General features: G+C 36.7%; 1 protein-coding gene across 8 annotated transcripts; it reads right to left on the bottom strand.

The window, feature by feature from the left end:
* Positions 1–13,183: 13,183 nt before the first annotated feature.
* Positions 13,184–68,762, bottom strand: EFEMP1 (EGF-like fibulin extracellular matrix protein 1). 8 transcript variants are annotated; one of them, XM_039887143.1, is made up of 13 exons: positions 68,334–68,455; positions 67,534–67,575; positions 67,358–67,383; positions 67,005–67,092; positions 63,051–63,211; positions 62,476–62,886; positions 29,904–30,026; positions 26,215–26,334; positions 25,112–25,231; positions 23,729–23,848; positions 19,415–19,538; positions 19,138–19,333; positions 13,184–13,819 (listed from the first exon to the last, which is right to left on the bottom strand). In XM_039887143.1, the coding sequence occupies exons 5-13, from the start codon at positions 63,112–63,114 to the stop codon at positions 13,658–13,660; spliced, it is 1,440 nt and encodes a 479-aa protein (XP_039743077.1). In that variant the 5' UTR covers positions 63,115–63,211; positions 67,005–67,092; positions 67,358–67,383; positions 67,534–67,575; positions 68,334–68,455; the 3' UTR covers positions 13,184–13,657. The 8 variants fall into 8 exon arrangements, with proteins under 8 accessions (XP_039743077.1, XP_039743070.1, XP_039743074.1 ...); XM_039887136.1 differs by having other exon boundaries at positions 63,051–63,099; XM_039887140.1 differs by having other exon boundaries at positions 63,051–63,099; positions 67,358–67,371.
* Between the last annotated feature and the right edge of the window lie 3,327 nt (positions 68,763–72,089).

Here is a 72,089-nt window from a genome sequence, read left to right as displayed (position 1 = left end):
TTGTTTTGGCCTTGCCTCATCTCTTGCCACCACTACTCAATTTCTCTGAACTTCAGCCATTTTGAAGTGCACTTGCAGTCCACCAACTCACCAAGTGAGTTTTCATATCTTCAGGACTTAGTGTTCACTGTTCCCTCGCTAGCAGACTCTTTCCCCTTGCTTTTCTTGTGGTCTCAGCTGGGAAATTACTGTTAATACTGTATTCTGATAGTCTGTTTACTTATCTATGTTCTTTTAGGTCAGTCAATACCTCTTATACAGTCTGGAACATTTTAGATATTCAGTAGATTTTTTTTGGATGTATGAGTTAGTGGTAATATACGAGGTATCTTTAAGAAACGACAGATAACCCAACTTAACTGGAATGTAGGATATTTGAAGGATATGAGTGAAAGACATGAAAAAAACATGGTTAGGTGTCTTGGGTTGGGTTCCCTGAACATAAGTTCTGAGATAAAGATTTCAGTGCAGGAAGTTTATTAGAGGACGCTCTTGGGGTTGACTCTAGTGAGGGATTTAGGGAGGTAGGATATGGCAGACCGAGAAGCTGAACTGAAATGAAGTTGCACTGGGGCCCTCAGCTAATTCTACATGGCATACAGAAGCTAGCATAACCTTACAAAGTTGTCCTGAATTGAGACAAGGGGGTTGGGCCTTTGTATATCCATAGCCATGAGTCATTGGATGTGAGCTGCCTCTGGGGAGCAAGCAAAACTTGGGCCAAACAGCAACTTTTGGCCAGAGCAATTTCTGGGGCTGGCGGGCGGGGGTGGGGGGAGTGGCGCGGGCGGGCAGAATTTAACTATGATCTGTCAGAAGCCAACACTGCTGGCATCTGGGGGAATGAATGTCTTGGTACCGAAGGGGAATTTGGGCGGCACATCACAGCATCCGTGACAACGGGCGTACTTTATTTCATACTGAGGAATTTATACTTTATTTGGTAGGTTTTAGGATGCCATTGAAAGTTTTTACATAGAGAAGTACTATGATTCAGAGCTGTATTTAGGAAGATTAATCTGGCTGAGGTGTTTGTATTGGATTGAAGGTAGAGAAACTAGAGTTAGAGAGGAATGTGGGAAACTTTTAAAATAGTCCAGGTAAGGAAATAAAGGCCTGAGCAAGAGTGTTGGCAGTGGAAATGGAAAGGGCAGGTGGTTGGTTGGAAAATGCATGACAGTGCTAGAATTCATAGGCACTGGCAACTGATTAAATATGAGAAATATGGAAGAGGAAGGAGACTCAAAGGTGATTCCAAAGCATTGAACCTGGCTGAAATGTAAGAATGGTGGTGCTGGTAGTAGAAATTTAAGAAGGATATAGTCTTGTCAGTAGATTTGTCAAATTTGCAGGATGGTAGTCACTCAAGTGGAAGTGACCTTCAGAAGGCTGGAAAGTTTTTCAGGAGGGCAAAATACACAGAAATAAGTTATATAATGATATAAAGATGGCCATGCAGCAGTGTAAGTATCAAATGGATATATAAATAGTTAATGCTAAGAGAGGCCAGGGAAGAGAGAGTAACTGTGGCCAAAAAGTCTTCATGGATGAGATAGGTTTTGAGTGGGGTCTGGATGGAGGTGTGGGATCTATACTTGGGAAGGAGAGATAGGGAGGGAGGAATAATGACCTTCTAGGGGTAATGCTTTGAGCAGAGGCAGAGAAGTAGGAATGCACACATGTTGGAAGGACCATGTGAAGATCGATTTGGCTGGAAGAGAGGATTCATTGAAAAAATTTTGTTTTAAAAAGTTGAAAAATTGATGGGGGAGGGACTTGAATAACAGGCTGAATGACAGGAAGGTAGAGGAATTTGGAAAACTTTGCCTTTGTTTCTGAGGTTTGATCCTCTTTATTGCTTGAATGTGGGTCTCCTTTAACCCACAGAATTAGAACTTTTCACTTGAGAGGCACTGCTGGTGATTGGCATTCTTTTTCATGGAGATTATATGAAAACATTAAAAGAAAATCCAGCCCACATGCATTTCTGAGGCTTTTATATTCACAGTCTTTGCTTAGTGGTTTTCATGGGGCATGAAGGATCTGCAGCCTAATTGATCAGCTGGTTTACAGGCTCACCCTAAAAAGTAAATACTGTGTATCTGCAAGTGAAAAGTCAGTATGTGTAATCTAGCTGCCTAGTCACGCCTGCTTCAAACACTGTTGAAAACTTTGACCAAGAGCTATAAAACTGTCAAGAGCTGGGGCCCAAGCAAGCTTCCACATTAAATAGCTCATTATTGAAGCTATTGGGAAGATAACAGTGCATGCATTTAACTTGCTGGGATCCCTTGCTTGCTACAGAAGCATCTGGCAGAGTTAAATATCTTTGTATTACATCATTCTTCATTTCTTGTTTTTCATTTATACTGTACTTTGATTTATTTGACATTGAAACTTGTCCCACCCTCTTCTAAATTTTATACTCATAGGATAGAAAGGGTATCTTGATATCAATGCAACCTCAAAATAAAATCTTCAGATTGGCACTCAGACCATTAAAAAAAAAACCCAAACAGAAATTACTCTGGTGTCTTCAAACAGATGTTTAATTTCCCCTCTTCCAAAGTGATCATGGGCTGCTACAAGACTTCCTCACTGCCATTTTGTGACATTCACAGCATCGGTTACTTTCTATTTTCTTTGCATAATAATTTCATCAGAGAGTTTGAAACATCTCTTGGGAAAAAGATGAGAATTACTGCTGAAGCAACTAACTTTGTTTTTTTTTTTTTCTTCTTTGAACAGGAGGATGTGAATATGTGCTGAAGCTCCATGGTTACTTTTGGAATGGCCTGCTAGATTTAGGACCAATGATGGAGAGTATGAAATTGATGACCTATGAACAGCTAACTTTTGTTAAGGTAGAGTGGCCCAAGCATGTCTGTAGCTTTCCACCCAGCTAATTGCATGAGCTTTCACTCAACAGAAAAAAATCATGTCACTTCTTGAAGTATTTTAAAAAAACACCTGAGCATGTTAAGTTGCAACTAATATTCAACAACTCTACATTAATCTCTATGAAGCAAACAAAAAGTATTTACTCTTTTTATCCATTGTTCAACTTTGCATATCGATTTTATTTTTTCGTCCATAGAAATGCTTATTGCACTATGAAGGTTTTTCTGAACATATATATTATATTTAAAGTGTCCTTTAGATGCTTGGTCTAAAGTGAGTATGTTTCAGTGATCCAAAGAAGAATCACACTGGATTGTGTTTTGTATTTTCAATGTTAATTAATAATCTTAATTGCTTAATGCCTTACTTACTCTGTTTAGATCCTTCCTGAATTTAGTCTAATTTTCACAGCTGCCTTAGATATCCCTAGTATAAACTTTTCATTTTCTCCCTAATTACCTCAACTAGAGATGAAGAGAGTCATCTCCAGACCCCATGGGGTGATGTTAAGGGTGCTGAGAAGATTTCTTTATTTCTCAAATTATCTCTCATAAATAGTTTTTTTTTTTTAAATTGAGATATAATTGACGTGTAACATTACATTAGTTCTAGGTATATGACGTGTTGATTCGATATTTGTATATATTGCAAAATGATCACCACAGTAAGTCTAGTTAACACCCATCACTATACGTAGTTACAAAATTTTCTTTTCTTGTGATGAGAACTTTTAAGATCTCTTCTCTTAGCAACTTTCAAATATATAATAGTCTTTTATTAGTAATATTCCTTTAATAGGCATCAAAGATCTCAGTGCAGTTTCCTTTACCCATAATATCTACTAGCTTCACCCCTGGTAGATGAGGTTTTTGGTTTACTAACATGTTTTTAAAAAGAAGCACAGAAAATATCAACGGCCACATAGAATTAGCCACTGACCAATAATGAGATAGAACTATGAGCTTTGAAGTCAAACTGACCTGGGTTATAGACCTGGTTCCATCATTTCCTATCTATGTGACTTGGGCAGTTTATTTCTCTGAGGCTCAGTCTCTTCATCTTTCAAATGGGATGAAAAAATGCATGTCATAAAGTGAGGTAATCTTGATAAAGTAAGTCAAGTGTTTAGTGCAGTCCACAGTGCGTTGCATATAATAAGTGCTCAGTAAATGCTAGCTCTCATTATTACTATTTAAAATCTAGGCAGCAAAAAGTGCCTTTCTTAGAAAAAGCTACAGAGATTTGCTGGCACTAAGCTATACCTTTAAGATGCTTGAGGGCATACTTTAGATTTTCAATTGAGGCACTAGCCTAAATTCCATTTTAAGAGATTAAAGTGAACTGCCCAACACCTGAATGCTTACTCCTGAAACCTCACTTAACACACCTGAATCCAAACTATTCTTACAGCTTTTGCCTCTTGCATTGACGTGTTTGATGTCTGGCACCTCTTGCCGCTGCTGTCATGGTAGCCAAACTCTGGCTTCTCCCCATGGTTCTCTATCATCAGGAGGTTTGGCTTTGTTACACCACCTCATCTACCCAGTCTTCACCCTCTGGACAGAGTTCTGTGTTTTGACTTTGCCCGACCATGTCAGCAATGATGGACCCATCCCGTGGGCTGTATATAGGACACCAAGATGTTAAAATCCTCAATTAATGGAACTGGTGGAATCTATACCAAAACACTATTATGTAAGTGCCATGTAGAAGATTCTGGTAACCTGCTCCTAGATTTTTGACTCAGTTTCAAATTTTAGTTTAATGCCCATTTTGCTTAGAAAACTTTAATATGCCCTGGCTGTGATTATCTATCATATATCCAAGTCTCCTAAGAATTTCTTGAGTTAGCTTTGAATTAAAAAAATACAAACTTTTTAAGCTGATATGAAAATCATTGTAAAAAAATACATGACAGATATAGGATAGTATAGAGAAGAGAATATACTGTTCTTTTCATCCTATCCCAGAAATAACTACAGTTAACATTTAGAGTACTTTCTTGTTTCTGTGCATATATTTGTGTAATTGAGATAGCACCTCTTATGTTTTCTGCTTAACGCTATATCATAAACATCCTCCATTCCATAATAAAAATCTCTTCGTAAACATATTAATCACTGCATAATATTCCTCCACATAGATGTGTCATAGTTTTAATTATCATCTATTTAAACTGTTTTTGTTTGATTGTTAGAAATGATACTAAAGTAATCATATATGTCCATAAACTTTTTTTTTTATAAAATTAAAACTCAGTTCTAATACCCTTTTTAATTTGAGTAAAAGAATAATTTTCTTCCTTTCTGCCATCCTCGGACAAGAAGTAAACTAGGTGGAAACAATTGTAGACACTTAAATATCTACTGAATGAATAAATAAGTATTTAAAAGATAATTTGCCCTCATTAAAAATGAATAAGTAAGGATTCTACTTACCCTTGAATACAAGAAGTACGTTGAAGAGAAGGGATATAGAGAAAAATAAGTCAAACTAAAAATAAATCTAGGAATTAGAAAACTGTTCTCTACTGCAGTGGAACACTTCCATTCCCAGAATAAAGAATATACTCATTTTCTTGCTTCCTCACTGAGGCAGAGACAGCTGGCTAGTGACCAAACCTGTTTGCTCTTCTTCCTGGACACACAACTAGACTCTATTTTCTAGCTTTCCTCAAATGCGTGGCCAAAGGAAGATGAGCAGAGTGATATAAACCACTTCCAGGCCTGCCCCATAAAAATTGCTCACATTCCATTTGCCATTGATCTACCTACCTCTTGATGTCGATGAGCACAATGACCTTGGAAGCCATCTGTTGAAGATGGTAGAGCCCTTAAATGGAAGAAGCTTGGATTCCTGAATCTCTGCTTGGAAAAAATTGCCTGCCTTTCAGGTGACGGGAACCAGAAACCTAGGCTCATTTTTGAAATGTCTTTCTCCCTCACTTTCCATTTCCAAGCCATCATTGAGTCCTTTATTTTGTCTTCTATATATATTGAATCTTTTCTTCTGTTCATGTTCTCTTTTTTTCAACACTTTTTTTCAAGTTAACATAATCATCTTTCCCTGGGCTGTTGGCATAGCCTTCTAATGTGAATCCATTCTAGTCTATCAAATTTGTTTTTCTTCTACTATCTACTCTGATGTTGGATGCTGTAGGACATCTTATATTGTGATAGGACCCCTGGCCTTGAACCTTTGTGCTTGCTGTCATGTAAGGTCAAGAACAAGGGTGGTAGGAATATTTATAGAAGCGATTTCTATACTAGAGAGGAAATAAATTAACCATACATAGAAGTGCCTGAGAATTGCATAGATATATCATACTACTCCCAACCTAAATGTACCTTCCTAACTCAACTTCTCCAAAAATGCTTGTGGCCACCTAAGATGAGAAATGTGATGTGACAAGTGGGCAGGGCTATGGGAGGCTAAGGGGAAAGAGCAATTCTAACCAATTCAGCTAAAATGTATTACTTTTGCAAATTTTACAAAGATAATATAACCATGTGACACATTGCTAGGGTCCCTCTAGGGCCTTAGAAGCAGCTGGTGCAAGAGAAGGAGCCTAAAACTTTAGCTTCATTAGTTTCTCTGAAAATTCATCTTTAGAGGGCAGCCACTTTTGTGCAATACACTGTAGTTGGGCTTGTGATATGCTCTGGAACCATATAGGCTCATGGTGCTAGCTATAAGATACTACTTTACATAATATCTAGTGTGTATTTGCTTGTAATTCAGAACCATGTGTCTTAGACATAGTTGGTGCTTGATTTACCTAGTGAGTGATACTCAGAGGAGAAAAAAACTATACTAGAAGAAGAGAAAGATAGAGGAAGAGAGAAAAAAGATAGAGAACCGACAGGAAAAAGGTCAAGGAAGGGGTTTGTGTGGCATGAAGCCTTCACGCAAGTTTCTCCTGCTTCAGTGTCAGACTCATCAAACAGCACGCTGACCTTGATCAGCAGATGTTGATGCCTGCCCCACATCCCCTCAGCCACATGAGTTTACTGGGGGCTGCAGTAGAAATTTCTAGCTCACTAATAGCATCCCACATCAAACCTTTGTTTCTCTTACCCTCTGCTTGAGGGCTTTCCTCAGTGCCATGGAGGTCACCCCTGTAGGCAATTATAAAGGCATGTGGCATTAGTGTCCCTATGACAACCCTCATCACAGGAATGGAAGTTGATAGATAAATGCACCAGCCTAAGCAGCTTCTGGTGAGATGTTTTTAAGGTGAATTCCACACAATTTCCCAGAGAATTCCCAGAGAAACTGAGTGCCAGTTGCCCACAAAGGCGACCCATTCTTTACCTCATTTATTGGCATCTCTCTCTTCCCTGACTCATTTTTCCCACTTTCTCTCCTGTGCTTCCTGAGTTAACCTCTCAAACTATCACACTCAGGGTCTGCTTTTGGGGCAACACAACCAAGACACATGGTTTAAATAAGTAATTTGCCATTTAAAGAAACAATATAAATATTAAAATACAAAAACATGAAATATAGTTTTTAAAGGAAATAAATAATTTGAAGATACTAAGAAAACTACAGAATTATCTATTTATGTTATATGTATCTTTTTAAAAATAATGCTGAGATTCTGCAGAAAGTAATTTAGTTTCTATGAGAAGATAAAAAAGAACCGAATTATTGGATTCAGGGCTTTAAAATTCTCTTGCGTTTATATTCCAACTTTGGCTTATTAAAGGGCTCTGTGCTCCGTTAACATACACATGCACTTATAATATAAACAGCTTAACTAGACATCTGTGTTGACTACATATAAGAGGCAGTTAACTTTTTGCCTTGTTTCTGTTCAATGATCCTGATATTTTAGTCTGTTGGCCAGATGAAACAAGATTGGTTTGTTGGTACCAGATGTGTCACAGTTTGGGTTTGCATTTTGCAGGTGCTCCCCCCAGCTGGGAAGATGGAAACTTGCCATCTTTTTGAGATGATGATTCAGGATAGAAATATAAGTGTGTTAAAAATAATTCAACATATTAATGAAGGGCTTTGTCCCTTGTGGGCATCTTATGCATAACACATGAACAGACTAACAGCTGTTCTATATTTTGAAAGAAGACTTAGAAAGTTGGAAGTATTTGTGGCTATTTAAAACATAAGCAACTGCTTGGAGCCATGGAAACAAGATTCAACAATAAACTTGTATTTGTGAGGGTTCCCCCAAAATAATAATCCCACAGGGCTGTATTCAGGGAGTCTTAGGGTATTGAACAATCCTTCTATTCCATCATTTGGATTCACTAAAGCAGGGGCTCCCAACCCCCAGGCCATGGACCAGTACTGGTCCTGTCAGGAGCCTGTCCATACAGCAGGAGGTGAGTGGTGGGCCAGCGAGTGAAGCTTCATCTGTATTTGCAGCCACTCCCCCGCACTAGCATCACTGCCTCAGCTCCACCTCAGATCATCAGGCATTAGATTCTCATAGGAGCACTGGTCCCTGGTGCCAAAAAGTTGGCACTGCTGCATTAAAGCGTCTTTTTTTGTAGGGGCAGATGCCTCTACAAAATGTAGAGATAACTACATTTATTAGATATGTGGATTGCTTTCTAGCTGATTTCTACCCTCCAATATTTATATATTAAAATCACACTTAAAAAAGTCCCCATTTATTTTTGCCATTTTCATTTAAATGTATTGTAAAAGAACTAAAAGCCCATTGAAAACTGAGGTATTAATAAAATGTATCTTATCTTATTCCAGGCCTTTAAAGCAAGAATCTTTTAGGCAATGATGTTCATTGTTTGTCCCTTCAAAAATTACTTAATAGATATTAACCAATGTCAAGGAATGGCAGTAATCTTTACATTAACCTCTTACCTTACATTAATTCTGTGGAAGGAGGAACTTTGTAAGCCTTTTGATTCAGCTTCTAAACGAGGAGAGTGTTAATCCCACTCTATTTTTGCTACTATGGCCCTCAAAGCTACCCCATGCCAACAGCTCCATTTGGATACTTAGCGATAGGCTTTTCCTTTTTCTTTTTTCTTTTGGAAATTGCTGTCCTCTCAAGTGTGGTAAGGTCTACATGACTGGCTCTTGAGTTTCAGTTTCTGGACTTCAGGAGTACTTTGTGTAACACAATTACTTTGTATCTTTGGAGTTTTTAAAGAGAACAAATCAGCTTAATTTTAAGAGAGTAAGTCAGAATCAGGTTGGCATCTGTGTTATTTTAGCCTCACTGCATGTAGCAGCAGCGATGACAACTGGTCATGGCAATCAGCAAGGCTGGGCTGTGATTTTGGTGAAGGAAAGGGATGGTTTATTGGTGTTGAAATTTCGAATATGGCCAATGAAAAGAGACCTAATCTAAGTCCTAAGACATGCATTCTAGGCACAGTGCTCTTGCTCAACAAACTGTGCCCATGAGCAAGTCTTAAAGATAAGATGGTTTAAGAGGAGGAGTTTAAGTTTAGAAACCTATTATTATTAAAAAGAAGTATATGCAATAGATTTTGTGTTTGGAGGGGACGGAGGTTGCAAGTTGTCAAACTAGTTAAGAGAGAAATTTGGCAGTGGAAGGGAAGTTATTCTTATTTTGAGAAGTCTTGACAACCAAAAAGGGCCTTCGTAACCACTGTCAAAAAAATAGCTATCCAGTCAGAGAGCATGGAAGACTCAGAGCCCAGGTATGGGCATTAGAATGGTGAAGTGATGGTAATGGCTAGTTCAGTTCTCATTAATGAGTAAGAACAAATGAATTACCCTAGAAGCATGTTTGAAGTGTGGGAACCCATAACTGGAATTTTTTCACTGGTGAAACAAGGTAAAATGACTTTCAGTTTAACATGAGTACTCATATTTCAGTTAGTATCAGTGGAAAGGAGCAAGAACACGAATGATCTAACAGAAGGAATACTAAAAAAATTAATTTGAATTGTAATTTAAAACATTTATAGCTAAATTGGGTTACTTCTAATGTCCTTGGCCGCAATAATGAAACCAAATTGTGAAGACCTGTTTTTGGGAGTGAAGTATTTGTTTTCTCTTCCACCAGTGTCCAATGCTTCCCAACAGCCTCTGCATACAAAGAATTCTCAGATGCTTTTTAAAAAATTGGCAATAGAGCTATCTTTTTTCAACCCTAGGGTAGGGATTAGTTATACTTTTAAAAGCTGGAAAAACACCTTATTTAAATAGTTCAGTTTTATGGAGAAAAAAAACAAGTTCCAAGAAGCTAAGTCTCATAACTGATTAACGTTAGAACTGAGACTAGAACCTTGGTTCTTAGATACGACATCACGTTGTTAGATGTTGGAAGGGATTGCCATAGAAGTTGCTCAATAAATGTTTGCTGCTGAGTAATAACAACTCTGATGATGAATTATTCTCATGATTCCCATCTCTGGGAGCTGGTTTAAATCAGTGATTCTCATGGAGGAAGGGAGGAGAAAGTTGTGTGTAGTTTGAAAACAAAGCGGGGCTTTGTCTTACTGCTTTGGTTTGTTTTCAATAATGGTATTTATTTTGAATTTCAAATTACATTAAAAGAGAGCATGATATTTTTGTGTTTACTGAGAATGGTTGTACCTGTAAGGGAACCCATGTGTTAGCTTTTCAAAGTTCTTTCCAGGATTTTGCTTCTGTGAATAAAAAAATCACTTGCTATCCTTTTTAGTTAAAAATGAAACTAAAAATGGATGAGACTGTGAAATGAATGGATGAATAGTCTAGGAGTCAGTTTCCTTTTTGACGCTCAAGATAAACAGAAATTGCAGGTGTAAACAACCTATCAACTGATGTTCATCAACTGATGAATGGATAAATAAAATGTGATATAGCTACACAATGGAATATTTTCAGTCATAAAAAGGAATGAAGTAATGATGCATGCTGCAACATGGATGAACCTTGAAAATATTATGCTAAGTAAAAGAAGCCAGACACAAAAGGCTACCTATTATATGATTCTATTTACATGAAATGCCCTTAATAGGCAAATCCATAGAGACAGAAAGTAAATTAATGGTAACTCCCACCAGGGCTTATGAGAGAGAGGAATGGGGAGTAACTGCTAATGGAAATGGGTTTATTTTTAAGTGATAAAAATGTTAGGGAAATAGATGGTGGTATTTGCATAACACTGTAGTGTACTAAATGCCACTGAGCATTACACTTTAAAATGAATTTTATGTATATTTTACAATTAAAAAAAAGGAATTGCATCAGTGACACTTTAGTACATCAACTCTTTTCATGTGTCTATATTTATGAATAGGATTAGATTTTGGGATTAAGGGGCAACCATCTTGTCTGCAGTTAATGGCTTCTGTAGATCCAGGAAAAAATATGTATATGGTACATATGTGTAGTTTTATAATTGCATGTAATTATACTATATATAATAACATAATTATATTATTTTTATATATATATATATATATATATATATATATATATATATATATGTTTAGCAGTCAAGGCTTATGTATAATTATTTCAGAGAAATTCCTGTTTCTTCTACAATCTTCTGTAGAGTTAGGGATAAGACCCTGCCTTCTTGTTTAAGAGTGAAAAATCTGTGGAAAGCAGGTCTTAGGCTTTTTTTAAAAAAACTCTTACCTTTTTCTTAGCTCTGACTTGAGAATTGTGTCTATATGTAGAAAAATCACTAGACTGATTAAAAATGGAAGAGTTTAGATTAAGCCTTAATTTATCTGGACTGTAAGTAATCATGTAGACAGGGTAACAGGATTACCCTTAACAGTACTGCTGCGTTGTGGCTAGTTGTTTCCTCTGCTTCCTAGTCTGGCCCTTGTTTAGACTTATTCTCTCATCACAGTTTCTATGCCCCTTTGACTTTTATTTTTATTATTTATTTATTTATTTTTTTGCATTTTATTTTATGATTCCTTTCAAGTGTACAGTACATTGCTTAGACATTTATATAGTTTATGAGACGATCTCCCTGATCTTCTCTCTGGCCCCTTTAATTTTTAAAAGCCCATCCCCTGCTCTATTCACATAAGAAGTTTGTGTTTTGTTCCTTGGTCTCTTGCTGAACTTTCTTTTTGACAATTAGTGCACATTTAGTCCACTCTTGAGAAACATTTGTTTCAGTGTCAAGGGTACCTGATATCAGAGGTTATTCATGTGTATTTTGAAACCAGACATAAGAGGAAATTGGCTACACACCTTCTTGTGGCAAGATTTTAACAGTCTTTCTGTTTGCTCATCTCCGAGATTATTTATTTTAAAAAAATCTAATGGTCGTTCTTGCTCTGGCAGCTATAACTAATTTTTTTCCCCAGAGACAAAAATTATATTGGCTGTTATTGCCTACATTAAAAAACTCCTCCAAAGACTGAGTGATCCTCTAAAAAAATATATTTTTAAAATTTTAAAATATGATACATCAAAGTAAAGCAAATAAGAAGACAAAAAACTTTTCCACAGAATCGGGAGGGTAATTTGTTTTAGGTCACTGTCACTCTGGATGGCAAGTATAAGAACTATCACCATTTTCTTCCTCTGTGAGCATCAAATATAAAGATGAGAAATTTTAGCTATAAGTTAGTGAAGTTTTAGGGTTTTAATTTTATTCAGTAATCAAGATTTCCTAAATAATATACATTTTCTTCACTTAGTTCTACATCTTATGAAACTTCTGAATTCAGGAATATTATTATATTTACTGAGTTTTATAGATTGAATGTTTGTGGCCTCCTAAAATTCATATATTGAAATCCTAACTCCCAAAGTGATGGTATTAGGAGGTGGGGCATTTGGGAGGCCATTAGGTTTCACTCTTACGAATGGGATTAGTGCTTTTATAAAAGTGACCCCAGAGAGCTCTCTAGCTCTCTTTCTACCATGTAAGGATATCAGTCTGCAACCCAGAAGAGGGTTTTCACCAGAACCTAACCACGCTGGCATCCTGATCTTGGACTTCTAGTCTCCAGACCGTGAGAAATAAATTCTGTTGTTTATAAGCCATCCAGTTTATAGTATTTTGTTCTAGCAGCTCGAACTAAGTTACTGGTTTTGCTTCTTCAGGTCAACTCCAATGTGGTTTGGGAACAATTCATTTTCTTATCTTCTCCCCATAGATTTTCTCAATATAATAATTTTCTAGGGGATGCTTTATTCATTTTGGGAATTTTGCTTATTGTATTTTTATATTCATAATCAAAAGTTTCTGACAAAATTTTAAATATCCTACAGAACCAGAATTTAACACAATAATGATTTATTACTATGTAATAAACAACCATGTTAAGACTGACCATGAAAATAAAAACCAACACAAATATGGTAGGTAGATCTTCATTTTCTAAAGAAATATATCTTTATTGACTTTTCTCATTTTCTTACAAAGCAATTAAAAAACTCATTCTTGAACTTGCTATTCAATGTTTGATGGCTGTCTCCTTATAAGACTGTCAGTGGAGCTATAGTAAGTTTCCTTAAGCACCACAGAAGATAATCATCGCTTGGTCCCACTTTTACAGAAAATAATCCAAGTTTCACCAGATAGAGTATGATTAGCTCTCTTGAAGAAGACCAGTTTAGTGGATTAATGTCTAATTTACATATAGTATATAAGACAAACTTTGAATCTTTACAGATTAAATGCCCACTTTATACCATGGTGTAATTGTTTGAATTATTGGTGAGTGTACAGTATATAGATGTAGATGTTCTACATATATCTATAAATAAAATAGTGCTTTAAGGTAACGATATTCTTTGGCTGATTTAAATGGCTGCAGTGGACTCTTTTAAATGACTAAAATGAAAATGGCCCCACTATTATTGTCAATCTTAACACTGAGCTTGTGCGGAAGGTTCCTATACTGTTGACTGTCAGCATCTCCAAGTCCACGATATATTCTCTTGGTCCTGATAGAGACTTCACCAGCACAAGCATTGCACTTACAGGACTTGTTTGCTAAAATAAAAGACACAAGAGAAAGGGAGAGAATAATTTTTCTTGGATTGGAGTTTCTATTTTTTGTGAGTATGTCTCTTACTAGAATGAGGGGAAGAATTTTGAGGGTGGGATAAAAGTCACTACTTAGTCCCTTCTTGGTTCCAATCCTTCTATGGTCTTATCCCTTGTCGATACATAATCATTAGTTCCAGGTTACAGGGGTCTGCTTTTTAATATGTTTTCTATTTGCCCTTCTCTGTTGATGTTCTCTTCACCTTTATTGAGTTTTTCCAGCCTTTACAGAGACTGGAGTTTAGGTGAGAATCTGATAATTTTTGACCTGGTAACATCATCTTTGCCATCTTTCATTTTTCAACATTATGGATCTGTTTATTGTGTTCTAGTAGTTGAAGACACATGTATGTAAATAGTTAATTTCAATAGGATGTGGCAAATGCTGATATATGGACATATGAAAGGTATACGTGAGGATATATAAAGGTATATATATATATATATATATATATATATATATATATATACATACACACACACACACACACATACATACATACATACATACAAAGATACATGGAAAGATAGGAGGGACTCTCAAGAATTGCGGGAAGGCTTTTGAATGCCTGATAAGAGTCACTCAGGGTACATGGAAATTTTGTAAAGAAGTATGTTCAGAAAAACTGGATGCAATTTCATTTCGATGAAGATAGCAATGTGTTCTGAAGAGCAGAGGTAGATGAGGTTGGAGGGGCAGGTAAATAGATGTGTGATAATCATCTGAATGACAAGAGGAGGGTAGGGATAGAGCCAGTGAATTAAGATTTAGCAGTCACTTCAATGGCAGGACATTAAACTAAGGGAGAGAATGTACATGTGATAAAAGTGGGTCTGGCAGAGAACAACATTTAAGGAGTGGACAGGGGAGAAGCATTGAAGGAAGTGAGAAGCAATAGATGATTAAGTGGAAAAGAAATGAGTGGCCAGCAGTGCCCAATAAAGCAGGAGAGACTGAGGGAGACTGGAACTGAAAAACATCCCCTGGATTTAGCAGCATGAATGTTGTTGTTGGCCTTTTTCCAGAGTGATTTCAATAAGGTAGTGGGAACAGACAATAAAGATGTGAGGATACAAAGTGAGAAAGGAGAGACTGTGATTATAAAGTATGCTTTAAGAACCCTGGCCAGGAAGGGAGAGGAGAGAGGGGCCAGCATCTAGAGGAAGAAGCAAGTTAAATACGAAGGATGTAGATTGGAGTTTGACAGAACAAGGTTTTAGAGGAGATGGAATGAGGAATACAGGTGGTAGGTTGGCCTTGACTGACAGAAGTGAAACCTTGTCTTTGGAAAACTGGAGGGAGAATGTAAAAAGGGAGGTGCATGGACTTAAGTTTGTAGGGGATGGAATGCAAAGTTCAAGTAATTCATGCTTCAGTGGTTTCAGAAAAGTAGAAAGTGAGGCCATTTACTGAAAATGATAGGTGCAAGGACTTAATGAGTGTGGGGACATTTGAGATCAGGGGCTGAAGAGAAGAAATAAAAGATTGTTGAGCATACTAGGGACTCATCTGAAGTTGGAAACATAGTATTATTAATCTGTGCTGACCTGATGGGTATGAAAATAGATATGGATTATGAGATTGATCCAGGGGTGATGGATGGGAAGTTGGGTAGTTGAGGTGTTGGTGACAGAGTAGTTCAAGGGTCCCCCAAGAAGTTGATAGACTGGAAGAAAGGTGGGGGTGAGAGGCCATGGGACTAGCATCATTTTGAGGGTGAAGAGCAGATAGAGTGGGAGTGAGGGCATGAGAGAGAGGAAGATTGAGTGGATCATTGGAGACTAAGAGTCTTATATGGAACTGTTCAGAATGATAACAAAGTCAAGTGTGTGGCAACTGGGTTGGTGGCAGAGTGGCATGAAGCTGAATGTCATGCGAGACGAGATGGCCAGGGAATTGTAGGCTAAGATACTGGACAATTATGATAGTGCCCATATCAGATTACAGAACGGAAGATTCTTCATAATCTAGCTCCTCCTTATCCCAGGTCCTTTTCTCTTCTGAATGATTTCACCCACTCCTTACACACACTCCCTGAATTATCTCATCCATGGCCATGGCTTCAGTTATCACATATTTGCCAGTGACTTAAAAGTGTGTACTTTGAATTCCAAGCCCACATATCCAACACTCTGTTCATCTTTACTTGGATATCTCATGGGGACCAGGACTCACTATGTCCAAACTGAAGTCCTCACCTTCCACCTACACTGGCTCCTTCTTCCCTACCTTAGTAAATGGCATCACCATTGACTGTTGCTCAAGACAGAAACTTGGAGGTTATCCTTGATGCTTCCTTCTCCTCCACCTCCCCATAGCAAATGGGTTAACAAATTATATAGTTCTTCCTATTATTTCATAAATCTGTTCACTTCTTTGGACTCACTGGTGCCACCCTACCCACCCCCTTGGCCCCCCCATCTCTTGAACTATTTACTGGTCTCTCCATTTCCATTCTTGATCCACTCCAGTTCAGATTCTACAGTGTAGCAGTGCATCTTTTTAACATGAAAATCTGATAGCGACTCTTCTACTTGAAACCCTTAACATGGTCTCTAAGGCATTGTGTGATCTAGGCCTTGCTCATCTCTCCAGGCTCCTTTCAAGCCATTCCACCTATTGCACTTATTCCTTCCATTTGCTACTCTCCAATTTCTAGTTTTCAGCTTAAATCAACTTCTTCCAAGAGGCTCACAGACCACTCCTATCTGGCTTAGGGGTCGACTTGTTATGCCCTCATGAACAACTTGCGATGCTCAGTTACAATATTCAGCACATTTGTGAGTGCTTGTTCAATGTCTTGACTATAAGCTCTACCGGGGCAGGAATCAGCTTAGTTTTGTCTCTAGGACCTAATATGGTGCTTGTCCCTTGTAGGTAACAGTAATACTGAAGGTACAGATTGAATTAAATTTATTTAAAAAGTACCTGTTATGTGCCAGGTACCATTCTATGTGCTGTGCATAGAAGAGCAGATAGACAGCTAAAGTCTCTGCTCTCATTACACTCACACTCTAGTGGGTGACATAGACAAATGAAGACCATGCAAGGTGTCGGTAAGGGCTATGAAGAAAAAATAAGGCTCAGTAAGAGAGGACAGATATTGGGTGGGATGGGAGGAGGATGGTATTCTACCTTCAATTTCATGTAGTACTTCTTTACAATATGTCCCCTTTTCTAGGGAAGAAAGTTTTCTCAGTATTCTCCCCAAGGGAATATAAATAAAATCCTATATCCCAAAGATCCTTTCAAGGATCAAGTCCAGTCTCATGACTATTAAGAAACATTCTTTGGCTATTCTGGCCCATGTTAATTTTTGATGTCTTGGACCATGGCTTAAAACACAAACTTTCCCCATTCTGTTTTTGATAGATGTTAACTTTTGCCACATAGTAATGTTTAAAGCTCTTTGAAATAAGGAACTGTGTATTACATGTATCTAGCATGGAGCTGAGCATACAGCAGATAATAATAATTAAGGCCTGCTAATTGATCCTTATGCATTAAATGCCCTATACACAAGTGGAATTTCACTGGAGAAATTTTGTAAGATTTGATCCAAATACTTTTTGAATTATGTGATAAGAGATAATCTTGAAATGTTTTTATGATTTTAAATAGTTTTCATTTCAAATAATTTAATATTATTTAACTCTAGGATTATCAAAATGAGCAACGTTTTAGATCATTCATGAGAAAAAGGATTTTACTTGAGCAAAACACCGTATTTTTGAAAACATCAAGTTGATAAATGCACTGATAGGAATCATAAAACTTTAAAATGCCATGTTTATGGCAAGGAAAAAACATGCTGGGACTTTGCTTAACTGTTTGTTGATTCTGCTAGGAAATTTTATTTTCTTAAATTATGGCTAAGAGTTCGAAATGGAAAATTATTTTTAAAGAAGATTTTTAGATAAACCTATTTTATTGCCATGAGTTACAAGTAATGTTATTTGTTTGGGCTAGCATTATTAAACTGATATTATCTGAACTATGTGAAATTCATTTAGAGTAAACTTCTTACAAATATCTAGTATATGTCAAATTTAAAGCATCAAATGTTATAGAAGTTTATTTTTAGCTGTTAGAAAACAGAATAGTAATAGATTGTAGTTTGGGTTCGTTTTTTCTCTTCAGAAGTTGGTCATGAGAAATTAATCATTTCTAATTTACTGGCAAAGAAACAGAATCACATAATTCTGGAGCTGGAAGGGAACTTAATATATCAAAGAACAGCATAAACGTGTAAACATTAAAAATCTGTAAACTTTACCACAAGGATGAATTTCCCAAATTACTTTTCATATTCTCAAAATGAAATATTGACTTTAAAATCTGATTAAAAATGAAGAGTGCCCAAAGGAGTTTTGAAAAAATTGTAACTGGATGAATAACATCCTTAGCGTGAAACAGTTACTGTAACCCTGCAAACTGCTTGGTGGGATGCCATCATTTTCACATGAAGTGGTGAGCCATATTTAAAATATGTCAGAAGTTTAACCTAAAATGAACTTGCCGAGATTTTGCAGGGGGGACTGGAAGGTTGAGGCACTTGAGTCAGGGAGATCTGCTCGGAATCTCTTAGAGGGATTGGGGAGGTGCTAAGAACCAGTTTAAAGGAAGAGAGGCAGGGGCATGGGGGAACAAAATTAACCCAGGGGACACTATGAAGAAAGAAATGGCAGAATTCAGAGAAGGATTTCATACAGGCAGTGGAAGAAAGGGAAACACAAAGGTGACCTCACATTGTGTGTCTGGGGGTTGACAAGTGTGTAACAACTATTAATACATATGGTTCAGGGAATTAGTTTTGGTGCAAATGTAAACAATCTTGTGAATGTAACAATAAGGAATTCATGGTTTTTGAAAAGCTCTCCAGAAATTAATTTTTCTATGTACAGTTAAATAATCATCACTAATCTGTGATATCTATTTGGGGCGTGTGTGTATGTGTGTACATGTGAGTATGTAGACTTGTGTTTTGATGGCCAAATACAACTCTATTAGAGTCTGCAAATGGTCTGAGTGACTTTAGAGAAGCTACTTAATCTCTCTGAGTCTCACCTTTCTCTTCTGTAAAAAATGGAGATAAATATTAATATCTGACAGTGTTCCTAGAGGATTAAATGAGATCATGCATATATGCAATGCCTGCACATAAACATTCTTTAAATGTTAGCTTTCTTTCCACGTGAATATTATCAAACAACAACAAACTTGAACCTTTCTCAACAGCTAAGGCTGCCCTCAGGATACTTACTCTTAGGTAGAACTCTCCATTTTCATTTCCAGATTTAATCTGAAAAGTATTAATAGTGTTGGCATAAATAGTTGTGGCCTGTATCTGGAAGATGTCTGATGGCACAGACCTGTCAGATCGGATGCTCATGTATTTGTAGACTATGGACTGGGGAAGTTCTCGGCACACTGCATTTGAGACTGGGCAAACACATCGACTGCAAAGGCAAACAAAAATATTCAACAGTTTGGCTTGGTAAGACTAGAAGATCGTCACTTTCAAAAGTGATTTTTCTTACTTCTCTGATGTTAGAACATAAGGATCTTGACAAGGATTTCGTGGGTAACAACGGAAGCCACCATGATAATTCCAACACATTTCATCTTCCCGACATTCATTTGTGGTCTCACACTCATTTATATCTGTAGAGACACAGGGTGAAAGAGTTTACTGATCTAAGTAAATTGCATAAGTGGAAGATTCAGGTTTGCAAAGAACGAGGTATTTGGGAATCTGGACTGTGTTTATTTGGCTTTTGGACCCGAGACTGGGTGGGACCTAAGTTCACTGCATTTAATTTAGGATAGATGTAGCTGATCCATTCAAGACAGATTGATATGTGTCATTTCATGATATTTTATCAAGCACCTATTATTCATTTGTTGAATGCAAAGCCAAATGCTAGCCACTGACTCTACTTACATAAAAGTGAAAGACACCACTTCTTGCCCTCAGGGAGATTACAATTTAGTTAGGAATATAGATATGGCAACAATTATAAAATATAATGGAAGTATAAGAGATTAATAAGTGCACTGGGAGATTAGAAGCAGAATTGATTAATTCTGCTGCCCGGGGAATTAGGGAAGGCAAAGGAAGGAGGAAGGATCTAAACTTGGCCTTGACGTGTGGTAGTTAGATGTGGTAGTTAGATGGTAGTTAGATGGTTGGCATGAGGAGGACCTTCCAGGCTGAGAAAGCAGCACGCAATAACTAAGGAGAGAGCAGTGTATCATCTGGCTCAGGATCTTCAGGGAAATGTAAAGGCTAGAGATATGGTTTCCATAAGCAATAGCTTGCTGGTAGATAGTGATGCTCTAGGTGTGGATTATACTGTCCAAAGGAAGCACAGCACAAGAATGAAGCTATGAAGTGTTCCACCTTGTAGAGCATAGCTATTCAAAGACAATGTGGAATAAGAGGATTTAAGGAAGGGAGTTATCAGCTGTGAGAGGCAACCCAGGGAAAAGGCAGTGCAAGGAAGTCAGGAAGGAGAAAGTCCTGGGAAGGAGGGTTGTGAATAAGTGAATAAGGTTGGGCAAAGACTGATTTTAGATTTAGGAATTAGGAGCTCCCAGACAACATCTGAGAGAATAGTTTCACTTGAGAGCCATTACACTAATGACGACGACAACAACAACAACGATAACAACAATGACATTATATTAATAGCCACATCCCTATCTATGTCTATTTCCTTTCGCACTTGAATAATGATTTGGATTTATTCAATATAAGCCTTTTCTGAATCATTCTTTCTCCACAATTGGATATTTTCATTCGTTGATGTACTCATTCCATAAATAATTTACTGAATCCTTGCTGCAAGTCAGGCATGGGCTAATTGCTGGGATATGCTCTCTTTCTCCTCTCTGAATTCTCATACCTCGAATTCTTCTTTTTGGACCTTTATTGCTTTCTACTTTGCATTATTGAAATATACATGTTTGCCTCACCCTTCTGTTACCTTGTAAACTCCATAACGGCAAGAACTATCTCATACATCTTTATATCCCTTCATTACCTAGCATTAATGCGCTGAGGGCACCTGACTTTTTAAGAAATATTAAATTGAACTAAGTTGCTCTTCACACAAAACACATGGAGATAGTGAGAAAGATATTATCTCTATTTGACATGGAGGAAAAAAAATAAGGGTTAAGTAGCTGACCTGGAGTCCATATAGTTAGTGACAGGGAACTTTCCATTGCAAGGTATTGCATCCTCTAAATTAGAATAATTCCATGCTTGTCTTTTGGAGAGAAAAATAATAACAACAACAACCACAACAACAACTTTCTTTTAGTTTTCAAACTGGCTAAAGTTATCTGGAAACTGAAAGAAGACTGGAAAAGCTTTGAGGTTTCCAAGAGTCAAGTGCAGGAGGTGTCTTTTTTTTGGACTGGCTATGGCTAAAGAAAGAACTTAAATTTCTCAGAAGAAATCACAATTGACTTATCTTTTCAATATTTTTCACCTTTTTTGAAAAATAAAGATGCTGTTTAGTTATAGAGAAAACTAAGACTCATTTATTATAGAGTCCAGCAGCAAAAGGAAATTGTATATAATAATTTCATTTAATACATACAGTAATTTAATTTAGAGCCTACCATAATCAAAACTTTAATCATTCAGGAAGTTTTTCTGGAAGTTATTAATAGTATTACAATATTTGGTGAGTGTGTTTATGTGTATGTGTATTCTCTCTTTGTCTGTTTTCATGTCTCTCCCTTTCCTGCTGTCCCCCACCCAGTTTTTATTTTTGTAAGGCTATGGAAATGAGAAAAGTTATCTCATCCCCCAAATAAGCTTTTAGAAGAATATAAGAATCCATACTCTTTCAGTTTTACTTTAGTCCGTGGACGAGGTTGGAAAGGGATGGTTTCAGTGGTAGAAACCAATTGCTTTGTACCTTAAAAGAAAGTAAGTCTCTTTCACACAAAAGAAAAATGTTTTGGCTTGACCAAATATTCTGAAGTTGTATATCTTCAAGATACAACATTCATGAATCCCCTACTTGGAATTCTAAAGCATTTTCACCTTTAATTATAACAGATAAAATGTTTCTAGATATACAGACTAGGTAGATAAGATTCCACTGCACATTAATTTTGCTGAATATCAAATCCATTTATTATGAGAAACACATAGACATGTACTTGAAGGACTCCAGGGAAATTGTAAGATATGCCACTGGCTAACATTTTCCTGCATGTAATATTCATGTTAAGTCTCAATTAGGGTTCAGAAAATAAACCATTGGAATGCAATATTTTTCCACAATTAACATTACAGAGTCTCTAGTAACCTGCAAAGGGGTGTAAAGATGTTCATTGTGCAATGAATGACATTCTGATTGTGCTCATATTTGGTGGTTGGAGTCAAGCTGAATAATCATATGCATACTAATAAATCCCAGGCCATGGATATTCCTCTGAGTTAACATTTTTCTGTAAAATCATGATATAGGCTGAGAATCTCATGTTTCTTTTCCTTTCTTAACGAGATTTTACTGCCTCGTGTGCCCTCTCTCAATTCTGATTAGAAAGGACTCTCTAGAGAAGATTTACTACTAGTCATTTACATTGTTAAGTAAATTTCATAAAGCATCTTGAACTATACAGGCTGTATACTTTGCAAATATTTTTTACACATATCATTCCATTTTCCTCCCTCAACTCCCTTTTCCAAATGAGAAAGCTGAGAAGTTTGATAATTTGTTCAAGACTGTACAGATAGAATGCAGTACAGCTAGGACTCAAACAGATTTTCTGGCTTCAAGTTCAGTTATTTTTTTCATTTTCTCATTGCTTTATGTAAATGCAAGTGTTTGTACTAGCTTTTCCAGGATTATCTATGTTTTTAATTTTATCTGAGCAGTCTCTTCCCTGTTTAAGAAATTTCAATGCAGCATGGATGGTAGGGAGAAGAGAGTGCATATTTTCAGATCTTCCAGAGAGTCTCTGAAATCATATTAAGCAGAGAGCTGCTTCTTCCACCTGTGTGTACATGTGGAGATCACCTGAATGTTTATTTTAAAACTGGACCCAAGGACATTAGCTATTTTTGAATCAATAGTTGTTTTCCAAAGAATTCAAGCACATTTTAATACACATGAGGCTGATTTTCTCGGCATCTAAACTACTACCCAATTTATCATCTTGTGTGTTTTAGAGAAGTAGTCCTCAACCTTTTTGGCACCAGGGACTGGTGCTCCTATGAGAATCTAATGCCTGATGTTATGAGGTGGAACTGAGGTGGTGATGCACCTGGGGAATGACTGCAAACATAGATGAAGCTTCGCTCGCTGGCCTGCCACTCACCTCTTGCTGTGTGGCCTGGTTCCTAATAGGCCACCAACTGGTGCCAGTCTGTAGCCCGGGGACTGGGGAACTCTGTGTTAGAGAACTGAGTCTAATTTAAAGTATGCCTAACCCACATATTAACCTTATGCTCTAGACTCAAACTCATGGCCAAAAATTTTAATAATTGAATCTTTTCTGGTGGATGATTAGAAGATGTATATCATGGAGATTATGTAGGCTATATAGAAAGGATATCAATATTTTATTAAAATTATTTATATTTTAAAAAAGAAAAACAATTACTTTCAGTTTCAAGGAAAACAGGTACTAATATTGAATACTCTCTTTTTTGTGAATACCTTCTTTATGAGATGTGCATATCTCATAATGAGCAGGGGGAAAAAAAGAGTTCAGATTGTATATTCAAGTTGGAAAACATAAAAGTCTGTGGTAGAGAATCCTATAACTTCCTCTGTGCTCTTCTTGGTAAAAACTAAACATAGCAGATACGAAAACAATAAACTTACCCTGACATGTTCTTCCTCTCACCACTTGGTATCCCTGGGGGCACATACATGAGAATTTCCCAGGTTCATTGACACACTGATATTGACACAGGTAGCTTGAGGTTCTGCATTCATCAATGTCTGTTGAATCAGAGAAGAACAAGGTCACGGAGTTGAAAAACTACGTTGGTAATTTTTTTGATGAGATAATAGAGTAAAAACCCTGCAAACTCTATAATGGAAATAAAATATAAGAAGCTTAAGGGCAAATTCTAACAATATCAGCTCATTCTCCCTAGAACTTCATAGCACAAAGACTTTGTCTTACCATCAGTTTTACTCAAATCATTGTTGATAGTTTGGCAAATCCTGGACCAAACCATATGAGCTGAGGAGAGTGAATGAATTGGTTTATCATCGATGCTTTTCCGTTTGGGCTCTGCAGACCCACCCATGATGCAGATTTGCATTTGCTTTCTCAGAAATTGGGTGGCTTTGCTGCCAAGCTCATCTGAGCTTTGAACTTCAAGTCCTATCACTGTGCTAGCTTCTAGAGGTGACATCCTGGCAAGATCTGGCCTTCAGGGGGCAGAATGCTTTGCATTTCTCAACAGTGATGTCCTTATAATTTGCTTAGAAGAGTAGAGAGAGGCAACTGTCCAGAGCCGGAGCCTTTTGTTTTTGAGCATAGTAGTATGATGTGAGGCCTCTCTGGGTAAAGTATGACCTTTGTAGCCCCAAGTAAAGCTGGTAGGGTCCATGAAGAAGTCAGGAACATCAAGTATCAGTGGCACCCCTCCAGGATGTCTTATGCCTTTTAATTATACAGTGGAACATGCATGTGCGATGAACTCTAAAGGTCATTTCTTCAGTTCAATGGCCCTCTTTTCCCACATGTGGAAAGTGAAACTCAAGCAACTTAAGAAATGTGTCCAAGTCACACAATGGCAAGAATACAACTAGGGGCTAGGTCTCTTGGTTTATATCCTAATGTTTCTGACATGCAATCAGCATTTTTTGAACTTAAATGTGCACACCAGTCACCTGGATTTAGATGAAGAATCTGACTCAGTAAGCCTGGTCTAGGGCCTGAGATTCTGCATTTCTCATAAGCTCCCAGGAGGTGCCAATGTTGCTATCTATTGGATCACACTTTGAGAAACAAAACACTAGAGCACCCTTTCTAATTATTAGACTCACTCTGCATCTTAATATTTCAGTGATTTTTTCTTCTCCTTTCTCTTGATAACATACAAAAAAGTCAATATTACAACTGAATTAACTAAATTTGAGAATAGAATTTCTATGGATAAAATTTGTTTTCATAAACAGGTACATAATCAGAAAAATGAACAGCAATCAAAGGGTTTGGAGTCTTATTAAAATTATTTGGAAAATATTTACCTTCACAGTTGAGTCTGTCACTACTTAGCTCATATCCTTGATTACACTGACAGATGAATGAACCAAGAATGTTGTAGCATTGCTGAGCACATTGATTGCTGGCATCACATTCATTTATATCTGAAAAGAAAGGTTATATACACTTATATATCTATGTCTTTAAACATATCTTTGCTCTTTTGTACCTATGTCATCTGATGATAAGTGAGTAATTCCCTAGCTGGATTCTTTGCCCTGCAGAAGCTCACTGGAGAACATCCATTCAGGTTTCATATTTGTTGGAACAGCTTCAAATATCTGTCACATACTTCTTTTAGAAGTACCAGAATATTTTTTTTTCTGGGAATGACAGATATTTTGGGGTATGATGAATCTTCTCAAAAGAATTTAATGATTCTAATAAGTATACATTCCAGTATCTATTTTCTTTTATTGTTGTTCAGATGCAAAATACCAGGTCTATAAATAATTGATATAAGACACTCATACTGATACAGTCTCTCAGCATGTGTAGGGAAGATTTATCTGTGCTATTTATTACTTTTTAAATGGGTCCTGTTAAATTCCATTACAATTATAACATAAGCATTTGAGACCCATACAGAGTTTTGCAATGCTCTAGGCACTGAAAAAATATTGTAAAAAGCCATTTTCCTGCACTAGATTCTTTCCATGTCATGCCAATCTTAAAACTGTATGCCGTGACATTGCATTTTGAAAGGGGAGAAGAAGCATGTAAAAATCAAATGCGCTTTCAGTGGAAAGTTTATGTAGTTGAACTTGCAATAACCTCTTTGGCACCTTCAGCATTTATATCACCCACTGTTGACTAATTGGTGTGTGCATATCAATGGATCTGTATTTTTTCATTTTTTGATACACCCACAGAAAAAAAGTAAAACCAAGGTTAACAAAGTTTTCCATTCACATCTTGATGTGTCATAAGGAACATATTGGTTATTGTATTTTTAGCTTTATACAGGGAAGTTAATGGAAACCAGTTCACTCAAGAGCACAGAAAACTGGAGTACTGCAATGTGGCATGGGGTTTGCTTTTTTAGAAGACAGTAATCAGTCAGGATGGCAGTTCCCAAAAGGCTTACCTACGCAGGTATAGTTGTTTGCCGCCAACTGAAACCCAGGACTGCACTGGCAATAAAATGATCCTGGTGTGTTCACACATCTTTGGTGGCAATAGGGAGGCATGGCACATTCATCTATATCTAGGTTATCAGGCATACACACACAAAGAGAACTGCATTATTGATTATCCATAGCTGTTTGCTCTCAAGTTCTCAGCAGAACATTATCTAGAGAAGACCTTTATTTTAAAAGTAATTCTTTTCCTTTTCCTTTTCTTTTTTTTTTAATTAGGGTACACGTGTTTTAAATATACTTTTCTCTACATTCTGCAGTTAAGTGAGATGTTAAGAAGAAAGACTTCATAAACCTGGCTAGGTGGGTTGAGATTTAAAAGAGAGAAAAGTAATTAAGACTGTTTCACATATATATAAGAATGTCAGTTTGAGGCTCTAAAAGCTTATACATAATGACAGAAGTAAAAAAAGAACTATCAAAGAATTGAGTGATATAGCCTAAAACAAAGAGAAAGAAGGTATAGGCTGCTGCTTAGTTGGTGAATTTGGCAAAGTCACTTAAACATTCAGTAACCTGGTTTTTTCTTTTGTAAAATATGGATAGTAATGCTTGTTATATGTACCTTATGAAGTTTCTGTGAAACTCAAATGAAAGAACACTGTGTAAGGAATAGGATGCTAAACAAAAGTGCCCTTCTGACACATTGATGAAGCATTCCAGCCCCTATCTTTCTCATATAAATACTTCCACCTATAAAACTCTCAATTGAGAACTTGCAGAGTAGGATTAACATCTTAGAAGCATAATAAAATTTCATTAATTTATGACTCTACACTTTGTGACAATTCCAACATGGCATGTGTAATTTAAAATAACAATTATGCATGTATAATGTAAGACTATGTAGTGACACTATCTTACCGTAAAAAATGAAAACTAAACTTTATGCTGAGCTCTTCTGATATTTAAATAACTAAAAGTGTAGGAGGCAGTGTGACCAAGTGGCCTCAGGGTAATCTGAGTTTAAATCTTCTGGCAGTTATAGGTTAGTGTTAACCTCTTGGAGCTTCCATTTCTTCCTCTGTAAGTAATAGTATGACAATGTGGTAGAATTGTTGAAAGGATTATATGAGATAATGTAGGCAAATTTCCTCACACAAAACAGGAAAAAAACAAATGGGAGCTACTATTAATAAGTTGCAAAATCTATTTGATATAACTTGAATATTGAAACAAATGATAACGATATTCACATGACTTCCCCCCTCATTTATTTAGGTATCTGCTCAAATGTCACCTCAGGAAGGCCATCTCTGACTGTCCATATAAAATAGCTTCTCCTGCATGATCTATCCTTTTGCCCTGTTTTGTATTTCTTTGTAGCCATTAACACTTCTTGACATTGTGTTATGAGTTTATTTGCCTCTTGTTTGTCTCCTTCACTATAATGCATGGCAAATAAAACAGAGCCTGGCATAGCAGGTGCTCAATAAATATTAGTTGAATGACTAGAAACATTGTACTAAGAACAATTTTAGCATAGTTCCTCCTAATACCTAGTATTATAGCCAAGTGCAGTCTCGATAGCTAACTTATATAAATAGTACTTTCTAATAGCTCCACGAGGGCTATGATTCTATAAAATCTGTTTGTTCACTATGATGGTCCAACACCATGATGGAACAGTACCTGGCACACAGTCAGCCCTCAATAAATATTTGATGAATAAATGATGTGTGACTTTGCAACCAGTAAACATTCATCTAACCATTGCTATTTGCTAGCATTGTGTTTAGCACTGCAGGTTTATAATGATGGTAAATATACATACATTCTACCCTTATCTAGTGTGGAAGATGGGCATGAAAACAGATTACTGCATGAAATGATAAGATCATAGAAGAAGGGTATATAAGGTCTAGAGGGAGCATTGTGCTACTCCGAGTGTGGCCTGTTGACCATGGCTGGTCCATGGACTATTTGGACCACTCTGCCACAAATAAGTACGGAAAATAATAGTACTTATTTAGGAATAGCAATTTGGTGCTACCACAACATTTTTATTATCAAAATTTGAGATGTACTGGCAGAGAGGAGAGGTGACTAATTATATTGGGGTAGACCATGGACAGCTTCCCAGAGGGAATGACCCTGAGCTGTGATTTGAAAGGTGAATAGGAGCTTGCCAGGAGTGCCTGTTCCTGTGCTCAAAGAGCTTATGTAGAAGCACCAAAGTATGATACTATATGATGTATGTGGGATAAAGCTGGAGTATAAATATATATTTTTTGGTGATAGAGGGGTATTCAGAGCTGGGCAAGGATCAGATTAGCGAAGACCTTACATACTATGGTGAGAAATGTAGAGTTCGTTCTATGGGTGAGGGGAATACCACATGATTAGATCCGAGTGTAAGAACATCTCCTACCATATCGTAAAGGCTACAACCATATCTTTCATTCTCTTTGATTCTCCCCAGAGTAGTTTGGATTAGTTCTTTTTCTGTACTTCTATGCTCTCAATTGTTTATTTTCCTAATACAGTGGGTAAAGCTTTGGTGTCAGTGGAGTTTTCCACACAATCTTCTAAATTACGGCTTCAGTCCCTGCAAACTGGGCCTTCCTTGGAGGCTGGGCACTAACCTAAGCCTCGAGGCATAGCCCTGTGGCAGGCAGAGCTCTGCAGAGCTCAGTGTTGATATCCTGACATCAACAGCTCACATTCTCAAGTGAAAATGGTGCTGGTTGTCTGTCCCCATATCCTGATCTGTTCCTAAGAAGAAATAAGGACTCTTCATTGATCTATGGTAAGAGGTGGTATGTAAATCAATCGACAGAGGGAATCGGTTAGAGTTTCATGCCCAGTGCTAGGCTTCACAACTGAGCTCGGAACACTTTAGTTTACCTCTTATTTGTCAGTCGGCCTCTCCATACGTGTCATTTAAAAAACATGCCTAGAGTATCCATATGGTGGGTACTCTTCAGGGACTAAGTAGACAGCAGTGACACAAACCAGACCTGGCCCTGGCCTTCAGGGAGCTCGAGTAGAGCTCTCAAGTTGAGGCACATGTTGCACTTGGCTTTGCATTCCTAGCACTGCACCTACTTGCAGCATAAAGAATGTTTAGTATGTTAACTCATTATACAATGATAGCACACAACTATTCAGCCCAGGACCAAGCATTCTTCTTAGCAGTTCCATACATGAGCTCCTGAGGTAGGTACTAGTATTATCTCCATAGTACACAGGAAAAAAGTAAGACAGAGAATCTCAGTAACTCATCCAGGTCTCAAAGTGAGTTAGGGGTGGAACTGAGATTTGAACTTCACCATTTGCCCTATAAACTGTGCTATGCTAAAATGAGAGAATGAAGTCTGTATCATCAGTGTTTAAGTGCTATGATCCCCAAATAGCTAACTGAAAATTATTTTCTCAGTTGCTTCTGTGGTCCCATTCGTACCCCAAATTTCTGCTTTTATTTAGTTTAACATGTAACCAAACTTTGCTATCCAGAATATGCTGAACTTTTATTAGTTCTTTCTCGTAAATGTGAAAAATGAATTGGCAGTCAATGAAAAGATAAGCAGTTGTTAGTTATCATTCTCAAAATAAATATGCTTTGTTTTGAATGCCTGAAGTTTAAACAATTAAGATGCTCAAGACGGGTCTTTGCTTACTGCACTGTGGCACTTACCTACACACTGCTCTCCTCGCTTCTGATACCCGGGAAGGCACTGACAGGCAAAGGAGCCTCGTAAATTGATGCATACTTGGTCGGCTCTGCAGTTGTGCGTCCCTGCAGCACACTCATCTATGTCTGTTAAAGACATGCAACATAAAAAGGGTTTAAGTTGTTTGTGAAGATGTTGATATTTCCTCCGTATTGTCATAATAGTTTTCTTAAGGAAACCGAGTTTTTACTTCATTCTTAAAATGTCGTTTTGCAATATTGTTTCATTGGAAATGTTTAAAATGATAAATTATTTTGAGTATTCAGAAAATAATTTCATAGATGCCAGTGTGTACCACTCAGATTTAACTAATGCTAACATTGTGCCCTGCTTGCCTCCGGTAACTTTATTTCGTTAAGAAATGAAACATTTCAGAAATAGCTAAAGCCTTACTCCATCTTCAACCCTTTACCCTGCCACGTACCACTATCCTGGTCAATGTGCATCCTTCCCTGAGATGTTTTTATACTTTTAGTATACAAATATGTACCCATTAGAATATATGGTATTATTTTGTATGTTTTAAAATGTAAATAAATTGTATGATAGTTTTTTCTCCACTCAATATATTACATTTGAGATAATTTCTATTGACAATTTCTAAAACTCTGCACAATAATGAGGTATAAATCAATAATATTATGCATTCCCTGTTGTTGTTGTTGTGTGTGTGCGTGTTCAAACTTTAGGGTAACATGACTTTATAAACTTTTTATTGCAAATTTAAAAATGTGAAGGATTTCATTTGGTCATATTCCTCTAGGAGAGATAGCTGGTGTAGTGTGAAATATATATTTTCCCAAAGCATTTCAATTCCAGAAATAATATACAAAAGATGCTTTAAAGAATTGGTAGATTATAATTCTAGAAAAGTAAAAAATGCTCAGTCATAATATAATGAACCTGTTATAATAAATTTCTTTGGGATCAAAATGTGATGTGAATCTGTGAGTATACATTTATATTACACATTAATTTATAAGTGAAATTTAATTTTGCCTTATCTACATCACCTTGGCATTCATTCATATCTCTCACATTATGAAGTTACACAGCACAAATGAAAGGCTTATGGAATTTTGGCATTCTTCACCTAATAATAAAATCTCTAAGTGTCATTAAAAAATACAGCCTTGTAATTCCCTGATGGCATATTTAGCATAAAAACTGTGACAAGTTTAGGAGGTCTTAGAAAATCACTATGGTAGACCCAGGGTGGTGCTTTGGAAGAAATGGGCCAGGAATCAATAATAAAAAAATGAGCCATCAGTTAGTTAGAATTTATTCCTCAATTCCTGCCCTTCCCTTTAAAAAGCTCAGAGAGTTGCCATTCATCTTTCATACATTTCTAAGGAGAATTACTGCACTTACACTACCCATTGTAATAATGTAGGAAGTTCAGATTATAAGAGGGTTGTTCTCAGATATGGGCTTTGAGTAGCTGGGTGTGGAAATGAGAAGAGAGATTCTTTCCAAAAGAAAGAAGGAGGGGAAATGAAAAATACTCGAGGGATGTATAGCTGTTTATTGGATAATAACCTATTAAAGTACCTACTTACATAATTCTTTGAACCCAGTTTTTGCGTTTTGGTAAATTTATTTTTGTTATTTTTTTATTTTTGTTTTAAAATTTATTATTATTTTTTATTTTCAAATCAGTGATTACAACTCTGTCCTTTTTAGATACTATGCAAAGGTTCAGCAATCTTGCTTTGAAATTATGTACTTTTTTGTGTCTTTTATTATTTTCTCATATGCACTTGATGAAAACATTTCTACTGATGTTTCTTCAGAGCTTTATGACTTGCTAATGCAGAAATGACAGCAGAATTCCTATTGTTTTATGTCAAGAACATCTGCCAACATTTGCAGTGATAACAGCCCTGAGAAATACTGCAATGTGAGATTCAGATGTGGCAAGTTTCCTCAGTACATGCTGGCTGAAGATCAAGGACTCTGATTGGCTGCTGCATTTTCTAAAGGAGGCCTTACCAGTGACTGAGGTTTCTTTCAGAGACATCTCTCTGCAAACTGCCTCCACCCCATCACATTCCTGATGTCCTACAATTTCCTCCCTATTTCCTTGTCGTTCAGTTCTCAGTCTCTTTGATAAATAGGCTAACATTTCCAGTGAAATTAATATATTATTAAAGAGGTTTCAATAATAAAAACTGTGTTCCCTGGACCTTCTCCTTCTTAAGAAAGGGTCCATTTACCTTCTGAGAAGGATTGTTTAATAAAAAGATTAGGTAAGTTAAAATAATAAAAACAAACAAACAAGTAAAATACCATTGTCTCCACTACCACTACATTCTTTTCCTTTCTCTATTAAAAAATAAAACTTCAATAGGACTCACTGCACCTAGGATTGACTATTGATACCTTAAATACATTTTCTATTTACCTGGACTCACTTTTATTTTTGATTTTTTCAGAGGGGAAAACTTCTGAAATTCAATAATACTCAATTGCATGAAACTCCCTTCGAGAAATTATTCCAAAGGAATTGAGTGCATGCTTCATTGTACACCTTGAGCTGGATCTGCTAGTACATGAACTGACTACATTTTCATTTATGCTTCTCTGACTCGGGTTTAGAATATTTATCCTTTGCTTTGCTCTTAGCAGGTTATCTAATGTTGAAGGATGTAATATATATATATATATATATATATATATATATATATATATATATATATGTATATACACACACTGGATTTCTTTGAACTATCTTCAATTATACTGTCAATTTATTAGTTTAAATAACACAATTTTATTATTTTGAAAATTGTACTTTGAGATCCTGTTATCGCTTATTCATGAAGCATAGAAGTCATACGAAAGTCATATAAGAATATACAAAGTCATATAAGAATTGTTATATCTTGTTAAATTCTTTTATGCTTCTCTTTTCTACTTGTATGCATTTCTTTTGCCTTAAATATCAGAAAGTTCATTGTGATAAGTAAATCACTAAAATATACATCTGTGTCAGAAACTCAAAGCAGAATATCCATCCCTGTGCAGATGTACCAGAAGACCTAACTCTCCCAGCTGTGTTTATGAAAGCCCTCTGTGGTGAGAATATTTGTAGTGGAAAAAGCAATGCTTTATTCATAAGGGAAACTATTCTAGTCAGCCATGATTTTCCTGATAATCTAAGAAAAAGTCCTCTGGGAAGAAGAGTTTTTGTTTTATTTTTTAAACAATAATTAACCCGTGACATTTAAGTTCACTAGGTGCTTAGGCCATCAGTTAACACAGAGGTCCCTATCCCCTAGACCTGAATTGGTACTCATCTGTGGCCTGTTAGGAACTGGGCTACACAGCAGGAGGTGAGCGGCAGGCTCCAGCAAAGCTTCATCTGCCCCAACACTAGCATCACTGCCTCAGCTCTACCTCAGATCATCAGACATTAGATTCTCAGAGGAGCACCCGTCCCTGGTGTCAAAAAGGTTGAGGACCGCTGAGTTAACACATTCCCTGCGTCCTGGACCCATGTTCTTTGAGGATGGGTCTATGTCTTACTTTTTTTTTCTTTATTCCTAGCGCCTAGTAAAATGCATGAAACGTGGTAGGTTTTCAATAAATATTTGCTCAATAAATGGATGAATGAATCATAGTTGCCAAGAACTGATGTCTAGAGTTTAAGGAAAGTAGAATCAATGTTTTATCTCATGGAACTAAATATTTACAAGGCAAGTTAACAGGCAAGATGTGAGAAAAACTGTAAAATCAGCAATATGTAGGCAAATGGAAATGGATATAAAACAAGGGTGTTGAGAAGTGCAGAAGCTATGATGAATGAGGCAACATCAGAGGTTGGTGGCTATGGAAGATTTGCCGGAGGAGGTGATTTTGAGTGGCATTTTGAAGAAGGTGAGGTATGTGGACTGACAAATAGGAGGCTATTTCTAGGCAGAAGGCAGGTTGGATGCATTAGAAAACACTGACAAGAGTGGTTTGCATGAGAATGGCAGATGGTTGGAGTCAGCATGGCTGGAGGGACTGTGTGGGAAGAGCCTGGTGCAGTGCCTGGTTAAAGGCACTCATAAAATGGTAGTTCATATCTTGAGCAAAATTCAGGACCTTAAAGGTGGAATTAGAGTTTGGACTGAACACCACAGGGAGCAGCTCTGAACTACGTAGACATAGCCTAATGTGAACATTCCCAAAGAACAAAATAATAGTGTGCTTCCTAAAATATCTCAACATGTAAATCAAATCACATTCCATGATTCTAATGCATTAAGAATAGCTAATGGCAATATTTGGTGATTCCCTCATTTTTCAAAAATGTGCCCATGTTCTCCCTTCTAGTGATTTATACTATTGCAGGTTCCTTTCTTGCTGACTTTGGCACCATCATTGCTTTAATTAGTTCAGTCTGATCTTTGCTCAGCTCATACTCCTGCCTCTTTACCACGCTGACCCCCAAGTCTATGGAACTGCATATTTAGTTTTCTCTCAAAGTTAATGAAGGCAACTGTGTCCACATCTTTGTGGTGTCCATTAAGTCCCTACTTAGGCCCTTATTCTCTTATGTTTTTGGCTCCTTCCCTTCAGAATGACTCATATTTCCCAAACCCCTGACTCATGCTGCTTTCTCTCTCTTATGCAACATTTTAATCTTAGCAATGTTCTTTCCATAATTTGATAACTTACCACGACATGGAGTCACTTCAGTGTGTTTTCATAGGCAACAATTTTCTGTATCTTAAATGCTGTAGATTACCACTTAGACTTTTCTAATTTGTGCTCCTTTAGGTTTAAGGAACAACTTAGAATACTTTGGAATAAACCACCATTGACCAGTAATGAGAATGCACTTAAACAGGAGGAAGGGGATTGAAGTTATTTTGATTCTGTCACTGCCTATATGATCTAGGGCCATGGTATCAATTTTTTTTCTCTCTGCTTCTCCATTGGTAAAATGGACTGTCTATCCCTAATGGTAGTGCACAGATTAAAAAAAAATGTTCAGAATCTTTAAAATATACCTTTTTATTTCTAGGCTGTAAACTCTTATAGTAAAATAACAATATCTTTACTAGTTCTATGTGGGATACTGCATGCTTTGTAAATATTTGATGGTGCTGTCCCCTGAACTCCTATGGTTAAAGAAAAGGTAATGGTTGAATTCAAAATCTGGTATTTCTTGATCTGTGTGGACTTAAAACTTTGTTATATTTTCTCCAACTATGCTAATTTAATCTCATAAGTGGAGTAAAGGAGAGGAAAAAAACAGTCAAGCACTCACACTTGCTAAAAGGAGGAGTTACTTTACTCCTGGCCTCTTTCTTTCCTCTGCTTTCTATTTTCTTTGCTTTTTTGTTCCCCTTTGCATCCTTAATGATTTAGATAGATATTCATCTGATCAGAGTGATTGGTCTTGATCTTTTCTAGTGACACAACAATAAATTAGTTTTTAGCAAAATACTCTTTCTACTTACTCTATGAAAATAAAAGAGATTCATTGGGTAAAGATCTTATAATTATTTGGAGTATACCTCCTAGTTTTCAGTATATTCCTAGAAGGTAGAAACTATCTCAACAAGATTTGAGAGCATTGCTGTTTTACTGCTGCTTCATCAATTAAAGGCTATAGATAATGATAACCTGAGTAGTAAAGACATTGTATTACATTGATTGAAGTCTGATTAAGAAGGTGTATAATAATTTGTATGACTTTCTATACAAATCTGTTAAAATTCTATTATTAATTGGTGTGAAAATAGGTAAAAGCTGAGCAATATCTAAACACCTATTATTTGATTAGAAAATCAGATCTACAGGCCTCTAATTTAATCCTAATAACAGTCCTGTGAAATAAGTGATCACATCATCCACAATTTATGAGTGAGGCAGGAGGATGTCACTGAAATGTAGGTTGGTGAGGTAACCTGCCCAAGGTCACACAGAGCAGAAATTCAAATCCAAAATCTCCATTTTGCCTCTGCATTTTAGGTCTCTAGAAAGACTTATTTCCCAAGAGTTCTGGATAGCAGAACTGTCGTTGTAGTTATACATATGTATATGTATTTTAAATTTTTCTTAGAATTAAAGAGGGGGTTGTTAATCTGTAGTGATTTGCTTCCTCCCCTGCGTCTTTGTTCTATGTTAAAATAACATTCATAGCTCTCCAAGTCTTCTGTTTCCCTCCCCAGTCCTTAGACAATTATCAACAATTTTTGTCAAAGACTTTCTATTTCCCTTGCTGCTTCTTTCATAGTACTGGAATCAGATTTATCTGGGCCAAGTGCCCAGTTCTAGTTAGCTTTCCACCCTTCTGAAATTATCAACCAGAATTCACCCAAGCTAAGCAGTTCTAGTGGAGAAAATAAATACTGATATTAAGTAACAAAAGAGGACTGTCTTCATCCATGGCCAGCAGTAGATTTATAGTTCTAGATTCTTATCTGTTCTGGCAAAACAGATTGTTAATAATTTGGTGTGCTTTAAATGATAAACAAAAACATCACCAAAATCAACAAATATCAGCCTCGCTGATAGCTCATATTTTTGTTTTAGAAAATGAAGTGGCGAATCAAATATCCTGGATGTCCTTGGCATTGCACTGTGTTCTATCAGAACCTTGAAATATGCTGTTCCCATATGGAAAAAAAAAATGCTACATGTGCTTGGAGTACAGCAATGATGGATTTTTTCAGCAATGATGATAGATTTGCACTGTAAATCAACCCTCTCTTACCTAGTCTCCTCTGTGGCTAGTGGTGTTCATTTGCAAGATGATTGGATGAGGTTAGACAAAGGGTTCATGAACATGGGGGAGACAAACAACTAATGCATGTGAACCATCACCTCATGACTCGTCTGTACTATGCACAAACCAAAAGAATCAATCAGTCATAGGCTAAAACAGGAGAACAAGCAAGGAAACAAAGGGCTTAATTCTCATTCTTTGGGTCTTTTTGTACTCTGGCAAAGTGAAACTTATTGCTTTCAGAATCTTAAAGAAGAAACATTTTCTACTGATAAGTAATTGTTAATTGTCAGGGATGTTCTCTGGCATCTCTGTGAATGTCATATCCAGCTAACCTTTTTTCTTCTTAAAGATTATTATCCATTAAACAAATGTCTGGGAAAAGATGAGCCTAGTATCTGGAATGATATTACAGCCAATCATCAATGTACCACTTCATAGAGATAAAACTGTATTTTGAAACAAGAAGGACCATCCATTGGTCTTTGTTCTAGGGTGTCTCAGTACCAGGAATTAAAGACTCGCTGTGTGAAAATTCAAGCCCATCCCCTAAAAGCTAGGGATCTACTTCAAAATGGATGGCCTTTGAAAGAATTATGATTTCACCTTATTAGGGGATGCTCATGCACTGACATTTCAATTGTGTTTTCCTGGTGCTGTACCATTTCACCTGCCCCTCCTTCTCCCTCTCATCCCCAGCTCTAGATCAAACCCCTGGAAAGTGATGAACTGAATAGAGACTGACTACATTCAACTTAGTCCACCATGTCCTGCTTGAGTGCTGTGATTTGATTCCTGGCCCCTTTTCCTGAGTCCTCACAGCCAGATTCGTCAGTCTCTCTAGCCCAGAGCACACACATTCCTGGCTTTACTCCCTCAGGCCAATCATCACTTGAGGTCACATAAGCCCCTGGCTATGACAATGCCAATTATAACAAGCATGGCTTGGTGACCTCCTATGAGATCAATTACATTACACTTGTTATTCATTCAACAATAAACAGTTTCTGTACTCACTAAATTAAGGCATACTACTTAATTTGCTTAGTGTAACTTGGCAATACTTCTCCAAATCATTAACTGCTTTTGAAATAAAGTATATTTTTGCGCCCCTTGCCTTTAGAGCATGTTACTTTCTTGTGTGTATTTTCCTATCCATTTCATTACATTTTACTTATGGTGTTTCTGTAAAATGTTATTCCATATGCTTCAGGGCTCTTATGTTTTTCTGAATTCCAAGTGGAGCAGAGAGGTAGGATGAAGGGTGTGTGTGTGTGTGTGTGTGTGATCCAATTTGCATTAAATATCTTTTTCTTTTCTCTTTTTGATTCAAAATTCCAGCACAATGAAAAGCAATGAAAGCATAAATATGTAGGTAGATCTAAATAAATACTGAATGTATAAAACAATTATAGTAAGGCCTTTTGGGATTTATAAAATATTTAGAATGAAACACATGAGAATAGCAGCATATAGATTGGGAGGAGGGTAAATGAAGTTTAAGTAGTTTAAGGTCTTTGCATTGTCTGGGAAGGAGTAAAACTACTAATTTATTTTATACTTCAATAGGTCAAGGATATACCTTAAAGTAATCCCTAGAGAAACGCTTAAAGGAATAGTAAAAGAGTATAAAACTACAAAGCTAATATAGGGGAAAAGAGAATAATACAAAATATTCCATCATTTTAGAGAGAAGGCAAGAAAGAAAAGGAAACTAAAACATGCTGAACAGATAGAAAGCAATTACTAAAATGGTAATTTAAACCTAAACATATCACTAATTACATTAAATGTAAATGGATTGAATGGTCTTACTAAAACTCCTGAATTCTCAGGTTAATTAAAAAACAGAACCCACATGTGCTGTTTCAAGAGAATTTAAATCTAAGGACACAGAAAGATTAAAGAAAAAAGATCAGGAGTATACCGTGCAAACACTAACCAAAGGACAGTTGGTTTTGCACTATTAATATCAGACAAAGTTGAGTTTAAGGGAAAAAACATTACTAGAGAATAAAAAGTAATACTATGTCATGATAAAAGTTTTAGTTCACCAGGAAAATATAGAAATTATAGATTTAACTATAGTCAAACACCTGGCTTTAAAATAGATAAAGCAAAACTAAAGGGAATAATGAATAAACATAATTACAGTAAGAGATGTAACATACTTCTCTCAGTAACTAAAAGAATAAGCATATATTTTCAGAAATGATTAGAAAAAATGAATAACATGATTAAAAACTTTGAACTAATTAGCATTTATAGAACACTGTACAGAATACATAACCTTTTCAAGTATTGAGGGAACATAAAACGAAAATGACTATATGCTGGCCTGAAAGCAAGTTTAAATTTCAGAAATTGCAATATACAGATTTTATTCTCTAACTACAATGTAAATAAGATAGAAACAAGAACCATGACAACTAGAAAAATCCCTTTATTTTGGAAAAGAAGACGTATACTTCCAAACATATTCACCTGGCTTGAAGAAGGTAATAAAATTGAAATTTGAGACTTCTTCAAACTGAATAAAAATGCAAATATTAATATCAAAACTTGTGGGAAAAAATGCCAGCCCATAAGGCCCATAGCCCCTCCTCTTTCCTTACATCATTTTTAACTTTTCCCCCACGACACTCAATTTACAAGAGAATTTAATTTGCTGATAAATTATGTTTGATATACATAGGCTGTAGGATTCTCCCTGCCCCCTTCTGTGTTAAAACACTTTTAGTGTTGTGAAACAATTGCATTCGAATAACACCTCGGTATTAGTTCAAAGAGTACCTAAAGGCAATAGGGAACAAAAGAAAATACTGTTCAATAAAACTATGGACTCTGTGAAGGTTTCATTTCTGAAGACTTCTCAAAGCTAGCATATGAAAAAATCTTTGGACTTTTGAATGAGTTTGTGGGCATTTTACCTTACATTTCTATTGGGGGAAAAATAAATTTGGACTATGTAGTCTCTAAGATCTCTTTTAGTTTTAAGAATCTGAAATTAAGCTTACTTTGCTGAATTCCTGAATGCTGTTGTAAAAAGTATTCATTTTCCAGCTCTTATCTCTTTTGCCCTAATTTGAAATGTTGAATCCTGGGAAACCTGAATAATAACACGCTCTTGCTTTTGGGGGAGGGGGGGATGCGCGGGCATGATTATGGGTCTCTATATCTTCTTCCCTTTTTCATTTTTCAGTAGTGACTTCCTTCTCTTTCTAATCTGTAGACTCAGAGGAGAGTCTAAAATGGACTCATCTTTCTGGACAGGATTAAATAGCTCTGTTAGCAGAGTGAGATGAATAGAAAGTTCTCTTCAATGTTTAAATGCACTATGTATACCTGTAAAGTTACATACTTGTCGAGAATTGAGAGTAGCTTAATGCCTGCTTGGCAGCTTAAACTCTGAAAAAAATATCGTGGGGAAACTTGCCCTGTACACAGTTTCTATGCCTATAGAGGACAAAGGGAGATGGACCCGTGCCAGTCATGCAGTTGATATGTTAAAGGCAGATGCCAAACTGAGGCAGTCTTTAAGTGAATTTCTTGGCATGAATAAACACAGATGAAAAAAAAATCTACATTCTTAGATATGTTATATATACTTAAAATGGTTACTGCATGAAGCACATCCGTGGAGTCTATCATATTCCAATTTTTCATTTTAGAAGAAAATGGAAAAATTGAGCAATTCATTTTGTTAATTAAAATTAGCCAAGAATTATTTTTCCTTAGAAATACAATAATTTGTGGAAATCTTTAAATGAAAACCTTTGGCTTCAGGCATATATGTGGTTGATATGGATGACTGTGAGGCTGCCTAATAGGTGTTAGGAGGTCCTGTCAGTGACCTTCGCTACGCATCACTTTCTATGGCTTTCAGAATTAGAACAATCATAATATTTTCTCACTGCATAGTCATTTTAAGTTCTAAATTATTTTATTTGAGATTGTATCTTTCTTTAGTTGCTTATGCTAGCTTTTTTCCCCCTAGCTTTATTATACCAAGAATTTATTATACCAAGAATTAATGTTTACAGGAGAAATTGTTGATCTTTTGAGAAAGTCTGAGAACTAGAGAATAAAATTTTTTCTTATGCAACTCAGTGACAGGAAGATATAAATATGAATGAGACAGAAGAGTGGGTAAGATCACAGGTTTTAGAGTCAAATAGGTCTCAGTTCAAATTCAGGCAATATCACATCTTAGTTATGTGTCTGGGGAAAATTATTTAACCTTTCCAAGTCTTGCCACCACATTTGTCAAGCAGGGATAATACCCATTTCATAATGTTATTGTGAGGACTATCTGAAATAATACACACCCCAAATAGTATCTGGTTGACACTAAGTGCTCAGTAAATTATATTTAACATTGTGAAATGGCTACAGTTGGTGCACATCAGGTTCGTACTTCTGTTGTATACAGATGGAAGGAAGCAAGAAAACTACAGAAAGTCATTGCTTTTAATAAAATTTTCTATGTATTTGAATATAATTACATATACATCCTATCTTCATTTCCTTGCTCAGTATCAGATTTTGAATGTGGTCCATCATGATTGAAATCTAGTCAGGAGGAACACCATAGCATTGAATGATTTCTCTTTCTTTGACAGATTCCAGATGAATGAATTTAAAAATAGGCAAATCGGCTTTTCTTTCTTACAGTTACTTCTCATTAGAGAAACTGCAAATATTCAAACAAAAGGGATCTGGCAAAACAAAAGGGTTAACATCTTTTGCTTTTTATAATATGTTATGATATGAAAGGACAGTTAATGGCTACAGGGCCCCCTCATGGGCTACAGGACCTCTTCATAGTAATGAGGTATTGGCAATTTCACCCCCAGTTTATAAGTAGTACTTAGCAAACATAGTTTTAACTAGAGCTTTAATTAGAACCTACATGTAATTCTGAGACAGAACTTTGTGTGAACAAATTCTAGCTACAAAAAAGCTATGCAAATGTAAATTTCAGCAGCAATTTTTATGTATTGACTAGGTCAAGGACAGTATGGTCATAATCTTTCAAGCAGTGATGTTTCCACAAAACATAATGGTAATCTATTTATTTGTAGTTAATGAAGCATTCATTCACTCTTATAGGAGAGTTTGATTTGGAGGCAATTTTTGTTTTTAAAATGCTCTGCTAGTGATATGTGAAAAACATGGCATATCAGAAAAATATTCTTTTGGAAAATTAATTTTAGTTTCTTTGAACACCAAATGACTTGATCCAAATGCTTCACTTATAGCTTTACTTACAGGTAATTTATACATGTGTATATAACAGTCTCTTTTTCCCATGTTGAGGGTATAACAGAATTAACAAGAAATTAAATAATTTAAAGCCTCAGGGAAAAAAAACAACAATATGCTTATGGTTAACAGTATGACAAATCAGCAGAGGCTTAGGCTAGCTTCCTTCTCTGTTGTCTTCTTATCCTACCTGTCTCCATCCTACATTTCTGACTCCTTCCTATTTCAATATTTGATTTTCCATTTGCCCTTTCTCAGTTTCACCCTAACTAAACAGACCATTCTTTTAACTTGAGAGCTCTCTGACTGCTGCCACATTCAAGGTAGTATAGGGACCATCTCCTACTAGTCTGTAGGCCTTGGGCACTGCTACTTCAGCCGTGGTTTATGAGTACTATTCCTCTGGCTTAGCTCTCCAGTGCATCCCTCCCACCACCCCACTCCTGGGAGCTCAACAGGGTTGCCCCTGCCATCTTCATCTCTTCAGTGAAGCTGGGCTGCTATCCATGCCCTCAGGACTCCAACACCTGCCAGCTAATCTTGTGACTATGCACGTAGATGTCAATAAAATGCAGGAGGTCCTGTATGATTGGTTTGAACCTCGCTGCAACATAACAGGTGGTTTCTTATAAAAGCTAGTCTTTTTCTTAGATTCCAAATTATCAGTACCATCTTATATGACCCTAAATATCAGCTGGGCTACATACTGCCATGTGCAATACACATGTTGCCACTTGTCTGCCTTTGCCTGTGATCGCCTCTCCAACACTTATACCTTAATAGAATAGACTCCCCTTAAAAGTCCAGCTCAGGCCCACCTTCTTTATGCTTCTGTTTCCAGGTTCCTTTGGCCAATGTGAGATCATTATAGAAAGCAGATTGTCCAACTGATCTCTCGGACAGTTGCATCCACAAATTATCTTTGTTATGAAAGAGTAGCAGCAAACCTGCTATCTCTGGAAAGTCAGCTGCCTTGGGGAGGTCTTGGATGGCTGCTCCCCACTTCACCCTAACTAGAGCTGCCTTAAGGATGAAGTGGTGCCTCTAGCACTTTGCCTGGCTTAGGGTCCTAAACAAGTTTTGTTCTGAGTACTAAATTCTGGCATTCTCCATTAGGAAACCAGCAGCTGGATAACCTTAGGCATACATCAATGGCCCGTATAATTTTATAGCCTGTTTGTTGAAGGTACCAATTGAGCTCACTGTTATATTTGATGTATAATTCTCTCTTATAAAGTTGCAAAACACTTAAGATAAATGCCAGTCAATACTTCCATAGTATTTATATAATTATATTGTCACTACGACAAATTTTTTACAAGACTATAGGATGCTGTGCCAAATAAAGTGAATGTGTAAAACCTCTTGTAGCTTCTGCAAAAGCTGAGTTACAATTTTAATTTCAATAAAGTCTCCCAATAAGTTTTAGTATATGTAGTCTCCCAATAAGTTTTAGTAGAAACTTTAAGTTGGAACAAACCTCAACTAGTAAAAATCCTTTAAGAGTTACAGTTATATTCGATGTGGATAAAATACTAATGGCCTGGAACAATGCACTAAATGCTGAGTGGATTTTTAAGGCCGGATTTGACTTTTATTTTTTTAGTTTTTCCTGAGGTAAGGTATTTTCCCCACTGCATTATATTTGATAAAAATCTAAGCTCACAAACAGAGCTGTGCTATTTTTAGGATGAAATCCGTACTTAATATGTCTTTGAAGCATGGTTATTAATGGAGACTAAAACCAGTCCTAATTAGTTATGAATAAAATTATCTAACTGGGTTAACAAATTTAGAATTCGGAAAAGAATTTTAAAAGCAAATGATGAGTTTATCTCTTCTGTGAACAAAGAGGGTGGACTTCATTTGGATTTGCATATGTAAGTTTCAAATTGGTATAGGGCATCTTTCACTTAGTGCAGAAGAAATATAATTGTCATTTTCAGCATCTTCAGGATGAAATTGAAACTTTTTAACATGACATGCAAGGCCCTTCATGATTTGAGTTTTGCCTAACCTCTAATGCTGCACACTGAATCATATAGAACACTTGTCCTCTTCTTCTGTCTTCTACTTTTTACCTTAGCAAGTGCTGTTCCTTCTGCATGGAACAGTCTTTTGCCTTCCCTCCTTCTCTTCCCTCATTTTGTTAAAGGCTAATTCCACAACTTCCTAAGACTGAGGCCTAGTGTCACTTTCTCTGGGAATTCTCTAAAAAGGGACTCAAAATGCCACATTGTAGTTATTGTCCACTTTCTTATAGACTGTGAGCTCTCTGAGGGCAAGTACGATAAGCTTTTATCTTTCTATTCTCAGCACCGACTGATTTGCACACAGTAGTTACTCAACTCAGGTTTGTTGAATAAATCTCACATTTTGAAATCATGTTTAGGAATCCAGCTCCAGGATACCTAGTCTGTGGTCTTGTGCCAACTCCCAAACAATAAATAACAAAGTAAATGTTAAAGTTTTCTTTCTCCATCTTATTATTCCCAAATCCAATGTAGAATTAAAAAGTCAATCCAGACAACTGACACATTATCTTCAGCAGACCCCACCCTTAAGAAGGAAAAGTACAGGCATGACTACTGTTAAGTGTTCCAGAATGGAAGCTTAAATAGATCAATAAATGGACAAATCTTTGCAAAATTCTAGCTATGGGCAGGTCTTTGAAAACAAACAAACAAACAAACATAAAACAAAAACCAGTATCATGACTTAGTGAAGTGAGATCTAAAACTAAAAGTTAAAATTCTTTTGGATTATTCTATAAACTAAACTATATATTCTTATGTTCTTGTATTCTTGCTTTATTAGCTTAGCTGCCCAGCTTTGCCCCCACTCCCAATCTGCCATTCCTTTTTTTGTACTCCATTTAAATTCTTTTGGTTAAATGAAGATAATTTTTAACTGGAAAATTCATTTCCCCTAAACACATTAGAAGAACTTGTTGCTCTCCTTTATTTATAACCAGATTATTTCTTAGTTCATGCTTAAGTGCAAATTAGATGGCAGGAGACTCATAGGGGAGAGTGGGCCTATGATAATTGCCTCTTACCTTAATTTCCTATAATTGCAAAACCTTGTTTTAACCAGGGCATGACTCTGCTTAGGTTGAGTTCATTGCATTTTGCAGTGTCACAGCCTTAAACATGTTAAAATAAGAGTAACTGCTGTTAAAGGTCTATGTCTAGACATTAAGGTTAGAGACTTGCTCCATATTCTTTCAGCCATGTATTATGACTAATGAACATTCTATAGTTTAATGGGTGTAGGCATGAGGCAGAAAGGCTGATTGTTCATAAGATCATTTAAGTGCTTATTTTTATCCTAATTGGCTATTTCATGGGGTTCAGGAGCTGAAATTACACCAAAATCTTATTAATTTAGAATTCGATATTTACCTTTGTAACATCTATGAATAAATATATTGCTAAACAACATTATAAATAATATTATTACCCTACTCAAAGTGAAACTTGTTTAGAATTATCATTTGACTCAGGAGAAGCACTTGCATGCAAAAATAATGAATGTGTCTGTTAGACATAGTCTTAAACAAATTATTATAATCCAGAGCATAGTCCTTGTGGATCAATCTCTCCTTTTATGCCTCTTATTAGCATTGTTACTATATGTACAATACTTTAAAGTTAATGAAATTCTTTCTTGAGAAATCATTAAATCATACTGACATATGCCCTCTCCATCCCTGTTCCCCACCCCAGTCTTATGAGGGTGATTTCATACATTTAACCATATGTGTATATTTATTTTTCTTCCTCATCCTATAACTATCTGGAGGTAGTGTTTTCATTATGTCACTCCCTGCCCCAAACCTTTCACTAGTTACAACAGTACTAAATCTGAAAGGCTTAACCACAAATCCAGGATTCTACATGACTGTTTTCCAAGGCTTTTTCCTATCTTCTTTACTGCTGTGTCACAGTAGGTCCCCTTTCTCTCACCCCAATGACACAATACTGTCACCATTGTTTTGCCAGCAGGGCGACCACCCAGCAAAGCCTGTTCTTGTTCTTCTCAGCATTATTCACATCCAGTTCATCCTTCATGACCAAGATCGTATTCGCTCTCTCCACAAAGTCCCGACTGGCCCTGGTTGCAGCACCCAATCCCACTCTGGCCTCCTCCAGTGCTTTTCGGTAAGCACCATTACCATTAATGACACAGGGCCTCAGGCTCTCAACTAGCAGTTTGTTGACTTAAATTGTTGAGCTGAATTATCTGTATCACTTAATTTTTAAAAATCTGACCTTAACTAACCTCTTCAGATAGTCAGAAAAGTCCTTGCATGAAAGATGGTGTGTAGGCATATAGTTTGAACACAAATTAATCAATGCTTTAGTTGATGAATTAAGTGACTAAAAATTGAACAACCAAATGAATGAATGATGTAGATTTCAGGGCATACATGAAAAAATATATCATATTTTAAATTTACACTAACAATTTTGGGGTCTAGTGAGGAAAACATAGGCAGAGTTCTTAAAAGCCAAGACTCTCAATATTTAAATTATCTTTTAATGCCTATAGGGCAAAAAGCAGTAGGTCCAGCAAGAATGGCTAGAAACAGGCTCTTTCGGTTTCATAATCCCTCAGTTGAGCCCTATGTGTTTGGGAATTTAAGATCAGCATGAAGTTATGGTGATAACCTGACCATACAATGTTTCCCTTTCTTTCTACCCAAGAAATGATCATGACCTCATTCTTTGGGGAATGGACTCTCCTCCAAGGCATTTGAAGACTGCCTTTCTGAAAGATTAAATGAAATGCAAAATGGGAGCAGGACAGGCCCCATCTTACTCAGAGAGCATGTACCAGTTCTGGGGGAAAGCCATTGCCGAGTTTTACGTATATTTTTTTTCATCTGAACTTTTTAAGAGATCAACTCTGGTTTCAGTTTACTTTTTTTTTTTTCAAAAGCAACCTACATGGCCACTTCTTCAAATTTGTTCCAGATGGATTTAGTTATAGAATGATTGATTATCCGCTCAGTTGTGAGCTATGTGGTTAAGCTCAGAAACCTACAACAAACTGGTTTAGAGCCGTGTTTCATGGTAAGTGGCAGAAAGGATAATCCTTAAACTGTCATTGTAGAGTTAGTGATGAGGAAAGAGGAATTTAGTGGGGCTACTTATGTCAAGAGAACGTATTAGCAAATGGATGGCTGGATATGAGGAAATCTTATGAGCATAATGCTTTTTTTTCCCCTCTGGACTTCACAGTAAAGGGAACCAGATATAACTGGGAGCCCCACTGAGGGCTGCTCCAGCTCTCACTGCCTGCTTCACGGACCCGACCAGCCTCCCTAGATGCTCCAGGCTGCCGAGCCACCCGTTTATCCTACTACTCACTCAACAGGCCTAGAGAGGTTTTTATTATTGGCATCAGAGACACCTGGGCAAATCTGGAAAATAATTCTTGGGGAGAATGAACCAAGGAGAAAATGTACTACACTCCATACCGAGATGTATTATGCACTTTAAAAAGCAATTTAAGAACATTTGGGCCATTTCCATGTGCTTTAAGAAAAAAAAGCCTTTCTTTGGATTCAACTTACTCTTTTTAATAGCTGCATTACCTTTTTCTCTATTCTTTCCAATTTCCCTCTTGTTAATTAACAATCTGGCTACTATAATATTCTTCTAGGGGAAATTGGATGTGCCTGGTGGTCTTCTCTACATGTCACCATTTTATAAGTCCTCCTATATATGGTTCAATTTCTTGGTTTCTACCTTTACTAATTTTTCTGTTTTTGTTCATTTATACTTTCCTTTCTCTTAGAGTGCTATTCTACTTCCTTATTGCCTTCTTGTTGAAAAACAAGTCACTATTCTGCTGCTTATCAAGATACCTATTCTTTAGAATCCCAAGAAAGTTGGTGTTGGATTTAATGGCTCCTGAATTTTTAACTATTATACAACGTATTTTTTATAAGCTTAGGTTGTGTTCAGCACCTGTCTTCTAGTAGATTTCTGAGGCAAAATTTGTAAACATACTTAAGCATAAAAATGATGATTTCAGGAATGTATTTTGAATACACTATAGGAAGAAAAATGTGACTGAAACAGAACAGAGATTTCTGTGAGAGAGATGGAGAACATTTTCCATGATTCCCTAACAAACACAAATATCGCAGATGTCTAGGACAAAAGTTAACATGAAGCAAGTACAGTTTAAATTTCTTTTATATAATAGGCATGTGAGTACATGTTAATCTGCAAAAATAAAGGTAGTTTTTATGTTTCCTCATAAAGTTTTTGTTTCATGGATATTGTTTATTGGTAGAGTGGAATAAAAGAGGATTTTAATAAAAAGAAGTTTTAAAATTAAAGGATATAGTTATAATTATTTAGGAGTGGTTTTGGAAAGGATTGATAGAATTTTGAAATTCCAAGTCCATGAAGAAGAAAAGGGTATTTTCAAACAAAAGGAGCTGTTACTTCTTTTGGACAGTACACTGCCTATTTCCACCATACCCGTTAGGCCTTCCAGTCCCCTACACTACTGGGGAGGTGGGTGCATTTTGCTTCTTAACTTACAGTTTGCTTTTTGAAACTATTTAAAATTCCAAATTTAACTCTAAAGGTTTGGTTGGAATCAATTCGGGTGGAATTTTAATTATAGAATGTGGTAGGCAGCTTCTATCATGGCTCCCGATGATCCCATACTCCTGGCATTCATGTCCTTGAATGTGGGCTGGATTTAGTGACTTGTATCTAATGGGTAGAATGTGGCAAAAGTGATGTTATCACTTCAGTGATTACATTACAAAAGACTGTGGCTTCAGTGTTATTAGCACTTTCTCTTGTGCTGGTACCTTCTTTTGTTCTGCACTTGCTTGCTCTAATGAAAAAGGTTGTAAGATACTCTTTGGAGGGGTGTATGTGGCAAGGTTTTGAAGGAGGAAGAATTCATGAGGAAAAGAGGTATGAAGTGAATCTTGCCAACAACCATTAGTGAGTGAGCTAGGAAGTAGATCCTTCCCAGTCAGGTCTGGAAACAAATACAGGCTTGGGAAAGACCCAAAGCCTGAGGATCTAGTTCAACCACACCTTGATTCCTGACCTAGAGAAACTGTGAGATGATAAATGTTTGTTGTTTTAAGCTCTTAAGTTTTAGAGTAATTTGTTACATGGCAAGAGATAAGTGGTTCATAGACTTCCTTATGGTTTCTGTGATGGATAATATGCATGAGCTTAAGAAGGATTGATTGCTTTGGTTGTTAGCATGGTTTGAGTCTGAGATTGAAAAAAATCTCAAAATGTGAAATGAACAAACTTATAGACTTTAAACAGATTGTCCTTTGCTGAAAGGTACTTATGTCCCCCAATGAAGATAGGAAATCAATTCAAAATCAAAAAAATAATAAAGAGCCTATAACATGTAATGTTGGTACCTTTACATTTTAAAGACGTTTACATTAATACGTGCAAAAAGTATTATTTATTGTGCACCAAAATAAAATAACTCCATTCTAAAGCTAGGATTGAAATGGAGTCTTGGGCAGTGGCATGATCCATAATAATTACCCACGTCATTGCCTGGGGAAAAGACTGCAGTGATCTAGCTTTTAAAGTTTTGGTGATTTGGTCCAGACTTTTAGCAAACAACCAGTACTAAGTGTGAACGTTTTTTGTCAATAAAGATTTAGTCATTAGAACTGTCTGTTTTTTTTTTTGTTTCTGAGTCATTGATGCCATTATAATCACAGAATGCACCTGCATTCTTCCCAGGGCAGATTTTAACTTGCTCTGGTATGTTTTTCCTGATAAAAATGCCATTTGAAAGGCAAAGGCAAAGAAGAACTTCTATCAATAAAACAGTTTACATTCCAGGCATGTATCAATCAAGAACCATATAGTTACTGCACTTCCAAGGCTTGTAACCTAGACAAAGTGTGCTCTCTCTACTCTCTCTTTTCTCCTCTTGTTCTTTTAAAATTATGTTGAATAAGAGCTAGAAAGGACAACTCCTAATTTTAAAAGCTGAGAAAACTAAACTGAGGTCCAGAGAGGTTAACTGGTTTAATACAGTCAGAGTAACTTAGGGGAAGACCCAGATGGGCACCTTTGTCTCTTGCTGAGTTTCATGGGATCTCTGCCACTATTTGTTGCTGAAGACTACTTCCTTGGATCTTCCTGAGCATTCAGGCATTAAAAACATTTCACTACAGGAGAAAATTCTATTATTAGTAAGGAAGAGCTGTATCTATGTATTACAGCTGTAGCTTTTGCAATGTAATTTATATCAGAGAAACTGAGTATGTAACTATAGGAGAAAATACCTTTTTGAAAAAAAAACATGCAAAATGGATTCTATCCAAATTATTCCACATTTTGCTAACTGCAGAAAATGGAGAATAAAGAATCATTAGCACAAATTGTTAGCTACTGGAAGGTAGGCTCTGTATATATCAACAAAATCTGGGAGCTTGTTAGAAATGTGAAATTTTGGGCTTCACTCCAGACCTACAGAATCAGAATCTTCATTTTAATAGGATCCCCAGGTAATCTGTATGTTCATTAAAGTCTGAGAAGCACTGGTCTATGAAATATAGTATATAGGAGGTTTTCCAAAACATTAGACAATTGAATCCCAAATATAAAGATTCCCATAGCCAATTTTATAAAAACAGCAAAACTGAATTATTCAGGTGTCACCTTTTTTACTTCATCAATCTTTTGAGGGGGAAAAAATGCATTTTTATATATATATATATATATTTATATATATATATATATATATATCTATATATATATACATACACACACACACACACACACACTTAGGTGGAAAGTGTAATTATACTATTTAATTGTTATACTATTTAAAAGTGTAATTATACTATTTCATGAGATACTACAGTAGAACTTATTTCCGTTTAGCAGTGTTATGCTTGCTCATTGTCTTCTATTCCCCTATCTTGCTCTCTTTTTTTCTTTTTTGGTTCCATTGTACATCTTTTTCTTTTTTCTTTTTTTCTGCATCTCATTTCTCTTACAGCTAGCTGCTGCTGTCTCCCAGGGTAAGAGTTGTTTCTTGGAAGAGAAAGATATGGCTCACCTGTTTGCTCTATTTTGTCTTTTTCTCTACAGATGTGTAAAAACAATCTTGGCTTCTACTCTAACAGGTGTTCACTCCATTTTTGCTTTTTCCTTTGATGACTGATCATACTGAGTGGTGATGGTAGGTGGTGTTGCGGGGAGAGTGTCACTGTTACTTGAGTCACTCAGCAGAGGAGCCAGGGAAGTCCCCAAACTGGCTTCACCATTTCATCCTAATAATACGTGGTATATATCTTTAAAAGCAATCAATGGACAAGCAACACTTAAGTCATGAATTTTCAGTGACTGCAGTTACCCAGTTGTGATCTTTGTGGTTAACAGATTTACCTAACTGTAACAGAGAAGAGGGAAAGTGGTATTTTCTTTGTTGAATAATATAGTTAATATAACAGTGATGTGTCACATATAAGAATAATTTTTAAATGTAGCTCTTCAAATCAACTGCAAAGGCTCAGTCTGAATTTGAGTCTGCACTTATTCTTGTTTTTCTAATTCAAGATCTACACTGAGGAATAGGCAGGCCCATTGCTTGCAGTTCGTTTTGTCCACTTCTTAGATAGGACCTTTACTTGATTTTTAACCTCTTGAGAAAATTCAAAACACCGTTTATATTTAATCAAATAATTCATGCAATCTTCCTTATTGAGGTCTTCTTTATTTTTTCTTGTTACTATAAACTGTTTACTTAAGATGAGACCAGGAACTGTATTTTACCAAGAAAAATATACAGTTAAAATCATTTCATAATAGAGTCATAATACTTTTGGTAGTGTGTAATTCTGCCTACTCCTGACTTTGATATTATAATCATATTCTCTAATAATTATTTAAAACTATCAGAACCCTAATACTATTTGTGGCCAGGTTTTTACAATGACAATTAAATAGCCCAAACTCTTTTTCTAGTAGAGTGATATTCTGAAAGTCTATTTGGGATATTGACCATCTTTGATAGCTTGGTTTATTGGAAACTACTGTTCTGAGATGTTTACACAATCTAGTTTTCTGCCTAAAATTGAAAAATCAATGAGAAGATTCTTTAGTTTACTTAAACTCTAATTTACAATGGTTTTTCTATTTAACAGTTTTTTGAATGAGCTATTCACCAAAAAATTTCTTCTTGTTTTTCAGAACAATCATTAGCTGCTTAAATTGCATCACAATTAAATTTCTTTCTTTTATTTAGCTTCTTTTTATCATTAGTTCATTTTTTTTTTTTCCATTCACTAAAGAAGGGAGGTTATGCAATTCAAGTTCAGAACAAAGCTCTGACTCTTTACCAGATTGTGTGGGAGGACTTTTCTCTCTGGCTACTTCCCTGGAAATAAGGTTCTTCTACCAGGTTGTGAACTATTTTTACAAAAAAAGTCCACAGATTTTATTGGGAGGTTTAATTAACCATGAGTGACTGAAATTTTCTGCTTTCTTGTTCAGTGGAGTTTTATTCTGGGCTATCTCCTGACTATATGATTTACTGAAGTCTGAAAGAGCTTGGGGATTCAGTGTCAATCCCAGATAAATTATTTTCTAATCCGCTCTATAATGGTCTATCTAAAAAGTTTGTTAAAAATTTAGTTGTTCATTATAGATTACAGGGTGGGTCAGGATGGAATCCAGGTAAATCTCTAAGAAAGGTTAGAAAAGAAATGGTCAGGATGCTGCAGAAGTGTAAGACAACAGAGCCTTAGAGGTGAAGCCTTAACACTTTTACTTCTATTTTGTTGACTATTTCTACATTCCATCTAACAAAATTCTTTGTTGATTAAATAATAGCTGTCTAAGGTGCCCTATTCTCTTGTGATAGGTATAAACGTGAATTTAGAAAATTCATGTTTTGATTTAATGAGAATAATGAGAGTGGAAGTGCATTCTGAATCATTTTAAAAGCATTATCATCTTTGATCAATTTAATTTAGGTACATGTTACTTTTCTACTAAAAATAATGGTGCATTATATGTTTGTATACCTGTTAGTATATGGGCAGGAACTTGAGTGGGTATATGTATGTATGAGTGTAAATAGCTGGAATAAACTAAATCTTGGCAAGAAAGGGGGCATTTAGCCTACATAGACAGGTTTCTAAGGTATCTTTTAACAACTTCTTTTGGAATGTCCTTTTTTATTTTAAATGAGGTATCATCTGATATCACAAACTGCTCAGGAAAGAATATGGATAAGAAAACTATCTTATACAAGAGTCTCTTTAAGTCTCAAATTACAAAAATCAGTGATTTGAAAAGAAGTTTATTGGTGGGTTTTGCAAAGTTGAATGGTGCTGGATATCTAAATTGCTCGCATATTTTAAGAGAATGATTAAAGTTGAACTAATTCTCTAAGAGGCCTCTTCAAATCGAGAACAATTTGATGGATTCAACAGCAGTCTCTGAAAACAGATTTATCCTGCTCTTTACAATTTTGGTTTATTAAAAATATTTAGATATTTAGGTTTTTCATTGAATAGTAAAAGTGTCAATGACAATTTAATGGCATACTCATTTTGTGAATGAATATATGTATGAAAGAAGTCTTGGCTGCAAAATATTTCACAAGTGAAATCTAACTAATAACCATGGAACAAAAATTCCTCTCTAATCCAGATTGTTATAGACCTGGTCTCCAGGGTGAACACTGAATAGGACTCCTTGAGTTGTTTCCTGTTTTGAATTGTGTTCCACACCTGTACTCAAGGGAGTAGGATTAGATTCCTTGTAGCACACACAACTCTTTAAGAGTGCAAAAAAGTTATTTCACTAGAGTCCCTGGAGCTTTTTGAGATTTAACTATATGCAGAAAGGCAGTTCCAATTCTCATCATGATTCTCACTTTAGCTGGTCACACATAAAGCTATATACATAGCTTTTATGGTTGTCTCTAGTTCCATTCCCTATTTCATGCTCTTATTTTGCCTACAGTTCAAGTATAAGCTAGTTTATCAACTCACAAGTATAAGCTAGTCCTCAGTAATCTTGGCTCTTTCTTCCTGTGTCCCTGGGATCCATGAATTTCCTTCTCACTTCTCTAGCAATTTAGCTTTTCCTACTTTGGGACCAGATCAGCACTGAGCTTCTTTAAGTCAGCTACACTCAAGTAAGTGACTTTCCTGGATTCTACCCTTTAGCATTTAAACAAAGTAGATTTTAAAAAGGATAATTTTTGGCTTGCAGTAGAGGGAAATGACCAAGATGAACTGTGTGATCCTTTCATTCTTACTCTTATTGTATAGAAAGCTCCATTAAGTGCCTCGAGTTTCTTCACAATATCAGACAGCTCACATAAATATTTATCAACTTTATGATTTTTTCACTTCAAATATCAGAAATATTAACATTTTCCCAATTCAACTTTATTATCATTATCACCATTAGATTTCTAGGAAGAATATATTTGACACAGAGATGCATTCATTGATTAAATGGCTTGCCAGAAAGTAAAAAGATTTTAAGTATTTCCAATTACTAGTCTTGCTCTAGAAATAACAGCAATCTATTTATTCATCAGTGTTTATTAAAAACCTGACTATCCAGGATATAAGTAATAGATTTTAGGGCTTCTTTCAAGTGGCTTAAACATAAAATGGGAACAAAATATTTAAGACCTCCAAAATTAATGAGAAATTTGATAACATGTAATTGGGAAATACACCTTAGATACAGACAGTACTCAATAGCTCATTTTCAAGGATAGTTTTAGAACTCAGAGTAAACTTTAAGCCTGAGTTCTCTGATGATTAAAAACCACTTATTTATTCAAACATACACACACATATACATATACACACCAAACATTTGCTTAGTGCCTATTCATTAAAATTAAGTAAAATGAGACACAGTTCAAGAAGATATTTAGACAGAGCTGGAGGAACACATTTGTATTTCATTGGAGAGAGTTACTGAGGATGGAACCAGTAATGTTTGCTGTGCAGTGGTTCACCATCATGTGTACTTTCTGATTTGGTCTCTCTTCACGTACCCCCACACTTGCCTTGTCAACATTCCTATCAGCAGCACACTGCTTCTGGGGGACCTTCCTGGGAAACCACTCTAAGACATAGGGACATGGAGGCATTGCTTCTTTGTGCTTGTTTGGCTTGGCTACAGGATGATTACTTTCTCTACTGTTTGGATCTTAATTTCCTCATCAGATCTCTCCATTTCCCCTCATCATTCTCTCCTAAATTGTCCATTCCAGGAAGAAACTAGACTTTTGTCCTTTTGTCCTTGACCACATTTCTGGGGGCATGTTTTCTTTTTCTGTCCAAATAAAAATTTTAGTAAATTGTAAGGCTACCTGTGTCATACGTTACTTTTACTTCTACTTTTGGCAATTTGTCATGTACTTCTTGTGATATACAATGTGTTTACTGAACTGTTTGTTTCTTTTATTATTATTTGATAACTCATGAGTCGATGATGTCAAGTTCTCTAAGCATTATGACCGCTCCTTCCTTCTACTTTGATTCTATCAAAGTGCCTTGCAACATAAACTGGTTCTCAAACTTAAATTGAATTTATTGAACACTAACTGAATGGTTTTGTGTTCTGTTTGATCAATCTCACTTGCAGTCTTGCCTGTTCATCCTTGACTGGTATATATGTACAATTAATTATTTGAAAGGTAGTTCAAATTTTAGAATTTGAGTTAGCCCAAATCTCAGACTTTTAAGTCTGTTTAGTACACATTTACATAACATTGATTCTGTCTCCCTCCTTTTAATTTGTGGTCATATAAAATTGATGGCAATAAGCTATCCATGCTGCTGCCAGTATCCTGGAACTCAGCCTTCTTTTCATGCTATTTCTTCATTTCTTTATTAAATCATTTAGGTTCAAGCTACAAGCCTGAAATTGTGGCTAAATCCTTGCAATGACAGCTATTTTCTTCTGCCAATATTTGGATGCAGTTTTCTTGACCGGTTTTATTTTTTGAGTGTGTAATTTGCAGTTACCTCCTGGAAAAAGAAGCATGCTAATGAATTTCAGATGTGGCATGAATTACTTATTTGTGTATTCATGCAAAATCAAACACATTTGGGGCAAATTTTGTTTACTCTTTGGTTTCAAACAATAAAACTGCGCCAGTAATTCAACAAGTGCAAAGGCAATCCTTATAAATGGAGCAACTTGTTGATTTCAGAGAATAGTCTGAGATTTTCTGCTGGAGAAAGAAATACATTCCTGAAGTTACCCAGGCTTGCAATTCTACTCTAATCTGCTTCTTTTTGTTTCCATGGGGAGAGGGAAATTCATTCCACAGATTAGTGTTAACTAGTTATAACAAGAACATTCTTATCTTTGATGGGAAGTAAATCTTTGATCAAGTTTAAATTGAACAGAAGATACTTATGTGACTATTCTGCTAATATCTGATGATATTCAGAGAGTCTAGATAGAATGAAATGTCAGCTATTTATCTGTATTTGGTAACTGAAAGACGCTTAAAGGCCAAAGTCAGAGTCAACCTCCTTTTTAGTGACTCTACATAAACTGAACCTACAAACAGCATTGCCTCATCTCACAAATGTATGCCATTAAGTGTAATGGAAATGCCTATAGAAGGTACAGGTATCTCTTAGCACCAATCATAATACCATACCCATAACATAACTTAGCGATTTACCTACTGACAATTTAAGGACAGTTAGTGTTTTACATTTGCAGGTTTTATAGAGAGATGTAAGGTCTCTTGTTTTCTTACTAAGATGACTCCTTTTCCTCTAGATTGCACGCATAATGCCCTTAGTTCAGGGATATAGTTGTAACGAGGACTCATAACTAATCATATTTAGGGTTCAGAGACTGGTGATGACAGTAGGTGAGAAAAGTAAAATAGAAATATTATTCTATCCTAGAAGCAGAATGTATACTTTTTATGTTTTCTCTTTACTACTTACCATATCCCATGTGAAATATTCTGACTCTGCTCTCTGAATTTTGTAGCTGAATGCAGCTTCATGAAATTAAGTTAGAACATTGGCTCTCAAACTTTAGCAGAGATCCAAATCATAGGATTGTTAAAACATAGATTGCTAAGCCCCACCCCCTGAGTTTCTGATTCAGTAGGTCTAATAGGGCATAGGATTTTGCACTGCTAATATGTTACTGAATTATGCTAATGAGTCTGGTCTGGGGAACCACACTTTGGGAATCATTGAGTTAGGCATTTATATAGCATAGTGTTTGGTTGCTGAAAAGTGATCATACTGATCTCAACTATTCTCAAATATTTGTCATTCAGTTTTTATAAAGAAATTTTAAGGACACTTTCTGATTGTGCGCAAATCAGATACATATACATACTATTCACATGTTTAAATGTATATTAAAACTGAGTTTTAAATTAACTAGAAATTCAATGACTACAGTATTTGGAAAAGTGAATTATGAAACAATACTAGATTTTTCAGGAAGAAATCATTCATTTCTATTATGTCGCATCGACTTATTTAAAAAGTAATTAAAACTTCCCTATAAACTCAACTCCTATCCATTCATGTAGCTTTAGAGAATTTTCAGATACTCAAAGGTAAATTAACAAGTAAAAACAATGAAGAACAGTAAGCAGGCTAAATACCCATTTTACTTTCTCTCTGAAGTATTTCTTTTCTGTTAATATTTAATTTACTCAATTATAGTCTTCCTTTTGCAAAATATCTATTTTCTGAGATCAAAGCTCTTTAGGGGGGCTGTATAATTATATGAAACAAAAAATAGACATTACCTCTCAAAACTAACCAAAGCAACCAGAGACCCTAATGACATTAGTGAGGATGAACAAAAGGGTATTGTTTGAAAGTTGTTTGGTAATGACAGTGCCACGTGTGCTAAGCTACTCGATTACACTATAATTTATAAATCCTTTTTTGATATGAGATCCTTTAAGTTTCAAATGAAAGACGTCAGAGAAAGATGTCCTTAGCATTTGAAAATCTCTACATGTTAGTTCAAGTTTCTCTTTTTTAAAGTTGATGTATAGATAATGGCTCTTTTTCAAAATAGAATTTTAGTTATCCTTGTTTATAAAGAAATGTGCGGAAGATAATAGAAAGTCTCCAGGAACACAGAGCTTTTTAACCTTGAGTATATATTTTTTGTTTCTTTAGGCTTTGTAAAAGGCATTTTTTTTTTCTACTTAGCTGTTTAGTTGCTCCTGTGTTACAGGTACTAACAATAAAAATCAAACTGAATTAAAAATTAAAAAAAAAATTTGGCAAGCAAAACTTTATAGATGAAACATGGTATTAAATTTGGCTGTGTGATAAAATTTTTCTCCACGAAAATGTGGAAAGATGACCTAAGAACAGTATGACATATATCTAAGTATGTAGGTGCTAATGTCTAGGTTTCCTACACGTGCAATCCAGAACCATGTAGAAATCAGCTCAGTGACAAACTGACAAGTGGGATGCTGACAACTAAAAAAGAAAGGCTCTGTCCATGTACATAAAAATCAATAAGATGTGGTTTCTGAAAGTTCAAAACAAATAGGAAAAACAGTCATAATGGACAAACAATACCCTAACCTGAAGAAAAAAACAGCTCTAATTCTGAGACTTTCTCATTCTTGGCTGTGAGGTGCAGGAGATTTGGTTCCTAGAGGTGTTCTAGGGTGATCAACCATCCCAATTGCCCAGAACTGAGGTATTTGCCAGGGATGTGGGGCTTTTAGTTTTCAAACCAGGACAGTCTCAGGTAGAGAGGGATGGTTGGAAACCCTACGGTATGTTCTCACATCTTTCATATTATATAATACAAGCTAGGTGCTGCATTCTGGATTTGGCTCCAAAATCACCTTCATTAGGCATTCCTATAGAGTTCATTTTTTTTATGGTGCAGTTCTTTAGCAAGTTAGTAATTATACCTTTAAATTCTGATGGAGTTTAGTAATGGCTTAATTACCAGTTATACAAAATAGCCTATGTTTAATTTTTAAAAAGTTCAATTAAGCGAACAAATGCCTTCAAATTGAACAATTGATGCTTTCTCTTGTCAATTCCTAAATGATTTTTTTTTTCTCATAGGAGAATGAGGCTCTTAGAAAGTTATATGTGATAAAAAAAATCCTTCCTCAATTTGAACTAGTAATTTCTAACTCCATCTCTTTTGAGGAACATTACAAAGGGACTATGCACTAAAGATGTAGGAAAATAAAGTGAGTCATCAACGGGTTACAGTATATTCTTCATTTATCCAATTTTCTTTTGGAGCAGGTGAATATCTATTGTTTTTGAGGTAGATGGTATCTCATGAAGAACCATTAATTTATAAAGTTTTATTTATATATGACTCTAGGTACATCACAGTGAAATGATCTTCATGTAATTTTATAGCTGCTAAGAATAGTGTCTTTTATTTGAAATTCTCAGTGTGAATGACTCCCCCCCATCACCTTCAGTTGACAAAAATTACCTGAAAAAAACTGTTCACTGTGAATTGATATTTGAATATTATGTTGCATTCTAACGCCCTTGTTTTTGTGCAAAATAGAAAAACTCTGGACAAATTTTTTAAAAAGAAGTAAAGGGATCACATTTTCACTAAATGTTAAAACATGAATAGCTGGTTAAATATATATTTATAAAGTAGAACACATTTAAAAATATCTAGCGGTCTTTAAAAATTTAGGTGCTTTCTGTGATTGTTAAGAGTGCATTCAAAGGCTCAATTGACTTTAACACTGAAACACAGTACAGGTTTCAGCCATTACATAAAAATGTCCTCGGCTTTAGGTTACACAATGATAAATTGTATGTGCTGAAAAATATGTGTGGAAAAAAGAAATAATTTTAATACAAATATGACTCATCTGCAGGCATTCATTTATTCTGAGCCAGCGACCATGGTAAATGTGTTTGGATTACTGGGCATAAGTATGCAACATTTAAAAGGGAGTGGAGATCTTTATTAAAACAGAAGGTTCCTCAAACTCTACAATGATGTCAGTAATATAGGTCCTTGGAGCACATTATTGTTTTAAGCAGAGGTCCCCACACTTTCACATTGGTTATAAAACATTATTTTGTGCTGCTGGCCTGGAATGAGAATGTTATACATCTGCAGGCAATTAGAAGAAGCTGAACTGCATGTTTGATTAGCTCAGTAATAAATGGGCATAAGTGTGACTCGACTTATATTAGTCAGATTCCCTAGACAGATTATCCTGTTGTTATCATATGAAATAACCTCTATTATCAACATTAAGTAAATCCACATTTGTGGGCATTTTGTAAAATTGTGATTTGGGAAGAAATCCAACTTAAGCCTTAAGTCATCCAAAAAAAGTTTTAACCCTGCTTCCAATGGACGCCCCCAATCTCAAGTTTTAGAACTTGGTTGAATTTATGCAGAACAGTTTGGGTTGGAAATATCCTGTGTGCAACTGATAAATATGTATTTAGTATCTACCATAAGCAAGGCATTTAATGTTTTAGCTTATAACTACAAAAATTTCCCAAAGAAGTAAGAATTATAAATGTTTTAATATGTGAAAAGTAACTTACTTTGTAAGGTAGTCGAACTATTTTTAAGAAAAATTATATAAGACTTAATTTTTATTATTCACATCTTATTATACAGTTTCAATTATAACCAATGTGTGTCATAAGTCCCGAATGTGTTTTATCCTAGAACTTATTCATTCAGTTATAGGCATCATTCTTGAATTCAGCCACAATTATCAATGATGGACTATAAGCTACTTTGGGCAACAACTCCATTCCTTTCTGTTTTTTTTCTTCTTCTAAGTACCAGTGAAATATATATCTGCAGTGTGAAAAATAATTCAGTATATAAAAGTCAATACTTAAAAATATTTCAGCAAAACATTTTAGTTTCAGCAAAAATACCACCAAATTTTCCAATATAATTATGTATTTCAATAACAATTAAAAATTGGCATCTTAAATAAACTCTGGTACTTTTTAAAATCAATATTCACTTAAATACTTATATACAAAATAACCTCATGAGGTTATCTCCTTGACATAATCCTTAAATTAAATATTGGAATATCAAGCAGATGCTGAAGCATTTATCATCAATATTGGAATTCTGACTCATGACAGTAACACGAAACAGATGCTAATATGATGGGCTCTCTGAAAAGTGACACCATCACAGCATGGGTTAGCTCTTGATGTGTGGGGCACTTAAAATTTGAACACGAAATATAAAATAAAATTCAGAGCATGACAGGTTTCCTTACTTTATTAATAAACTACTTAAAATTTACTATCTCCTTTACAGAGGATAAAACTCAACACTGACAAATAAGGGGCAACATACCAGGGGACCAGAAGATGCTTTTTCACTCAGTGAAGCAGGTAGTTGATCCCGATTGAACCCCTCAGTGTTGAGGGAGGAAGGTGCTCGCTTCCTCATTCACCAGCATGTAGAAGGTAAGAACTCCTGGGCCCTTTCCATTGACCAATGTGTCCCAGGCATTTCTGGTATAATATGGGGTCTATTCAGCCAGCTCCACAGTAAAAAAGGAATCTGGGGCTCCTACGGCCTATCTCAGTAACACAATCTCCACATCAGGCAGATTTGAAAGGGTTCACCAAGTAAGAAAATAGAAACAAAATCCCTTAGTACAGTCCAGTTAGCTAATGTCCTACATGTCTTCACTCTACAAAGCCCAAGTTTTGTATTGCTTTGCTAGTATGAGTCTACAGATGTTTCTATAATACACAGTGATGTGCACTCTTTGTGAAAACAAACAGAAAAACCCAGGCAGATGATGCCGTGGTGCAAACAATATAAGCGAAATGTGTTCAAATGAGAGCTTTAAAAGACATATGAATGTGAATGGGGAGACTCCCTCAAATGGGGTAGGGGCCTCATTTCTTTATTCCTCAAAGGAAAAAAAGTCAGTGGCAAGTTCAATGAAAAGAAAGCCTGAGAACCCAAAGAAGGATATTTATGGAGTAGCTAGACAGAACAATTTCAAATTCCCAATGAATAACATGACTGCTCCTTCTGACAGCTATGACTCTGGCCCTGCTTGCCTGGTTTTGAAGGCGGGCTCTGCACTTACCCTGCACTTACCACCTGTGTGACCCCTGGTTCTCAAACTTGGCTGAAAGCCGGAACCACATGAGGAGTTTTAAAAATATTAATGCCTGGAACCCACCCCTGAGACTGTTATTTAATTGGGCTGGGGTGTGGCTTGGTCATGGAGGAGTTTTAAAGGCCCCAAGTGACTCTACATATGTGCAGCTAAGGTTGAGCAACACCGACGATCTCTCTGAGCCACAGTTTCCTTATTTGTAAAATGATGACTATACAGGCAGCAACTACCCTTTAGGATTATTATGATAATAAAATATGATAATTCAGGAAAAGCATATAGCAAGATGTCTGGCATGTGTGGGAAGCTCTCAAAAATTTGTGAGCTGTTATTTTCACCATGAGGTGCACTTGGGCAAAAACCTTCTCGTTAGTATAATAAATCATGCTTACCTTGGCAGATGTTATGCTCACTCTGCTCGTAGCCTGTTGCACACTGGATCCGGTGAGAAGGGTTGGCGGGAATGCGCTGAGGGTCAGCTGGGTTCCGCCGGATTACGAAGTTATTTCGGCCAGTCTGCACTTCTGGGCCTGCAACTGCAGCAGCACTGGCGACAAAACCACCCCCAGGCATCACTCCACTGGCTGCCATGCCACTGGCTGCTACACCCCCAGCTGTACTCAAGGCTGCAGCTGCATTTGCAGCTGTACCCGCAGTTTCAGCTGCTGGTGTTTCTTGCTGAGGTTGTTCATTATTGACAATAATCTGGGCTGTTTTAGGAAGGCAGAGGTATCCTCCATAGTGGTTGACACATTTCATTCCACCTTTGCAAGCGTCTGGGACAATGTCACATTCATCAATATCTGTGATCAGTAATAAAATAAATCAGAAATCTTCCTAGCAGGAAAACTGAACATGTAAATATATGCTCATGGCTTTTTGGTATAATACAAACAGGACAGGAAGAGTGACACGAGATGGAGACAGAAAACTATGTTCAGATGGGAAGTCTTTGAAGTTGGCTCACCTTTGCACTGCTGTCTTACAGGATCCCATTCATATCCATCTGTGCATTGCTGTGAAGAAAACATCAAGATGGGGCCAGGAGACAGTTAATTGGCATATCCAGTCCCTAGGAAGTCACTCTAAAAGCTTCATTCTTATGGCAACAATTCTTGCACTAGAGTCCTAGATAGATGATGAGATGGGTGATTTAACATTCTCCAGCTTTTCTTTTTTTAAAGAGAAATCTATGCGTTGGCTGTCTTCAGGCATCCTTTCTCAATCACCAGCTGCCTCATCTCTTCTGTTGCATTTGGTACAGTCGCCCATGACCATCTTCCTGGAATTCCTTCCTATCTTGATACTAATCTCCAATCTCTCTGACTGTTCTGCTCTTTTTTGCTTTATTTGCCTCTTCCACATTGTAAATTTTACCAAAAAAAAAAAATCAACCAACTTCTTTTTTTCAGCTCTTGACACTTCTCTCTATATATCTTCTTAGAACATTCCAGCACCTGGCTTTTCTTATCACTCCTATTCAGCTGAGTCCAGACCTCCCTCTCATACCCTGGCCTGCCTCCTAGTTTCAATTCCCACAGGTCCTCTCTCATTTGCTCACTGAACAAACCATCTGTTGAGTACCTTCTCACACAAGGCACCATCCTAGCTCCTGGGAATGCAAAGATCATGAAGACCTTGTCCCTGTCCTCAAGTAGCTCAGAAGCCAGAAAAGGAGACAGACAGGTAGACAAGTTGGAGCAAGATGTTAGCTGCTATGACACGGTATGCATGTAGGAGTGATGGACTCTGCCCAGGGAGGTGGGTGGGCATAATAGGGTGGAAGAAAAGGCCGAATAGGGGAGAGGCCACAAGGATTTTTCCAAGGAGATGTGGGAATTCTCGGAAGAAGGACCACGTGAGCAAAGGTACAAAATTGTTACAGAGGGGAGCGGCTAGTAGTTCTAGGTGAGTGGAGATGAGGTTAGAGAGGTAGGCAGGACCAAATCTGGGAAGCCTTTCTTTGGGAAAAGCAAGAACTGAGTTCTTACTGAACATCAGTCAGTTAGTCTCAAACTGTATTAGAATCACCCAGGGTGCTTGTTAAAAAGTAGGTTCCTGGGCCCACCCAAAAGATCTGATTCTGGGTAGGAGGCCTGGACTTTGAATTCCTAACAAGCATTCCAGGTGATTCTGATTCAGGTAATCAATGGGCTACTTCTTGAGAAAAGATACTTCAGGAAGTATTAAACAAAAGTAAACAAACAAACTTAAATTCTTTTAATAGAGCCAAGAGTTGCTTATATACACAACAGATACTTGGCAATTAAATAGATGGAGACAGAGAGGTCAGTTTAGATATTTTCCTGATATCTGAAACTTAACAGGGTAAATACTAAACTCAGTTTATCTCCCAAATTAATTCTTTCTAGTTTCCCCAACACTGTCCAAGGCACTGCCACTGTTCTCAGGACCCAGGATTATAATTTTGACATCAGCATTGACTTTTCCAACTATTTTCCTTTAAGCTCTGCTGCCTTTGTGCCAATTTCTATATCTACCAATTGGTATAAGACTTCCTGGCCTCATGAGAATGCAAGGCTCCATAGCTAGTCTGCATATCTCTACATGCTGCATGCAAGAGAACAAGCAATCTTTCTTGTTCTCTTGGTTATGTTCCCTCGTCTAAGAGATCACAATGGCCTGTAGACCTCTCATCTGTCACCTCCTGGACTTGTCTTGGTTGTTTTCATTCCCAGCCTTTAATTATGTTACTTTTTCTGATTCAGGTTCCTCTTCAAGCTTTCTAGATTAATTCAAAGTCATCACTTCCTTCAAGAACAGCAGAGTTCTATCTCCTTCAATACGCCAGCACCAGAATTAATTACCTCCTTGCTTTTCTATTGCTTTAGCAACTTGTATAATCCGTATAATAATATTATTTGTACTTGCTTAGGAACTTTGTAGTTCTCAACGATATCTTCCCAGGGCAAACTCCCCTGAGGTTAAGGTCTGAATTTTCTTAGTAAACAAAAAAACTTAAATTCTTTTGATAGTGTTGAGAACTGCTTAAGCATATGGAACATACTTGGCAAGTAAATAGCTGAATAGAACCTATCTTTAATATGGAAGGGGAATACGAAGCTTTCTTGTGAGTATGAGCCCATCCTTCTGAAAACTATCTTTCAAGCCAGGCAAAATGACAGTTCACTTGAATAATCTGTGTGCTAATAGAAAAGACTGTTTTAGACCTTTAGTTCCAGTACCTTTAATATGGATCTACTATTAAGCAAGGCTAGAGTGAATTTAACTTTAACACTTGCTGGCTGTGTAGTCTTAAGCAAGTGAGATACTATCTTTCATCTTCAGTTCTGTCAGCAGAAGAAAGATGATGCCACTTACCTCATACTTTGCTGTGAGGATGAAAGGAGATAGTGTCTCCATAGTGGGGTACTCAAAAAATAGTTACATCTTGTCCTTTAACCATGAATTATTAGGCATACACAATTCAAAAGAGAATAGACCTAATCTTAGCACAAAAAGGACGTCATATCTGGGAAATCTGTTGTAATAATAGTGAACCCTAGTTAGTAATCTTAAAACAATAGTGTTTAATCCACAGGAAACTTTCTCTGCTAAAGATGAATAAGATTTAGGTGATTAGCAAAGGGAAGAGATATAAATAAGCAATTGTAAAAGCAATAAAATCTTTTATTAGATGAATATAAAAGTAGGTAGCTAGTTATATTTTAGCTCCCTAAGAAGGTAGTAAGTTTAGCCTGAATAACAAAACATTTTCATTTGAAGATAAACAACACATGTATTCAGTTCTCTTGCTTTATTTATCTTCAGCAGAGGAAGCAATTACATTTATCATTAAGTTAACAAAATATTTATATTAAACAAAATTTGATTTATAGTTGATCTGAACAACAACAAGGAACATTTGCCAGATAAATACTAACATTCTAGGGATAACATAGTACCAAAAAAGTGAGATGTTTATTATCAGTAATTGACATTAGCTCACTTAAGAATTTTACTTAAAATTTTTTTCACATTCTTTTGGGTAGGATTACTTAATTTTAAATTGGGAGCAAGTAGAAAAATATGTTTTTCACATTCTGATCCAGGACAAATGTCATTTGCCTCACAAAACTGATTAAAGAGTAGAAAACACAAAGCAGAGGTGCAAACTCACCAAAAGTGAGATAAGTACTACCTTCTGTTCTCACCACATACATTCTGACAGTGGGAGAGGTCAGATGATATTTGCAATATCTTAGTAAACATTAGTTATACCCATGCAATTAACTAATTAATCAAATGTTACTTGGAAATATCAAATATGGTAATTAGAAAATGCAAAACCAAATTTCACACAATGCATTTTGAAACCACTTTAGGAAATACCATGTTCTGGTAACACATAAAGTCCATTTGATGGGCATTTATGTGAGTTATCAGTAATGCTATAAACTAATATTAGCCTTTCTAAAGTCAATAAAGGCCACTTACATGAGAACATAAGTCACATGCAAAGTGAGCTGAAGTGCTTTTGTGATGCTTAAATTTCTTTTTTGACTTGAGTCTTACTCTGCAAGTTTGGGTTTCATCTGCATGTATATAGAAATCCAAGTTTTCCAATTCCTAATACCCATTAATTTGTCAAAGGTGTCAGAAACATCTAGCTTACTTTGTTTTTTGTTTTAAAAGGATTCCCCCCTCCTTTCTTTCTTTCTTTTCTTTTTTTCGCCTTGCACAGATCATTATATTTTGGTCTCTATCACAATTGGTGATATAAATGAACTTTTGAAAGGACCATGGGCAAGGAATCTTAATCGTGAACCATGCTAAAGCATTGCTGAATTTATTACCCTCCACAGAATGCAGCCCACATACACTGGCAGAATGGGATAGTCTCTCTTGTGTCACAGAATCCCACTGAACCGCACTTATCTCAAATTCCATCACCCCTTACCGTGTACGTGATGGTTTCTTCGGTGTCCTGTGACTTAACCAGCGCCAGAGTCAGCATAGTTAGGAAAAGCGCTTTCAACATCGTGAATCTCAAAGAAAACACAGGACAAACCGATGCTTAGTATCAGCTGTGGGGGAAATAAAACTTTAGCGGTGAAGTAACGAACAAGGAAAGGAGGGCGGGGAAAGCTGATGCCCCACCATACCCAGCTTTCCAATCTACTTTCTCATCTCCCCTCCCCCTCCTCAACCTTCCCGCGGCCAAACGAGGCACCAAAGACCGTAATACCGCAGAATTACATTTCACATCACTCCGTCCGGCTGCGCTCAACATATAAAGGACATACAGCGTACCTTTTATACTGCACCTACACAACAGGCTCCAGAAAGGAGGCGGAAAGGAAAGAATAGAGGGTAATTAATTTCAAAAGAGATGGCGCTTATTTGTTTGTTTATTTATTTGCGAAGGTAGAAGCGGGGCAACAAATCTCACATTCCCTTGAACGTTAAGGTTTTCCATATATGCTCACCTCCAGCTATTGAAGTTCTCTGCGCAGCCTTTGCAGAAATACCTGCGAACCAATTTATGAATTACCTTGGCCTCAAACTTTCTTTTTAAAAAACAAAATACCAAACCTAAATTCGGGGGAAATCTCTTCCCAGTTACAGTAGAATACCTGCCCTTCAGAGTTCCTTCTCGTATCCCCCGCAGCACAAACCCTCGAAACGATATTTCCACGCCGTTCTCTGCGCGCAGCTTTGTTTAAAAGCCCCAGGTGTTGTGGAGGAACGTCTAATTCCCTTGTGCTTTATTAGTCCCCGACAAGCTTCCTTTAGGATCAGGGGTCCCTAGGGCCGGAACCGGAGACCCACACCGCAGCCCGAGGTACCAGTTTCAGGGCAGCCGGCCTGGCTCACCCAGGGAGTTGAGGTGCTCTTTTCTAACAGTAAGCTAACAGGCGGCAGTCCTGGGAATTGCTCAGCACTCTAGCTTCTAACCAGCTCCTGTGGAATCCAGGTGCGGCTTAAATCTCGCATGTTGGCCCCCTGAAACTTTCAAAACCTAGTTTATGGGCAAAGCCTTGCTTGCTGATTGTCGGCGCGCACACACATGCCCATCCAAACAGATGTCACCCTGGTACTCGCATACGCTGACAGATCGCATTCCGAGACCGCACACCTCCACCTCCCTCTCTGCCTGAGAAATCCTGTACAGTCTGGGGCAGTTCTTGGATACACTGCACCTCTCAGGTCGCCCCACTTACTCCCTGGCGCGCGGCCCTACGGGCACTGGGCGCCCTGGTGTGACCCCCGTGTCGGGGGTTCCTACCTGCGCCGGCGCGCTGCGCTCCAGGCCGGGGCCGCGAGGGAGAGCGCAGGGGAGGGCAGCCTCGTGGGTCTGTACTGGAGAGGTCTGGCAGCGGCCGCGGCGGCAGGAGGAGGAGGAGGAGGAGAAAGGGAGGGAAAGGGGGAGGGCGAAGGGGGGCGGAGGAGAGAGCTGAGGGAGGCGCAAGGGCTGAGCCAAGCGCGGCTACCCGGGCGGGAGAGCACGCTGCGCAGCTAGATCCGCGCCCCCTCCTCCAAGAGCCCTCTCCGTCACCCCGCCTGTTCTTTTTGCTAGCCCCTCTCCCCTAGTTCCCAGACACGCCAGAACCCCAGGCCTAAGATGGCACGTTTGGCATGTGATATCTAGGGTTTCAATAAGCCCTGGTGATGATGCAGCCTCCCGGGCAATTTTTCGTGCTGGCAGAAGGGAAAACATCTCTCTGGGAGAGCTTCTGAGGGTCCTGAGAAATTGCCTTTTTTTTTTTTTCCCCCAGTTATTGAATTCTAGGAGAGTAAATTAATCCCACTCATAGAACTGGTTCTTTGGCCTTTTCTTTCAGATTTTATATCTAATCATTTTTTTTGGAGGGGGAGGAGTCTGCTTCCTCAAATGTAGTAAAAAGAGAATTCATTTATTCAACAAATATAGGTGACCTACTATGTGCTAGGTTTTGGGAATAGGCCAAGTAGCACTCACACTAACAAAGTTGTGAGGTGAGGTTTGTTTTTGGTCTCTCAAATCTCTCCCTTTTCTCATCTACTGCCTTTCTTTTCTCCACTGGCTTACTTGTGGGAGTCCCCTGTACTGGGCCTTCAAAGTTGGACATTTCATTCTCACCTTTCATATTAATGGTGGAATTTCAGGAATCTAGAGAGAGAAAAAAAATTTTTTTTTTCCTGGCTTCTTCAAATTATACTGCACAGATTGCAATAATCGCTGAAGGCTCCATCTCTAAAGTCAGATTAATAGTTTGCTTCCATAGCAGTCGTGTCTCGTAAGAAGCAAACAGCTAAACACAATTTTATGAATGAGACAGTGTGCAAACTGAAAGTATTGAGGACTTGGACCCAGAGCTGGAGGCAGAGGGTGAAGAGAAACAGCTCCTTTCCCTTCACTGCTGACCATAGCAGAGAAGGTGGTAGATAGTGCAAGAGACAGGCTGTGGAATAGAAGCCTCTCTACTGATCTTTGGGGTATGCAGTGGGTTGCCCAGACCTTGCCAGTTTGGTTGCAAGCCACACAGTATTGGACAAGATTGGAGGAGCTTCGTGACCCTGAACCTTGCTTGAGTATTATGGGGTTTTGCTAGTAGCACTGAAGACTTTTTACTACCAACATTCAAATAAGTTTGTTTTCCTAATTATTAATGACCTCCAAACTTTTTTTTTAAAATTGGATCTTTACTTTTGAATAGTAAAAAGATCTGTCCAAACATTTTCTTTTATGTCTTTTTGAATTCTTCTTATCTTCAGCTCTTTCCCTAGAAAAAAATGGGTTAAAACTCCCAAAGTTCTGTCTCCAACTTGGAACTCTTCCCTTCTGCATAACTGTTGACTTACGATCTTCATCTGTATATGTACTGGACATTTCAAACCAAACAGATCTGCTGATTTTCACTCTTTTTCTCAACCTAGTACACTCACCAGCTTTACCATTTCAATTAAAAGCAATTTCATCTTTCCATTTGTTTAGGTCTAGTATCAGAGAGTCATCCCTTGATTTCTCTTTTTCTCATATACCCCGCATTCAATTCTTCAGAAAACTCTGTAGGATTCATTTTTAAAATATATCTAGAATCAGACCACTTTCTGTCAACTTTTTTGCTACCACCCTGGTCTAACCCACCGCCATCTTTCACTTGGATTATTATGGCAACCTCCAAATAGGTCTCTTTGTTTACATTACACCCTTGCTCCCCTGCAATCTTTTCTCAGCAGAAGTTCACACAAATGGAATCCTAGAGTATGTACTCTTTTGTGTCCAGCTCCCTTCATTTAGTATACTTTTGAGATGCATACTTGTTAGGTGTACCAGAAGTTTATTTCTTTTTGTTGATGAGTAGCATTCCATTATGTGGATATACCCTGATTAGTTTATCTGTTCACCTGCTGATGGATATTTGGATGGTTTACGAATAAAGCTGTCATAGACATTCATATAGAACTCTTTGTGTGGACATTGTTCTCTTTTAGGTACTTAATAGTAGAACTGCTGGGTCATCATATGGTAGGGGTATGTTTAACTTTTTAAGACAGCGTCAAACTGTTTCCCAAAGTGACTATACCATTTTATTTTCCTACCAGCAATATGTGAGATTCCATTTGCTTAATATCCTTGCTAACACCTAGTATGGGCAGTCATTTATAATGTTAGCTATTATTGGAGGTGTGTAAGTGACATGTCATTGTGGTTTTATTTTACGTGTCTGTGATGTGTAGTGATGTTGAGCATTTTCATATGCTTATCACCTATCAATATGTCTTCTTTTGTGATGAGCCCATTTAAATCTTTAACCCATTTCTTTATTGTTTTTTTGTCTTATTATTAATCATAATGTTTTTTTAAAAAAATAGTCTTTGTCAGATATGTTTTTTGAATATTTTCTCCCAGCCTTTACCTTGCCTTTTTGTTTTCTTAATGCTGTCTTTTAGAACAAGCATTTTAAATTTTGATGACGTCTAATTTATTAATTTTTTCTTTTATATTTTATCCTTTGTATATAATTTTAAAAAGTCTTACTTTGGACAAATTTTTTAAGCTTTCTAAACCTCAATTTCTGCTTCTGTAAAATGGGGAGGATAGTGCTCTCTGCTTCTTAAGGTTGTGAGGATTGAGTGAGAAATTCATGGCAAATATCCATGAATACATGTGAATGATTGTTCTTAGATATTAGAGCATATTGTGTGAGGTGCTGTAGTAGACCATTCCTCTACCGTAACATAATCCTTATTATTTAGGTATGCTTTCTATTCTTAACAATAGGGCATTTCCTAACTAAAGATAATAAAATCAGCTATTGTTTCAAGGTCAACCATTATCTCATTTCAGACCAATCAGAACAAGATAAGGATTTCTTTTCCATAGTTAGGGGAAAGGCTTTCCAAGCTCACAGTGGAGCCCTTTGCCTCAGTTGCCACTGGTAGCCATATGACAGCCTAGAGGTAAGCCAGCCTGAGCATGAATGTGATACATACTGTGTGTGGCCAATACAGGAAGAGAACCTGGATCCTTGATGGATTGTTCATAGGCCTGGCTGATCCTAAGATCCATGATACTTTTAGGGGTTCTTCACAATATTTTTATTTCTTTTAAAGTCAGAAGGAAAAAAATTGATATAATTCTGCCTGGATTGTATTTATCTTTACACTATTGCAGTTGTTGTGTGTGTGTGTGTGTGTGTGTGTGTGTGTGTGTGTGTGTGTATAGATATATATATATATATATATATATATATATATATATATATATACATATATATATAATGGAGGAAAGGGCCAATAAAGGCAAAAGTGCCTAGAAACCATGAAAGTCACAATGTGGCCCTGATTGTTGAGGACTTTCCCAGTTTTTGCACCAAAAGCTCTGTGTCCTGGGAAAGCCCTCAGTTCTGGGCAAATGTAAAGGTTTATGTAGAGGAAAGGTGTTGTAGAAAGAAAATAGGACATGTAGCCAGGAATTCTTGCCTTGACTTTGCCATGCTCTAACTGGGTAATCGTGACAGTTACTCAACTCCTTTGAGTCAGTTTTGCATAAATGTTA

Source organism: Pteropus medius, unplaced genomic scaffold, assembly GCF_902729225.1.
Source record: "Pteropus medius unplaced genomic scaffold, Ma_sr-lr_union100, whole genome shotgun sequence".
NCBI lineage: Eukaryota > Metazoa > Chordata > Mammalia > Chiroptera > Pteropodidae > Pteropus > Pteropus medius.
This window is presented reverse-complemented; position numbering and strand designations above follow the sequence as displayed.

Excerpts from the sequence above, each read along its gene's own strand:
- EFEMP1 (XM_039887135.1), bottom strand. The coding sequence starts at position 67,085 with ATGTTGAAAGCGCTTTTCCTAACTATGCTGACTCTGGCGCTGGTTAAG. Across the intron at positions 26,335-29,903 it reads GCGAGGAGAGCAGTGTGTAG|ATATAGATGAATGTGCCATG; the intron begins GTAAGTGCCACA and ends CTGATAACCTAG. Across the intron at positions 13,820-19,137 it reads ATGGAGAGTTCTACCTAAGA|CAAACAAGTCCTGTAAGTGC; the intron begins GTAAGTATCCTG and ends CTTTTATTTTAG.